Source organism: Bos javanicus, chromosome 18 (assembly GCF_032452875.1).
Source record: "Bos javanicus breed banteng chromosome 18, ARS-OSU_banteng_1.0, whole genome shotgun sequence".
In the NCBI taxonomy this organism is placed as follows: domain Eukaryota; kingdom Metazoa; phylum Chordata; class Mammalia; order Artiodactyla; family Bovidae; genus Bos; species Bos javanicus.
The window spans coordinates 14528992-14599592 of NC_083885.1; the positions used below are offsets into that span (position 1 = coordinate 14528992).

A 70601-nucleotide genomic window follows, 5' to 3' on the forward strand; every position below is an offset into this window, starting at 1 on the left:
GAAGAATGCAACCCATTTCTGTATGTTAATCTTGTATCCCGCCTATCTTGCTGAATTTGTTCATCAGTTCTAGTAGTTTTTGCATGAAGTCTAGGGTTTTCAGTATACAGTAGCATATTATGTGCATATAGTGAATTTTACCTCTTCCCTTCCAGTTTGGGTACCTTTCCTTTTTCTTTTATTATTGCTGTAGTTAGGGTCTCCAGTCTTCTGTGTTGAATAGAAGAGGTGACAGTGGGCATCCTTATTTTGTTCCAGCTTTCAGTGGGAACGCTTTCAGCTTTTTACCATTATTATTATGTTGGCTGTGGGTCTGTCATCAGTTCAGTTCAGTCTCAGTCGTGTCCGACTCTTTGTGACCCCATGAACTGCAGCACGCCAGACCTCCCTGTCCATCACCAACTCCCAGAGTCCACCCAGACCCACGTCCATTGAGTCGGTGATGCCATCCAGCCATCTCATCCTCTGTCGTCCCCTTCTCCTCCTGCCCTCAATCATTCCCAGCACCAGGGTCTTTTCAAATGAGTCAGCTTTTTGCATCAGGTGACCAAAGTATTGGTGTTTCAGCTTCAGCATCAGTCCTTCCAATGAATATTCAAGACTGATTTCCTTTAGGACGGACTGGATGCATCTCCTTGCAGTCCAAGGGACTTTCAAGAGTCTTCTCCAACACCACAGTTCAAAAGCATCAATTCTTCGGCGCTCAGCTTTCTTCACAGTCCAACTCTCACATCCATATGTGACCACTGGAAAAACCATAGGCTTGACTAGACGGACCTTTGTTGACAAAGTGATGTGTCTGCTTTTTAATATGCTATCTAGGTTTGTCATAAGTTTCCTTCCAAGGAGTAAGCGTCTTTTAATTTCATGGCTGCAATCACCATCTGCAGTGATTTTGGAGCCCAGAAAAATAAAGTCAGCCACTGTTTCCTTTGTTTCCCCATCTATTTCCCATGAAGTGATGGGACCGGATGCCATGATCTTAGTTTTCTGAACGTTAAGCTTTAAGCCAACTTTTTCACCCTCCTCTTTGACTTTCATCAAGAGGCTTTTTAGTTCTTCTTCACTTTCTGCCATAAGGGTGGTGTCATCTGCATATCTGAGGTTATTGATATTTCTCCTGGCAAGCTTGATTCCAGCTTGTGCTTCTTCCAGCCCAGCGTTTCTCATGATGTACTCTGCATATAAGTTAAATAAGCAGGGTGACAATATACAGCCTTGACGTATTCCTTTTCCTATTTGGAACCAGTCTGTTGTTCCATGTCCAGTTCTAACTGTTGCTTCCTGACCTGCATACAGGTTTCTCAAGAGGCAGGTCAGGTGGTCTGGTAGTCCCATCGCTTTCAGAATTTTCCACAGTTTATTGTCATAAATAGCTTTAAAAAATACATATATATATATATATACACTTGTTGTTGTTGTTACGCTGGGTCCTTGTGGCTGTGCACTGGCTTCGCACTGTGACGCTTCCTGTTGCGGAGCAGGGGCTTTAGCTGTGCAGGCTCCAGTGGTTGTGACACACGGGCTGAGTTACCCTGAGGCATGTGCACGTGGAGTCTTCCTGGACCAGGGGTCAAACCAGTGTCCCCTTCATTGCAAAGTGGATTCTTAACCACTGGACCATCAAGGAAGCCTCATAAATAGCGTTTATTATATTGAGGTATGTTCCCCCCATACTCACTTTGCTAAGAGTTTTGTCATGAATCGACGTTGAATTGTGTCACGTGCCTTTCTGCATCCGTTGAGATGACTGTTTTTGTCTTTTATGTGGTGTATCACATTGACTGATTTACCTATATTGAACCATCCTTAAGAACCTGCGCTGAATCTCACTTGGTTTTGGTTTGTTCTTTTTATGTGTTGTTTGATTTGGTTTGCTCATTTTGTTAAGGATTTGTCCATCTTTGTTCATCAAAGACATTGGCCTGTAATTGTGTTTGTCTGGTTTTGGTATCAGGGTAATGGTGGCTTCATAGCATGTCTTTGAGAGTGTTCCCTCCTCTTCTTTTTTTGGGGGAAAGAGTTTGAGAAGAATCAGTATAAGTTCTCTATATGTTTGGTAGAATTCACCTCTGGAGCCATCTGGTTCTGGACTCACATTTGTAGGTTTTTTTTTTTTTTTTGGCAGTGCTGGGTCTTTGTTGCTGCATAGAGCAGGGGCTACTCTCTAATTGTGGTACTTGGGCTTCTCACTACGGCACATGGGCTAAATAGTTGTGGCTCCTGGCCTCTGGAGCACAGGCTCAGTAGCTGTGGCTTAATTGCTCCACGGCATGTGCGATATTTCCGAATCAGGGGTCAAACCCATGTCTCCTGCATTGGCAGGTGGCTTGTTTGTTACTGAGCCACCAGGGAAGCCTGGGAGTTGTTTTTTTTTTTTTTTTTTAATTACAGACTCTTTTTCACTTCAAATGATTAGTCTCTTCAAATTATGTTTCTTCTTCAGTTTTGGTGGACTGTGTATTTCTAGAAACTTGTCCATTTCTCTTAGGTTGTCAAATTTGTTAGCATATAACTGCACGTAGTATCTCCTTGCGGTTTTTCTCTGTTTCTGTGGTAGGAGCTGTTATGCTTCTGTTTTTGTTCATTTGGGTCCTCTCTTTTCTTGGCGTGCCTGGTCAGAGCTGTCAGTCTTATTTATCCTTAAAGAGAAACAACTCTTGTTCTATTGATTTTTTCCTGTTTTTTTAAATACCTACTTCCTCTCTGATGTTTATTTTCTTCCTTGTGCTGACTTTAGTTTTTGTTTGTTCTTCTAATTCTTTTAAGTGGTAGGTTAGATTGTTTAAGATCTTTCTTGTTTTGGGAGGAAGGCCAATATCACTATGAACTTCCTTCTAAGAACTTCTTTTACTACATTCTGTAGCTTTTGTATGGTTGTAGTTTCATTTTTCTCAAGGTATTTTTAAATTTCCTCTGATTTCATCATTGACCTATGTTTTTTTTAACAGGTTATCTGTCTGTGGCTGTGCGGGGTCTTTTTAACAGATTACCTATCTGTGGCTGTGCGGGGTCTCTGCTGTGTGGGCTTCTCTAGTTGCCGTGAGTGGGACCTGCACAGTTGTGGTGTGCTGGCTTCTCACGCAGTGGCCGCCCCTCCGTGAAGCACAGGCGCCAGGCACTGGGCTCAGTAGTTGCCGTGTGTAGGCTCGGTGTTTGTGGTTCACGGGCTTAGCTGCTCCACAGCATGTGGGATCTTCTTGGACCAGGGATCAAACCTGAGTGCCCTGCGTTGGCCGACGGAGTCTTAACCACTCCAAGTCCTGACCCATTGGTTTTCCAGCAGCATGATGTTTAGCCTCCATGTGATTTTTCTCCCCTCCTTTCTTTTATTCCTGATGTCTGAGCTTATTTATTTGTTACTCTTGGAATATCTCATTTTTGACTGGGCTCAGGTAGACACTATCAGAGAGGACAGCCTCCTCCTCTTGGCAGTCTACTCCTGCCATTTTTCTTTGGCCTCCTTCATCCTCTTGGCCAAGAACTTAGCATATTCTGCAGCCTCTTCCTTATTTTCCAATACGCTGATTTGCTGCAGAATGGAGTGGAGTAGAAAGACACTGAACCTCGGGTGCATTGATGGTTTCTTACGTTCTCTGTTTAGGAGCTTTCTCACAGTGTCCTGGGGGACATCACGTTACTTAGAGATTGAAAAATCTGTAGATTGTGCAGGTTTGGGGGGCCTAGGCAGTGAGGTACAGTAGTGTCAGGGAGTCCAGGAATATTTCTCTACCCCTCCTTTTTTTTAACAATGACCAAATTGAGAGCACTCAGGTTGGCATCCAGAATGGTACAGACTGGGACAGGAACGCCCCTCACTCAGTGGCAGGCAGACTCAGAAGCCTCGTTTGTCATCCCCACCACTGACTCAGACCACATGACCTTCCTGTGTTCTTCACCCAGAGGGTCAGCAGCAACTTCTTTGGCCACACGCTTTTCATAAAAGGTGCAAAGTGTTATTCATCATCCACCAGGAAAGAGATGTTCAGCTTCGTCCTGAAATGGTGAAATGCCTCCAAAGTGCCACAGAAAAGAGTAGTCATTTATTTTTCTGTGGTCAATTCGAGTTTCGTGCCATTGTGGTCAGAAAAGATGCTTGGGGGTAATTTCTGTCCTCTTAAATGTGTTGAGGCTTGTTTTATGCCCTGGTATGTGGTCCTAGCAGCTTCCCAGGTGGGGCTAGTGGTAAAGAGTCTGTGCCAATGCAGGAGGTGCAAGAGACATGGGTTTGCTCCCTGAGTCAGGAAGATCCTCTGGAGAAGGGCAAGGCAATCCACTCCAGTATTCTTGTTGGGGAAATCCTATGGACAGAGGAACCTGACGGGCAACAGTCCATAGGGTTGCAAAGAGTTGGACACGACTGCAGTGACTCAGCACAGCATGGCACATGCAGTACTACAGACTGTTCCGTGTGTGCACTCGAATGTGTATTCAGGGTTTGGGGATATAATGTCCTGAAAAGATCAACCAAAGTCTGTTTTCTTGTGTCATTTGGGATCTCTACTGCTTCACTGATTCTCTGTTGAGGATCTATCCATTGGTGTAGATGGGGGTGTTAAAGTTTCCTACTATAACTGTATTCCTCTCAATTTCTCCCTTTACGTGTTAGTACCATTGTTGTTCAGTCACTAAGTTGTGCCTGACTCTTTGCAACCCCATGAACTGCAACAGGCCAGGCTTCCCTGTCCTTCACTATCTCCCGGAGTTTGTTCAAACTCATGTCCATTGAGTTGGTGATAACATTCAACCATCTTGTCCTCTGCCGTCCCCTTCTCCTCCCACCTTCAGTCATTCCCAGCATCAGGGCCTTTTCCAATGAGTCAGCTCTTTGCACCAGGTGGCCAAAGTATTGGAGCCTGAGCTTCAGCATTGGTGTTCCAACAAATATTCAGGGTTGATTTCCTTTAAAAGAATTGACTGGTTTGATCTCCTTGCAGTCCAAGGGACTCTCCAACACCACAGTTCAAAAGCATCAATTCTTTGGTGCTCAGATTTCTTTATGATCCAACTCTCACATCCACACGTGACTACAAACCATAGCCTTGATTAGATGGAACTTTGTTGGCAAAGTAATGTCTCTGCTTTTTAATATGCCACCTAGGTTTGTCATAACTTTCCTTCCAAGAAGCAAGCAACTTTCAATTTCATGACTGCAGTCACCACTCGCAGTGATTTTGGAGCCCAGGAAAATAAAAGTGTGTCATATTTTGTCTGATTTTGAGTACTCAGAAGTATGTCATATAAGTGAAATTGTCCAGTATTTGTCTTATTTAGTATAATGTCCTTAAGGTTCATCCATCGTACCTCACTCTTTTCTTTTTAAAGGCTGAAAAACTACTCCACCTTTTCCTTATCCACTCGTCTGTCAATGGATAGTTCAGGTTGACCCTATGTTTTAGCTGTTTTGAACAGTGCTGTAGTCAACACTGGGATGTAGACGTGTCTTTGAAACCTTGCTTTCAGTTCCTGCAGCGTATGTTCCTAGAAGTTGGATCCCTGGACCACGTTACATTTCTTGAAGAACCTCCAGTGTTCTCCATCACGGCTGCATGATTTTTCATTCCCACCAGCAGTGGAGGAGGGTCCCACTTTCTGCACATCCTCACCAGCACCTGCACAGCCATCCTGATGGGTGTAAGGGGGTATCTCATCGTGGTTCTCATTTGCTTTTCCCCAGGGATTAGTCATCTTGAGCATTTGTTCATGTGTTTATTGGCCATTTGTTCATCTTCTTTGGAGACAGGATTGTTCAAGTCTTTTGCCCATTTTTTAATAGAATTTTTTTTTTTTTTTTTTTTTAATGGTTGAGTGTTACAGCTTCTCTACATATCCTGAAATTTAATTCCTTTTTGTTCTCTGGGTCCCACCTGTGCACAGGCATGCAGATGACAGCATCTGTGATGTTTGTCTTTTATGGCCAGGAGTCACATCATTGTGGTTCAGACATGCCAGAACACGGGTGGGGGGGGGTGCACTTCTGCACAGGCTCGTTGGTGCAGAACCAGCACCTGCAGCAGGTGGGACCCATACCAGGTGTGGGCTCCGCCAGGTGCAGGATCTCCATGGGGGTGGCCTGAAGGTGCTGAGGCCAGGATGGGCCAGGTGAACAGGTGTGGCCTAATTCCTGATGTTGAGAAAGGTGCTGGGCGATGAGGGGGAACACAAAGTTGGGGGGCTGGTGAGAGCTTAGGCCAGGGAGCCCACAAAGAGGAAAATGAATGGGGTCGTGTCTGCAGCTCCCACCCCTACCAGGTATAGAAAAGCACGGGAGTGGGGGTCAAGGTGCCCAAGGATATGCCCAAAGGCCAGGCTGACCCCAGCTTGGCCCTGCTGCCTACACCTGTTGCCTTCCACCTTGGGCCAGCCATTGGACAGGGCAACTCTGCTCAGAAGACACCCCTGGCCTGAGAGGAGCACAGACCCCAAGATGTAATGAGCTCAGCTCTCTGACTCATAGAGATCAGAGTATGTGATTTCAGGCGAGACCCATGTCCTAGGTGGACACCCTGCGTGGTGGGGTCCCATGGGGAGCTGGGAGACCAGGGATCCATGTTTGCACCTCCCAGGGCACCAGCTGTCCCATGGCTCATGCCTCGCCTGTCTCCTCCCGCTCTGATGGGCCCTGGGGACACAGCCTCTGGGTGACCCCCACCCTCAAAGCCACCTGGTTGTGAGCAGAGGACAGCCCCTCGGGGCCCAGTAAGGGCAGGAAAGGAGGAGCAAGTATAATTTGTTTCAAAAGGAAAAAGGTTGAAGGCATTCGGATTTCCAGGGAGGGACCCCTCCCCCCACAGCCACATCTGCCCTCCTGAGAGGGGTTGTGTACAAAGAGCATGTAATTAATTTATTTATTTCTTTACACATAACTGAAGTGATGTTACAGTACATAAGTTATTTACAACTGTGCAGTAATGTGTTGCAAAATAAATTATCTAGAAGGCAGCAAAAGTACATTGTGAACGTGTATAAAACTGTACAGCGTTTACGGGTACACTTTTTATATGATTATTGGCTCTGTAGTGTTTCAAGTTATGTTCTCAGAAAGAGAAACAAAATGCCCAAGATTAAAGGAAAAAATATACAAACCACGTGGATTTGACTCCATTAAAAACACAACTGAGTGTCCTGCCTCCGTGTCCCTGTGAGGCAGGTGGGCGGGCGGCGCAGCCAGGCCCTCGCCCGGCCCAGCGTCCTGGCCCCGGTCCGAGGCCCGAGCCATCGGCAGCTTCGTGGTGACAGGACGGCAGCCGGCCCGGTGCTCTCCCCGCCCTCTGACCAGAGACCGCTGTTGCTGAGGGGTAGACGCCTTAGTTTTATTCTCTTGAGTCGATCAAAAGTGGAACCAGGAATTTAAAGACTGCTCTCCATCCTACAGCTCCTGAGATGCCTGCGTAGCCGCTGGAGAAGAGCCCGAGGCCACCGCGCCCACGCCTGTGCCCCCGGCTCCGCGTCCTCCCGCGGGGGCCGGTGGGAAGGAGGCGCACCAGGGACCCAGCGCGGTTTCTCCCTAGGCATCCCCACTGGGGACATGGTCTCCTCCCGCCACCTGGACTCGGCAGCAGACGTCAGGGGGCTCGCCTGTGTCCTGTGCAGCTGTCCCTGCACATCAGGCCGGCAGGAGCACAAAGTCGTCGTTGACGTCGACCATGGGCACGTAGAAGGACGGCACCTCGTTCACGCACAGGGACTTGTGCCCGGCGGGGTCCAGCTCCTGGACCTTCAGCTGCCACTCCATCCTCTGCACAGCGTTGAGAGCCGCTGCCTCATGCTGCTGCCGCATCAGGAGACACGTCTGCACGGGAAACGCGGCAGGTGAGAGGGAGCAGAGACCCTGCCGCCCACTCCCCCTGCCGCGGCACTTATGCGAGGTCGGGGCGGGGGACCCTTTTAAGCTCTGGCCTTGGGACGGCCTCTCGCATCTGGGTCTCTTCCTGCCCAGTGAGTGGCCTTGCTGAGCACACAGGCGTCTGTCCATCCCTGCTTCATGCCCCTGCGCCTGGGGGTTTCGCCTCTAGTCAGAACTTGTAGCAGTTTTGCTTTTCTGTTTTCATTTTACAATTACTTTATTTATGGCTGGTAAGATTGGCTTAACATTTGCATTCTCAGTATTAGAAATAGGTACCAAGGCAAACAGACTAATACAAAACCTGTGCAGTGTATTTCACGTTAAGAATGCAGAACGTTGGAATGAGGACGGTACCTGGGTTTCCCAGATGGGTCACAACCCGAGGCAGCACGTGTGGACTGGGGGGAGGTGTGGGGGGGGGGGGGGCGGGGCATGTTGTGGGAACACATGGGGATAGAAGCATGGCGGGTGGGAGCACAGACTCGGGTTAACAGACTTAACGATGTCACAGTGATCGTGCAGGAAGCTCATCTTATTTTCTTAGATGAGCACACAAGCATTTTGGGCAGGATATCACAGTCTCTAAATTGCTTTAAAATAATTCAGTTTAAAAAACTATTTCAGAACTAAGCCCTGTGTGCACCAGCAGGCCAGGCGTCCTCGGCACGCAGTCACTCATGACCCTCAGAGTCGCGCTGCTCTTACTTAATTTAAGGTACTACGTAGTGTCTCCATCTCTGGGTGCTCCCGAGCCTGAGCTACTCCTGGGCTTCTGAACTGCTGTACAGTCTGAGTTTTCATTGACTGAAATGAAACTGTTAGGCTGAAACCCCGTGACACCCCACAGGCATGCCTGTTTACCCAGAAAACTGCCCTGAAGATGCGGGACCTGAGGAGGGTGGCCTGTCTCCTAGTGGGACCTTGTCCACCCTGTGGTCCCAAACGAGCAGCCACGCACAAGGAGCCCATGCCACGGGGTGTGGCCATTTCATGCCCCTGCACTCTCTATACCTCACCAGTTGCTTTTTCTGTCCATTACTTTTTAAGTTCTTGGCACATTAAGGAAATTTAGACTCACGTGATCTTTTTAATGTACCAAGTCTCGTTTTACTTTGGTCAAAAAGTATCTCCCTATAGCAAAGTTTTCCAGGCAGCTCCCTTCAGGCAGGCTGGTGGTGGAAGGACTGACCATGTGACCTCCACGCCTCGGAGCTCGTCAGAAACGTGGCCTCAGCCAAGCCTGAACGCCCTGTAAGCTGTTGCCTCTCTGCTCTGGGCCCCTGGCCACCCCCTTGGGTATGGTGCTGGGGGCAGGGGTCACCGAGGTAAGGTTGGGGTGAGGCCGGCAGCCCAGCGTGGAACCTGGGTCTCGCCTCCATCAACTCCACACTCAGCAGGCCCTGCCTCATGGGCGCTACTCTGTAGCAGGCACGTCACTGCCGGTGTGTGTTCACGCGCCTACAGAGGAGGACGTGCTTCTTACTTGCTAAGCTCTCTATCTCCCCCCTGTCCTCTGCCTGCTGCACTGGTCAGCACATCCAGGGCAGGGCTGCTGGTGGATGCTGTGACCTTTGAGGAGGGTCAAGGTGGGGTCCCACAGAGGTCTGACCGCCAGCTGGTGACAGGAGCTGCTCCCCGCACACCTGGACAGGAGGGAAGACACTCTAAGAGGCAACATGGGGGCGGGGAGGCCTCGCTCGCTTGCTGCCAGCTGGGCTCAGAGCCAGTGTGAAGCTGCCTCCTCCACACGCAGCTCCACAGCAGCCGCCCCCACCCGGAGAGCCCAGCCCGCCACTGCCGCTCAGGGAGGGGGGCTCACCTTCATGCGGTCGTACTTGTCGTCCACGTCCTGCAGCCAGGATATGAACTGGCGGGCGTTGAACCTGTCCCGCACTGACTTGTTCTCATCACCCTGCAGGGAGAACCAAGTGCACGTGAGCGTCTGGGAGGGGCAGCTTCCTGGTGGTCAAGATCCGCCCCCCTCCTTGGGGTGCAGGTGCTGGAACCCCCCCAGTGTCCCCACATCAAGGGCCAACCAGCAGGACACACCCCCACCCTATTTATGGGCCCAGGCAGCCGCCCCCCAACACTGTCCAGGGTGGAGCCGCCCTGCAGGTGACTCTGGACCCCCTCAGGGTGGGCCCACGCTGGCATCTGTCCAGTTTCTTCTTTGTGAAAACTGCAAGTGGTTTTTTTCTTTGAAAAGGACATTTGGGAGGCCTGAGGCGGCTGAGGGCCCCTGCGGTGGACAGTGGTTTTGGAGTGGACCAGGTGTCCCCACCGGCTCCTGGCGGCTGGGTGGGCGGGGCCTCTCCCCAGAGCCGCAGGCAGCCACCTGCCTGAGGGGCCCCAGCCCAAGACCTCCCGTCTCTGGACCTTCAAAAGGAAGCCCAACAACGCCCTTTCAAGGTCAGGAGATCCTTTTTCCTTTTAGATGCAAAAAGCAAAACTTCTATCTAACCAATTAATGCTTTTTTTAAGAAAAACGTGTCACTGCTAGCACATTTTGAAGTTTTGTATCCTTAAAGATAACCACTGTTACGTCACATGTGGCCAGCCTCCATGTGTGCCAGTGGTTGGGGGATGGGAGCCTGTTAGGGAACTTGGTGCTGAGGCCTGAACAGGGACAGAGGCAGAAGGCAGGCCCGGAAGGACACACTCTGGGCTGTTTTCAGAGTTGCAGCGGCTGATGAGAGTAGGTCAGGGTGCACACAAGTCAGCTTGCTTTTTGCACATTAGATCTCTGACATGTCCATGCATAGGGTGGGGGCCCTGAGGGGCACAGGCTCCACCTACTGGGACAGAGCGGGCTGGACCCTTGGAGTGGACACACGGGGCCACTCTAGAGGACCGACGAGGCAGATCATGTGTTCTGACAGGTGGCACCCTGGGCCCTGCCCCAGACCGGTGAGTCACTGGTAATGGCCCCTGGGCCTGCCTTCTGTCAGTGGCAGCACCGCGTCCCCAGGGCGACAGTCTCTCTGGGTCCTCTGCTCAGGAGCTCAGGAAGCCCCAGGGCAGCAGCTCTGGCTGCTCGTGTCCGAAATTCATGTGAGCTTCAGAGGAAATGGTCAGCAGATGCCCAGCCCACGCCCCACCTGGCTCTCCAGCGGCATGTTGTACACCTCTGAGTCCAGCAGCATGGTGCAAGCGCTGAACGGCACCGCCTGGTTCGCGATGGTCCTCGCCGCCCGGCAGTGGACCCGCAGGATCTCCTGTTCGCAGGAGACGATCAGCTTTTCCTGAAGAAGAGGGGCCGGTGAGCTGAGAGGGTGGGAGCTGGGTGCCCCGGGCCCACAGCTGTACACTCACCCGCTCGATGCTGTGCTGCAGGCGAAGCTTCCCCCGGACGGCCTCCTGCTGCTTGAACAGCTCCTTCAGGGGCTCCGCCAGTGAGGGTGGGGGCGCAATCTGTGGTCACAGGAGAGATGGGCTCACCAGGGGCCAGGAGCTGCCCCAGCTCCACTCACCACGGCCCCATGATACCAAACCAGGAGCCCACAGCATCTGGATGCTTGTCCCCGAGAGCAGGTGAGTGAGCCCCCCTGCCCCAAGGGAGCTGCAGGCACCTGTGAAGAGGGCGGGGGAGGAGGAGGCAAAGGAAGCCAAGAACTGGGGGTCTCTACTGCTACCTTGGTACGGTCAGGGGACAGAGGACCAGCAGGGTCCTCTGTTTACCACAGGCTTCACGCACCCTGAGTAATGTGAGGCGTACTGGGACGCAGCTGCCCAGAGGCAACACAAACAGAAGAGTGGGCCTGCCCGTCTCCCCTGGGTGTAGGGCTTGCCTGGCCACTTTTGAAGAGACACTGCCAGGCCAGAGAAGCCCATGGATGCTGGCAGCCACCCCCCAGGGAGAAGCCAGTGCTTCTGAGTCACCCAGGAAACATGCAGCCATGACCATGGGCTGGAGGGGGCAGGAGGGAGGAACAGCCCCCAGCTGCAGACAGACCGTCTAAAGGGCTGCACTTGAGGTATTTGCTGTCTTCCAATCTTTTGAACTTGAACTTGAAAAGGGAAACCCCAGCTGGGTCTCTTCAGCTGCCGGCCTGCCCCCTCAGGGCCCAGGGCACCTGGCAGATATCTCCGTCAGGGTCTCGGCCCTGAGATCCCCTCCTCCTGCTCCTGAGGGTGGAAGCCCAGGCCCACCTGCGGGGCGGCCTGCTGTGACCCCGAGCCCTGCACCCCAGATAGGGTTGAGCCTGGCACACACGCAGGCTGCTGTGGGTGAACTTGAGTGGCAGGGGCACAGCACCCTTGGCTGTTGCCTGGTTTCTAGTTCCAAGTGTTCTACAGACAATGAGCAGAAAGTCCCTCTCCCTGAACAGAGATCCCAGGACAGGTTCCTGAACCTAGTGCCTCAGGCCCTGTCTGTCTGGGGACAGGCCGCACATGTGGGACACAGCCTGCCCTGAGCCTGATGGACAGAACAAGAGGAAAGCTGGGTTTTCCGCACAGAAGGGGATGGTGTCGAAAAGCGAGGCGAGATAGTGCACACGTGTGAACAGGTGGCGCCTGGGGAGCATCACGAAGCTCAAGCGGCCAGGTTCTGGCTACAGGTGGAGAGAGGTGGCCCAGGTGGGCTCTCCTGGCCGTGAACCCTGTGCCTGCTCCCAGGTGGGGGGGTGGGGGCCAGCCAAACGTGGAGGACATGCTTCCCCAGAGATCCATGTGGCAGGACCTGCCCACGGCCCAGATGCGAGTATGGGGATGGGATACGGGGTATGCATGATGGGGCTTGGATGGTCACAGCTGCGCAAATGCAGGGTGAACCACGGTGCAAGAGGACAGGGTGGGGGCCTGTGTCTGGTAGGCCTGCTGGGTGGGGACCTGCTTCAAGGAGGCAGGAGCAGGGCCCTCCGGCCCCTGGGGAAGAGGGGTCTAGGGCCAGGTTCTGTAGAGGCCTCGTGCTGTGCGAAGGGGAGCAGAAGGGGCTGGGCATGCCTGAGGTGGGTGGGCTGGGGTCCAAGCGCAAGGTGACCCGGTGGCTGCGGGGTGGGAGGCGACACTGGGCAGTGTCATGGGCAGATGGCGAGTGGCAGAGGCCAGCACGGAGGGGGCTGCTCCCCACCTCCAGAGCGGGCACTCACCACGGGGATGTGCAGCTTGCTGAGTGGCTTGCCGTCCAGGAGGTAGGAGCCGGTGTAGGTGACGTACTCGGCATAGCACTGTGGCGCCTGCGGGCTGATGTAGCACAGGATTTTGCGCTTCTCCTCAATCTTCTTCCGGATCTGCAGGTACTCGAAGTATGGGTTCGACCTGTCGCTGTGGTAAGGCTCGATGGCGTCCAGCTTGATGGCGTCCACGATGGCGGCCAGCGTCTGCTGGATCACCTCACGTGTCTGCCGCGTGGACGTGTGCATCTGCTGTGCCAGCTGCTGGCTGGAGCGCTGGAAGCGGCGTTTGCGTGGGTGCTGGGCCTGGGGGTCGTCATCCTCAGAGCCGCGACCCTTGGCCCTGGGGGTGGGCGTGGGCGTGGGCTCCTTTTCAGTGGGCGGTGAGCTCTGCTTGTGCTGGTTGGCCAGCATCTGGGCACGGGTCCTGGTCATGCGCTGAGGGATCTCCTCCACTTTGGGTGCCTTTGGGGCCTCAGCCGTCACTTTAGGTTCTGGTTCGGTGGATTCAGGCTGGACACTGTCCAGGGGCCCCTCGAGCCCGGCACTGTCCTGAGGGCCGGCCCCATCTGCCACATGGGTCTGAGCCGAGCCATCCACGGGGGCATCAGGGGTGCTGTGGGGCGAGGCCGAGGGGTCTTGGCCCTCAGCCTCCTCATCCCCACTCCCTGGTGGACGCTGCTCCGAGAGGGCTGGTGTGAGCCCTGAGCCAGGGTGGGAGTCCTCAGGGGCTCTCCCGTCTGGCCCGGACCCCGTCTCTGCCGTGGCCTCAGGCAGCGCTGCTGGCTTTGGCTCCTCCGGGGGCTCTGGTGCAGCTTCGGTGGGGAGCCGGGCGGCCGCCTGGTCAGGAGGCGACACCAGCTGTTGGTCAGCAGCTGTCCCAGCAGCCTCCCCACCGCCCGGGAGCACAGGGGCCCCCAAGGGGGTGTTCTCTGGAGGAACAAGAGGACTCTCTTCCACAGGCTCTGCTTCCACGTCAGGAACATCCTTGGTCTGGAGAGGGAGCTCTGGCAGTGAGAAAGGCCCCAGGTCGAGGTCATCCTCGGCAGCGGGGAAGGCACCGGGCCAGGGCACCGGCTCCACCTGGCCGAGCGCCGACAGGTTGTGACCACCTTCCAGGAAATTATTCTCCAGGGGCCCCAGTGCCTCCACCTGAGCCACGGCCGTCACACACGCAGGCTCTGGGGGTGCGTCAGGGGGCGCGTCCGGAAGGGACTTGCAGTTACTGAAGAAGGACTCCAGCCGGGAGGGAGGGGCGAACGGGGCTGACTCCTCGGAAGCAGAGACTGCGGCTGGGACTGCTCCCTCGGCCTTGTCCTTAGCTTCCAGTCCCGGCTCGGGGACTGGCAGAGGGTATGAGACTGGGGACCCCGGGTAAGGGGGCTCAGGATGGAGCGACTCGGCCGGGCAGAAATGTTTCGGGGACTCTGGGAACCTCTGTGGGGACTTCAGTAGGAGGTCCGACCCCACAGGCCAACCGGCCGTGTCACTGGGAGCACCCCCAATAAGGCCAGGGGGTAGGCCCTGCTCTGCAGCAGCAGGATGCGCCCATTCGACCGGCTCCTCTGTGATGACCGTGCTGAAGGGGCCCTCATCCAGGGGCTCCAGGAAGCTGGGCTCTGGGGGGATGATGGCTGCAGTGGCCTGCTGGTCCTCCGTGGCATCCAGGGGAATACCAAGGTCGGGGGGCAGGGCCCCCTCCATGGACGGGGCCAAAAGCTCATCTCTGTGTGAAGGGGGGGACTTGGCTTGTAAACCAGCGAAGGCGCCCTCTGGGGAGGGGGTGAGGTTGACTGTGGCCGCAGGCGGGCAGTGCAAGGCGTCGACTTTGGGGGAGGGCATGCCGTAGTCCGGGGAGTAATACCCTGGAGACAGGCAGGTGAACTTATCCGCGGGTGCTGGAGGGCCAGGGGCCTTGTCCTCGGGGTGCTGCCCTGGTGAGCCGTAGCTGGGTGCAGCAGGGACGCTCTGCTGTCTGAACAGCTTGTCCCCGAGGCCAAACTCCTCCTCGGGGGTCCTCCTGACGTCCACAGAGACCGAGCGGTAAAGGTTCGTGCACAGTGGCCTCGTTGGTGTCTGGCCTGGGGTCTCTGAAATCCCACTTGTGGCCACGGAGAACCTGTCAAAGAAAGAGGGTGAGCAGGCGCTGGCAGAGGTGCTGGACATTGGCTGGGGGTCCGTGCAGTCAAACATGAGGTCGGGGTAGTCATCGGCGCTGCAGGACGGGGTCCGGGGCGTGTGCATGGCCTCCTCGTAGCTGGGGCAGGACACCACCGAGGCGGGGGTGGGGACCCCAGTGGGCCGGCCATGGTCAGGCCTGGGGGATGCAGGCAAGACCTCTTTCATGTGGGGTCCTGCCAGCCAGTCCCGGGGGTCCACTGCTAGTCCCGGGTGGGGCTTGTTCTCAGTGGCGGGGGCAGGAGGAGCAGACTCCTTAGGTTTTCTGTCCTTTGGGGTGAGGTCGGGCCCAGGCGGCTTCTTGGGCGGGCCGTCCAGACTCTTCTTGCGTGCATCCTCTGCGGGCCGCGCCTTCTCCTTGAGCTTGGGGTCCCCAGAGCGGTGCCGCAGCTTCTCCATCTGCCTCATCCTCTCCTTGTGCCGCTTGTGCCGCTCCTCGATCTCCAGGTCCTTCTGGGACAGCATCCGCTCAAAGCTGGTCATCATCAGGTCCCCGTCGCCCAGAAGCTTCTCCCGAGGCCGCACGTCTTTCTTGCCCGGGTCTCTGGTCGGGAGCAGCTTGTCATTTCCGTTGCTGAGCTTCGTGGGGTCACCCTTCTCCTTCTCGGGATTCTCCTTGATCTTCTCCTTCAGCCTGGCCTCGCCGAGCTTCCCGCCCTCGTCCTTGGCCTTGTCTCGGAAGGCACCGGGGGCGGTGTCCCTGGCCGGGGGCTTGGGCTCCTCGCGATGGTGCCTGTGCCGCTCCTTGTCCTCCCGCCACCGCTCGCGGTGCTTCTCCCGCCGCCGCTTCTCCTTCAGGAGGCTGAGGGCGCTGGAGCCATAAGGCCGCAGCTCCTTCTCCACCTTCTTGGGGGGCTCTCGTTCAGGATCATTTTTCTCCTTCTTTTCGGTAGAAAACAACTCGAGAGCTTTATCCAGCTCATCCTCTGCGTCAGCCTTGGAGCCATAGGAGGCGCCGTAAGCGTCGCTGTCCAGGAGCTCCTTCTCATACTGGCTGGCGTCCTTCCGGCTGCCTGCGTCCTTGTAGTCGTCGCTCTTGTCCTTCTTCTCGAGCTTGTCCTTCTTGCCCCGCTCTCGATCGTGGCTCTTCTTGGAGGAGGACGAGGCGTGCCGGTGCCGCTCCCTCTCCCGCACCCGCTCCTCTGGGGGCTCCGGGAAGGACACGTCCAGGAGGGCGCTGAGGCTGGGGTCCTGGCCGCGGTCGGGGAAGCCGTCAGAGGATGCCTCACTGGCCTTGTCGTTGGAGTCCTCGCGGAAGTCCTGCAGGGCCTCCTCCTCCAGCCGTTCCAGCAGGCTCTTCTCCACCTCGGCGCCCTTGCTGGCCTTCCTCTCTCGGCCCTGCTCGCGGTCCGGCCTCTCCCGGTGCCTGGTCTTGGCCTTGTCCTCCGCAGGGGGCCTTTTCTCCCCCTTCTCAGGTGGCTTCTGCTTGCTCCTCTTGTCCTGCACAGAGTCCACAGATGTGCGGTCCTTCCTGTCCTTCTTCTCCTTGTGCTTCTCGAAGGTCTTCTCCCTCCTGTCCTTCCCCCCGTCCGCGGCCCCCTTCTCCTTCTTCTTCTCCCTCATCTCTTTGTCCTTCTGCTTCTCAGCATGGGCTTGCCTGTCGGCTGAGTGTTTCCGGTGCCGGTCAGGGGGATGCAGCTCCCGCCCGTCCTCTCTCTCGGGGGGGCCGTCCCCCCGCCCCTCACTCGCCTCCCCGATTTTGAATCCGCTTGCTGTGTAGTCGTCTTTTTCATCTTCACTTTCATCTGTGAAGATATCTGCAATATACCAGCTTTTCTCTTTGCCCTTTTTCTCGTCTTTTTTTTCGGAGAAGTCCTCGGAGAGGACTCCAGGGAAGGCCTTCTCCCGTTTGTCTCTGCCTTGCTCAAGGGACGCCTTCCTCTCCTTGTCTTTGCTGTGCACGTCTTTATGCTTTTCCTTGGCATCCTTTTTCTCTTTAAAACACTTATCAAACTCTCTGTCCCTCTGACATTTCTCAAGGATGAGTTTTTCGCTTTTGTCCTTGTCGCTAGACTTCTCCTTGTGCTTCTCCAGCTTCAGCTTCTCCTTCTTCTCCTTCTCCCTCCCTGGGTGGTGCCTCTCCCAGGGCTCCAGGCTCTTCCCAAAGTCACAGCCGTACTCCTTCAGGTCCTCCCTGTGCGCCTCCTCGGGCTTCACGCGCCCATCTCTCCGCTCCTTAGCAGCCTCGGGGGCCTCCTTCCGGTCCCGGCTGCCCTCTGTGGACTCACGCCGCCGTTTGTCCTTCTCGCAGAGAAAGCTGGGGACAACCCTGTGCCTGTCGGCCACGTGCTCTCGCCGCCGCTCCAGGCTGTCCCTGTCCTTCTTCCGAGAGAAGATGTCCCTGTCACCGCGCTTCTCCCGGGCCTTGCTCTCCCGCCTTTTCTCCTTGCTGTCCTCCTTCACCGTCTCCAGGATCAGCCTGGCCACAGAGTCGCTCTTCATGTCCCTGTAGTCTGTCACTGGGGAGTCCCAGCTGTCTTCCCCTTTGAAATCGAAGGAGGAATCTGACAGGTCTGAGAACCAGCGATCCTGCTGGTCGTCAGAGAGACTGAACTTGGTGTCTTCGTTCTCCAGAAACTGACTTTTGTTACAGTACTCATCAAAAGCAGAGTCCTCCCGATACCCTTTTTCTTTTCTGAGTTTTTCTTTATCCTCCTTGAAGATCTTCTCCTTCTCTTTGGGAATTTTTTCCTCCTTAAAGTCATTCTTTTTCTCTAACTTTGAGGGCCTGTCTTTGGACTTCTTCTTTCTTTCCTCTTTGTAGAGCCGCAGCTTCTCCTCTTTAGGAGACTTTTCTTTCAGCAGCCTCTCCTTCTCCGCCTTGTTTGAACGGTCCTTCTCCTCCCGGAAGGCCCTGCCCCCATCCTTGTTCAGGTCCCTGATTCTCTTCAGCGACTTCTCCTCTCTGGAAACCTTGATCATCTCGTCCTTAAAGAGCCAGTCTTTCTCTTCCGACTTCATCTTGCTGAGCTTCTCCTCCTTCTTGCAGTGGTCTCGCTCATGCTTCAGGCCCTTCAGCTTGTTCTCAGAGGGCACGTCGTCCAGGAGGATGGCCTTGTCTGCCCTCTGCTTTGAGTCCTCATACTCGTAGGTAAAGCTCTTCAGCTTCAGTTCCTGGCTGACAGAGCACAACCCCTTCTCCTTGCTTTTGTGTTTATGTTTAGTCTTGTGTTTCTTGACGACTTTGCCCTCCTTGTCCAGCTTGGGGATGGCACCGTCCCCGCTCGGGTGAAAGGAGTTCTTCCTGTCGGGTAGCGTGCCCTGCAGGCCGGCCCTCTTTTTGTGCTCCTGTCTCTTCCTGACTGGCTTCAGTGACTCCACGCTGGAGCCTTCGGAGGAGCCATCAGACTCACTGCTCAGTCTTGTCCTGGTGGAGTCTGATAAGGAGCTGACCTCAGACCAGGCGGGAGAGGAAATGGTTTTCCAATTGTCTGTCCGCCAGTGCTTGGCGTGTGGGTCCGCGTGGCCGGTATTATGCTTCTGGGCAGTGGAGCTGCCGTGGGATGAGGTGGAGGAGGCGGACAGGGAGCTGAACAGGGCGGGGTCCTTCAGCACCAGCGGGGACTCCTTGAGGCAGCCCGGGCTGCCTGCTGAGTCCCCGCCATCCTCGCCACTCTCTGAGGACTCGCTCTCAGACTCGGACGAGCAGAACGTGTCACCCCTCTTCCCAAACCGCACTTCTTTGCCCTTTATTTCTTTCTTTCGCTTCTTTTTCACTTTATTTCTTTCCTTCTGCTGCTTGCAGTTCGAAGGCTCCCGGGTCTTGTTGCCGGGCAGCATGGTGTGGGCTGAGAGTCTCAGCTTCTCCCCCGCCCCCACAGCGACACCGACGTCCTCCTCGTCGGACGTGTCCGACAGGATGCGATGAGACGCCTTCTTTGGTGCAATCGTGCTGTTTTTAGTGTAGCTTTTCACTTCCATTTTGGGTATAGAAATAAAACTATTTGACTTGGCTTCTCTTCTGTAGTCCTTTTTCAGTAAGTGTTTGTCGTCCACTGGGGGGGTTCTGTCCTGCTCGTCATCTTCGTCAAACTCATACTCGTCCTTGACTGGGGTCACGGTTTTCTGTGGCTCTGGATTCTTGGCCTTATGCTTCAGGCCCTTCTCAAACTCAGAGTCTGTGTTATTGCCATCGACTGAGCTGGAAGGTGCGAACGACGGGGCGTCCTCCTCCTCCTCCTCGGAGCTCTCTGCAGGAACAGAGAAAGGAGTCAGGAGCTGTTCAGGCAGGGGCAGTGGCAGACAAGCCCAGAACTTGAATAACTTGACTGAGGCTGGCCCTGGGTCGAGTAGCCAGATAGGGGTCTGCACAGACATGGGGCTGGAGGCCTTGCACCAGAGCCCCACCCAGGGTGGGGTGCCCTCACAGTCTGGAAGCTCTCACCAGGCATCCAAGCAGGGCATCCAAGCAGGCTGCCTGCAGTGAGACCACCTGTCCTGCCCCCTGCCTGCCCCGCTCCCCACCCCAGCACTGACCAGCTGAGCTCTCCTCGCTAGACGTGTAGGTGCCCTTGCCCAGAAGCAGGTTCACCATGGTCGGGGAGCTGGCCACCTTCAGCGGTGTCTCGCCCTTCCTGTTGCTCTGCTGAGGGTTCCCTCCGTACCGGAGCAGCAGCTTCACCACCTGTGTAGCAGTGAGAGGCACGTCAGGGACGTGAGGAACGTGGAGCAGCCACTGCACCAGCGCCTGCTCATAGGGTCTGAGCATGCTGCCCACCAGGCCTCTCCCCACCACAGACCCATCACACAGGTTCCTGGTATTTGGTCCAAAGTTTTGTACTGGGTAAGGGTGGGGGTGGGAGGGCTGTTTCAGACTAGGGAAAACAAAGACCAAGCTTCCACAAGCAGGTGTATTTCATGTTTTTTATTTTGAAAGTAAGATTGCCTGTTTCTAGTTTGTGCCCAGGACAGCTGGAACCCAAGGACAGGCGGACCTGACGTGTCACACTTTATAGAGACGAAGGTCTGTGAGGACCCTGTACCCAGCACGTCCATTGGCACCATTTCCCTGAGGCATTTGCTTCCTTGGTGTCTCTGTGTTACATTTTTAGTAATAATGTATTTTTATCCCTTCTTTCAGGCCCTGCCATGCCTCATTTGGGATCTTAGTTCCCTGACTCAGGGTGGAATTTGTGCCTCCTGACGAGTAAGCATGGAGTCCTAAGCACTTGACGTCCACTTAAGTGGGGTGTAGTTAATGTTTTACACTCTTTTTTGATGTGGTCCATTTTTAAAATCTTTATTGAATTCGTTAAGATTTGCTTCTGTTTCTGTTTTTCTAGGCTGTGAGGCATGTGGAATCTTCACTCCCTGACCAGGGGCTGAAGTGGTGTCCCCTACATTGGAAAGCGAAGTCTTGACCACAGGCAAGTCCCCTAGTTGATGTGTCTGTCTTGACGAACAAGTGCAGGCTGTTCACAGACACTACTACCGCACACCCGACAGCGACCGTCCAGTGCAGACAGTGTTCAGGTGCGTCAGGAAACCACCGCTCCGTTGCCATCCTTGTTTCAGTCCGGTGGCCTCCCCGCCCCTCCGGCGGCTGGCAGACTGGACAGGGGACAGCAGTAACTGCCTCTCCACTGCGGAAGCTCCCCTGCCCTCAATCACCACCGTGGACAACCCTGGGGCCAGAGGCTGGGCTCCAGGGCCATGTCCTTGCTGTCTGTCAGCTGAGGGCCAGCCACCCCAGCTGCTGAAGGCCACCATGTTCCCAGCGCTATGGGCCCTCCCTCTAGGACTAGAGCAATGCAGGCCAGTCCCCTTCACATGGAGAAAGGGTCTCTGCTGTACACACCCTTGTCCACCTGTACAGTCCAGGGTCACTTCCCATCTCCTGGTCTTCCAGCTCCCCTCTGCAGAGGCCCCCCGTCCTAAGGCCCCATGTCCACAGGCCTCTGACTGCTCTCTAACAACAAGTTTAAAGATGAGCTTACAAACGCAGGCCTCATTTCATGTATACCTGCCCACTGACCTGGGGATATTTTTAGCAAATCCTGGATATTTCATGAATTTTTCAGCCTATTTCTCTAAAAGGGCTCTTAAGAAAGAAAAACAAAACCCCTCTCATCTTCCCTAAAAGTTGCCTAATTCCTGACATCAGCACTCTGTCTGATGTCAGGTGTCTGCAGGAGCTTTGACATCTCGAGCCCTTCCCAACCTCTCCCGGCACCCATGTGTCATTGTCCTATTGTGCCCATCCCCCTGGCCGAGCTGCTGGTTCCCTGGCACCTGCCAGCAGTGACCAGCAGGGCCACCACCAAAGACCAGATGTCACACATCATCACGCTTGCCTCACCTCTCTAGACAGGGGCCTTTTCAGGACATTGCGCTGTGGAAGTGGCCAGACACCCCTGCACGTGTGTCTCCAGTGCCGGGCTGGCACCCAGGCTCACAGCTCTGGGGCTGGTCACACGGTCACCCCGTGTGGCTGCACCCGCCCAAGGTGCCTGGTCTGACAGCACAGGGATGCGGACAGACAGAGCTCCCATTCTGGGGCTGGCCACGCCACCTTCTATCAACCAGCCATACCTGTGTGGCCAGAGCAGGACCCTGACACACAAGCCATGGCAGGTATGCAGAAAGCTGGGCTGAGCTGGGGTGGGGGGTGGTCAAAGACTCATTTCCTGGTCGCCCTGCCACCAGGAAGGAGAGAGACTAGGAAGCTGCAGCAGGCCCACCCGGGGGTCTGTGGGGAGGCACCCACCTTGTAGTGCCCGTTGTTGGCGGCATCGTGCAAGGGTGTGTCATCATCCAGGCCCTTGGTGTTCACCTCCGCGCCCGCAGCCAGCAGCTGCTTCGCGACATCATAGTAGCCTCGGTTACAGGCCTCATGCAATGCCGTCCAGCCTGGAAACAGACACTCAGCACGTATGTGACTTAACCCTCAAGGCCACTTCCACCTCGGGCGGCACAGGAAACTCTAAGGACGGGCGCCCAGCCTAGGTGTTCTTTCCTGGGGCACCTCTGGGTTGCCCATGACCGCTAGCGGTTAACCCTACAGACTAGGAAGCTGTGAAGGGTCCAGACAGGTGAGCAGCATCATTACACAGGAAAGCAGAGCAGGCCGTGGGTTTGGATAGGCCTCTGTGCAGCAAGCGCCGAGGCCTCCCAGGGAGTGACCACCCCATGGATTTGGAAAAATTCAAGGTAGCACCTCTTAAAATATCAGTATTCCTAAGTTAGGTTTGGATCAAACATATGGGGATCGTGCTCAGCAGGTGTTCTGGGGTCCCAGGCCTCCTGAAGAGGCAGCTCTAGGCACACAGGCAAGAGAAGAGGGTGCTGTGTCAGAGAGTCTGCCCTGGTCCTACCCTCCGAGCGCTCACCCGCAAAGTCCTTGACGTTGACGTCTGCCCCCTCGCTGATAAGCTCCTTGATGCGCCGGGCGTCCCCCCGGATGGCCGCCCGGTGCAGGCGGGTCTCCCCACGCTCGTTCCTCTTGTTCACTTTATCTTTGGTTTTTGAGGCAGAGTTGGGCGTCCCCTTCTGACACACTGTCGACTGGGAGGGGTGCTTTGGTGTCATATCCACTGCAGGCCAAGGAGAGGACGGCAGAGGTTAGCAGGGGGGATCCACCACCGTCCAAGAGAGGGCCGCCCCCAGCCCTGGACCTCCTGGGCTCACCTGGGCTGTTGGCGGATTCCTCGGCCGTCATCTGCATGAGCAGAGCCACCTGCTGGCGCTCAGAGAGAGGGTAGCCAGCGCGGATCCCAGACAGCCCCATGCCGAAGAGCAGCCCGGCCTTGCGAGTGACGGGCTCCTTCCTGATCCGCTTCCGCTCAGGACCCTGCTTCTCTGTGAGGCGTGGGGGAGAGAGGGGACACTTCATGCCACGGAGCCCTCAACCCTGGAGCCTCACCTGGCCGCGCGGGAAGGGAAGGGACAGCTGGCGGCACGCAGGCCACCTGGCATCACCTCTTCTGGCAGTAACCGTGCTGGGGACACGATTCCAACACCTCGTCACCAGCCACTGAAGCCAAGCCTGGCCCCCACCGACCATCCACTGCTCCAGGTGCCTCCCCAGACCGTTCCCTGCACGCCAGGCGGCGGGACGGCCGACCCGAGTCCCCGCTCACACAGGACGGGCCTCGGTCTAGCAACTGCTTGTGCCTGTGGTCCAGGGCCTCCGCCCCACCCGCCTCCAAGACAGTTCAGATGTAAAATGCAAACACAGTTTAGAGACCCATGGAGAGGTCAAGGCTGACTGGGCGGTACTGTACCTTTCTTCTTGCTTCTAGGAGCCTCCATCTCATGCCATGGCGCTTCGAGGAGCGAACCAGCCTTGCAGTACCACGGCGTGGACTGAGCTGGAGGCATCTAAAGGCATCAACACAGAGCACTAACAAGATACGGGGCCAGCCCGGCACCCCTCAGCCTCCTCACAGCAGGCACGCTGCGCTCCTCGGGCCCCTCACACACACCCTGTTGGCCGCAGACAGCCACAGTGCCCGTGTCTTTCACGGGGCAGGGGTGATGGAGAGAAAAGCACTCCAACTCCTGGGATCAGGAGCCCAAAAAAAAGCTCATGGGAACCGGGGATCCACCAAGTCTCAGATCCCTCCCCTGCGTCCCTGTGCGTTTTGGGGGAGCCCCTGTATGGGGTGTCCTAGGCCATGGGGTGCAGACCACAGGGTCGCCACGGGGGGCCACGCTTGAGAGGCTCTCCCTGCACCCCTGGGCTGGGTCAGACCCCAGAGAGAGGCAACGTCGCCACTCCCAGAACCACACACCTTTACCGCTCACCACCTCAGGCCCTGCAAGTATATCACTTTGCATTTTCTTTTAAGAGTTTTCACTGCCACTTCCTTAAACTGCTTGTTTATAAAAACTACAGCTGTGACTTGCTGACAGTGCTCATCTGTGTCGTACGTGATCACCCCCCAGGCCACCCCACCAACTACTGATTTTTAACCAACCCACAAGGCAGAAGCCCGAGAAAGGAAATTCAGAAAAGATGCTCCTTATCATTGACCAAGAGCCCTGCTCCCCCACAAGCTGTGAAGGCAGTGAGGAGGGGGTGGCGCAGGGGCCCCGGCCTTGCACCAGACATGGCTGGCAGAGCAGGGACCTGGTGGCTCCAAGGAGTCCTGAAAAATGAAGCCATGGTGGATGGCAGTCAAGCCGCAGGGCCTGGCCCAGAAGCTACGCCACAGCTAAGTGGTCACCCAGATCTGTCTGGGCACAGTTTCGCACAGTGGAAGGGTGGCCGTGGGTGTCAGAACCCCTGTGCCCCGCCCCCTGGGAAGGGCCTCAGACAATCGGGGGGGTGTGGCCTCCCAAGGGCTGCTGCCGAGGGACAATGCAGACATGAATTCCCCAGAGACAAGGACAGAAGCAAAGCCTCCCACCAGGCTGCCCTGCCAAGTCCACGAGGTTGCCCTGGAAGCTAACAAACCAGCGCCACTCCTCTTGGGTTACATAGAGGCCTTCGGGACAGACGCCATGCCCATGATTGTACGACTCCAGAGGAACCTGGCAGAAAGGCCACAGCCGACTCTGTCTTCAAGTGGCTGTGCAGGCAGTGACACCCAGGGCCAGGGGTGCGCCTCAAGGGCTCCACCTGCACAGCTGTTAGTGGCAGCTGAGAAGCACCTGCTGCCCAGACACTGACCCCAGCTGCAAGGCAGGGCCCTGGGGACCCAGGCCTGCAGTCTCAGGAAGAACGAAGGCCACCCACAGGTACACTGAGCACATGGCAGGCAGGCCCCCCACCCTCGGGGATGGGAGAGCTGGAGGGCTGAGGCACCCCCAGCAGGAGTCCTCACGTGTGAGGAGGCCTCACCCCACAGGTGGAGGTTTCCTGAGGCTTCACACAAAGGAAGCCCTAAATGTAATCCTATCTCCTGAGATGCCGGCTTCTCCAGACTGAAGTGCAGTTTTTTCCTACAGGCGCAGCGGGTGCCAGTATCTAGAGGAGCCCATGTCTGGCTGGGCTGCGAGTCCCGGATGGAGTGGGCGCCCCCGGAAGCTTGGCCAGAGAGGAGTGGAGGCCGGGGTGCTGGCACTGTAGGAGGGCCCGCCTGCCTGACCGCCGTGTCCTGTCAGCACGCACCCACCCCAGAAAGACTTGCAGAGCCTCCTTCCTGCCCTGTGTGACGACCCCAAGGACATGGCAGAGGAAGTGTCCCAGGCAGTGGGCCACTCCCCTTGGTGTTCTGCTAAGGTTTTGTTTCTTACATCCACTCAGAAGCAAAACAGAACCTACAGAAGCCCAGACGGCAGGTGCCAAGTTAAGAGACATGGATACTGACAGGTGCGTGTAAGCAGCAAGGGCAGGCCAGGGGGTGATGTGCAGGGGCTGGAGGTGCCGTGCCCCCCTTCTCTGGAGACATGCCCCTTCCCAGGCTGATGAGGGAGTGGTCTCGTGAGCTGAACGTCCCCTCACCACTAGGAAAGCACGACTATGTGACTTGGCACCCTGATTCTCAAGCTTGGTCATCTTGCTGGTCCTCTGTGAAGTCAGTGCAGATTTATCATCTCTTCCTGGGACGTGGTCACCCAGCCGTAGCTGCAAGGATTCCAGCAGCCCTCAGGCCTTCGCTGGTGTCCCCCCAAGAGGCCTCTGGAAGATGGCTCTGCTCCCCCAACAACTGCCCAGCTGGGGCTGTGACGAGAGCAGCCCCAAGCACCTCTGTTTCAGAACCTAGCATGCATAGTTGTGCCCCCTGACCCCAGCAGAACTGACAGCATCCAGCAGAGAAGAACCCCTGAGTCAGTGGATCGTGGCAGCAAAGACGCAGAGTAAGTTTCGGGGAGAAGACCTTGTGAAACCAGGGCCACCTCCGGCTTTCGGACGAGCTCTGCAGATGCCTCCCCCTCCACATCCCCTGGTTCTACCTGCCTTCCACTCTGAGTGGGGCCCACTCTCACACCTGCACAGCCACTGGGCGACCGTGTGCTCTTTCCAGAGCCAGGCTGGGCGCCCCAGCTCCTTTCTGCACCTCAGCGAGGATGCCAGCACCGTGAGGGTTCACACTTTGCTGCCTGTGCTGCTTCCCAGTGCGGGAGCTCCGTCCTCTTGGGGACGCCGTCTGATCTCCTTGAGCCGGCTTCCCCGTGCAGCCCCTCCCACTGCTGCCACCTGGGGGGTCTGTCCTCGCTTCCACCTCTCCAGACAGAGCGGACAACAGCTGTTTCCAGCAGAGGCCATCCCTCAGGGGCAGGATGGCACGAGCCTGGGAGACCTCGCGGCCCCTGAGCGAAGGACAGCATCCTCTGGCCCAAGGTATCATACGGCTGGCAGGCTGTCCTCGGCCTGTCACTGCCACCAGAAGCCTGTGTCTGGGGCACAGGGTGAGTACCCATCATCACACAGTCCTAGGCTTCCCGGCAGAGAGGTCTCTCTGGAGACTGGTTTGGCACAACAGTGCCAAAAACAGTGGGGAATCGATGACCCCCTCAGATGTCACCACTGCCTACACTCACTCCACCCTGAAGGCTGGGTGGGCATCCACAGTCCAGGGCTCGGTCACAGCAGGCAGGAGGTGGGGTCAGTGCCAGGCCCTGCCATCCTGACAGTGTCCTATCTCTTGGTCTTAGGAGCACACGGTCCACCACGCAGGACAGAGTCACAGCCAGGCTTCTGACCTAGAAGCCCGCCCGGGCACCGTCCACACGTGGCGCCACCCCCCCCACCCACCCTGGCCCGTTACGCTCCGGCCTCAGGCCTGTCACCCGGCTGCAGCGAGGACCTGCTTCCATCCAGTTTCCTGCTGCCTCCTTCTCTGTTTAAAGCAAATGACCATCACTGACCAGCGAGAGAGATCTGTGTGGCCTTCAGCAAGTCCCTGACCCGAGGCGGGGCGTGGAAGGCAGTCTTTCTCCTCCCCATTCCCGACTAAGGCTTTAGCGCCTGGCGAGGGCGACAGAGTGTATTACACAGGACCAGATGGGAGGCCAGAATCTATGAGGTAAGGTCAGCATGAAGGGACCGAACAACAGGGCTTCCCAACCACTGACCCCAGCTTTCACTTCAGCAACCCCTGCAAACTGAAGCCAGGATTCCAGCAGCACACGGACGGGTCGCCCACTCTGCTGGTCCAGCCCATCTGGAGGCCTCCAGGCACCCCTCAGGCCCCATCCCCAAACCCTGGCGACCAGCAGACAGAGCAGCCACCTGACCCAGACCAAGTGGGCCCAGCCACACCCTCCAGACTCAGCCCGAGATGGAGCTGGCCAGCACCCCACACCAGTCCTGCTCTCACTGGGGTCCTGAGGACTCCAGGGTCATGGCATGGGTGGCTCACAGAGTGTTACTCTGCTTTGGTCCATGCCCAGCAGGTGGCCAAGCGCCTGTGTGGTCACACAACTGGCCTCCAGCACTCAGTAGGGCATGTTCTCAAAACTCCAGAGCCCAGCACATCCCCCTAGAACAGGCCCTGCCCCTCAGGGAAGCCACGTGCAGCCATCTCTGTCCCCAGGTGGAGGCAGTGAGACTGTCGTGAGACTAAGCAGGAAGCCTGGTGTGTGGTGGTCAGGTAGGTGTGTGTAGAGCTAAGCTCTGGGGGAGGCAGAATAACCTGAAGCAGGTCCCAGTCCCACCAAGACTGGCACTGGGCAACAGCAGCAGGCAGGAGGATGCCCCTTCTGGACTGTCCTGGGTGCATGTTCTCAGCAGGCTGGCCCCCAGGGCAGGGGTGGGGGTCTGGGACACAGCTGAGGAGACGCCACTGGTGGCTCAGAACCAGGCTGCATCTCCCAGCAGGGGGCGCCGGAGGGACACGGGCACTCGCCAGGGAGCCCCGACTGCAGTCGGGGAGGGATGGGGATGACTGCAGCCCCTGGCCTCTTGGGGAGGACTTCATCCCGCCCAGATGGCTGGTCACCAGGAAGGGCAGACGGGTCAGTGACCAGGGCTGCAGGCGAGGTGCCCAGTACTGACCCAAAGGACATGACGCTCCCCGTTACTGGAGTCTGGTTTGCCCCATGAACAAACCAAAGAGGTAAGAGAGCTGCGCAGTGGGCCCCTGGGGGTCACAGTCACCCCCTGCTCCAGCAGGCAACTCATACCCTGCTGTTGAAGGGTCACTGGTCCAGTAGGACCTGTCCCCAAAGGGGCGATGATGACCAGGAGGAGGGTGAGTGCTCCGTGTTGGGCCTCTGCACAGAGTCACCCCACAGGCCTTGTGCTGAGGTGCTCCCAGCCCCCGGCCGCCCCCTCCTGGGGCAGCAGTCTTCCTGTGAGTGACAGGAAGGCCTTGCAGGAGGACACTGACCTGCAGATACCCAACAGCAGCACTGCCCTGCACAAACCAGGACTGGCTGAGGCGCTCAAGCCTGAGCACGTGTCTGGGCCGGCTGTGTCCTCTGCACCAGACCTGACCCAGAGGGTCCCTGGGAGGATGCCCATGACTCTCCTTGTGAAGGACCCCATGGAGGCTGGACCATGGGAGCTGGACCACGACTTCCCAGTAAAAAGTCGTACCCCAGCTGGCACTACCACCCCCACCACCTGCAGCACCTGCCTGCAGCGCACGAGCCCATGTGCTGACTCAGGACTGGGGGCCCAGGGGCCACACGCCGGGGGCGCCTGTGCAGGAGCTTGAGGAGGAATAGACTCCTTCCAGGCTTCTCCCTCTGCCACTTCTCCCAACTTTCTCACGTCTATCTCATTTCTGTGCCTGTACTTGTCCTGTGACCTGACGCAAATTCTCACACAGCAGGGCCTGCATCCCACTTCATCCTGGCAGGACCTCCGCTCCTTCCCCTGTGGCTGCATCCTGGGGGAAGCAGGACCCCCTCGCGGCGCCATGGATTCGCCCATGCTTGCCCCTGGCTCAGACGATCGGCAGGCTGGGAAGGCTCCAGCCCCAGGGCCAAGAGGAGGGGAGTGAGCTGGCCAGCAGGGGGGCCAGGTTCTTGCCCGGACCCAGCTCGTCCCTGTGAGCAGCTCAAGACGGAACAGCCCTGGGAGCACGGGCAGCGTGTCTCCAGTCCTCCTGCACGCACTCCACCACACGTGAGGGAAGACGGCACTCGCTTCTGCCCGTTTCACAGTACCCTTTGGCTTTTACTTCAAACAACTGGGTTAATTTATGTGCGTCGGCAGCCCTGAGGGGAACCCGTTTATCCTCCCATATAAAGCTCTCCGGAGGCTGAACAGAGTGCGGGTGTCTGGGAGCTCAGAGGAAGAGGAGCTGGTGGTCACACACATGGTGGACAACACGGGAGGCCCCTGGGCTGGGGCGATTCTCTGCAGGAAACCTTCCCTGTCGGCTCCCAGTCACCCCGCCATCAGTAAAGAGCCTCGCCCAGCACCCCTCGCAGGCCTTCAAGAAGGACCCCCCGGAGTCAGCGCAGAGCCCAGGCTGCGAGAGTGGGCAAGAATGGTACCTGTGTCCGAGTCCTTCTGTTCTCCATTGGCCCCCACGGTGAAGGGCAGCTTCCTCTTGGGTGCGCGCTCTCTCACCTCCTTCCCACCATCACTGCGGTCCAGCTTTGGGGTCTTGGTTAGAGAAACTTTATCTTTGTCCTGGAAAAAAAGAAAGTTAACACCTTCAGACACCATCCCCAAATTAAAGTTTCAATGTCCTCACATCTACAAGGACTTCACTTCCTGTGTCAGGAGAACACACTTCATACTTGGTAATGGAGCCTTCTACCCGCCAGCCATGGCACTGCTCCTGGGACGGACTTGGAGGTGAGCAAACACACCTTCAGAGAGGCTTGACCAATGGTGCCCACTGTGCACTGTAAAGCCTCCCACTGGACAGGAGCATGTCTACCCAAGACAATGGGCTCCCCTTTCTGTGAAGCCTGGTCTCCCCACCTTCCCATGGGCAGCCCCCTGCCTGTTCCATGCTCCAGTCATCTCTGCCCTCGCTGCAGGCCAGTGACCTTGCAGGCGGCCCCAGGGTGGGCGGCCCACCCCAGCGCAGGAGCTGGCCTGGACGGTGGTGGGGTGTGGCCATCACTCCCAGCCCTGCTGGCCTCTCAGCAGGTTAAGGACCCAGAAGCCTGCATTCCAGCCCCATCCAGGGAAGTCCAGTCACGCATCTGCCTTGGTGTCACTGTCTGCAGAACCGGAGGTGATGCCTGCCTCGCAGGAGGGGTGGAGGGCTGAGACTCCACAAGGCCCCACCCAGAAAGAGCAGCACGCAGAGCCCTGTGAGTGGGGTGGGACGGGGCGCACTCCAACTACGCAGTGCCCGGCTCATGGGCCCACAGGGCGCCACACAGGCCGTTGGGCTCGCGCTGACACGGAAGACAGCACTGCTACCACCATGCGGCTCCCTTCCCCAGCAGCAAGCTTTCTTTCTGGAATCCTCCCCACACACACCACCCTCACAACACCGAGGCCCTCAGGTGATCCTGGGAGGGGACACTGAGGCCTGGACGCCACACAGCCCTGTCTCCTGGGGCCCCAACAGCCCTCTGGTCTTGGAAGGTAACAAGACACCCTGGGTGACCAGGGGTCCCACCAAAGCACACGACAAGCTGCAGGGGCATCTGGAGTGCACAGAAGGGCCAGCTAGGCAAGGCCCGACACAGGCCCACCTGTCCCCACCTGCACCCCACCCCTGCCAGAGAACAGACCCACCAGCTAAGCCCCAGGAGCCTCATCACCTTCTCACCAAGAAAACTCCTGGCCCAGCCGATGACTCTGATCTTTAGATATAAAAAAGATAATCTAAATCACAATGTCAGAAATGCAAAACATTTGAAAAATCAATGTAATGCACATTAAGAAAATAAAGTACAGAAACCATGACCCTCTCAACTGCAGAAATGGCCTGAGTCGTCCTGACACCACCCCCCAGGACACTGTGAGAAGGGTGTCCCCACTTGACACAGGCTCCGCTGCAAAAGACGGGGTTCAAGGCGAGAATACCTATAATTACAACTACTGAAAAACAAAACCACTTTTTAATGAGCAAAAAAATACGAGCGTGCACTTAAGAAAGTGCCTCCACTCCAGCACAGCCATGGGTGGGGGCGCCCACCCAGACAACAGCCTTAGGGGGTGGCTCCTCCAGTCAGAGCAGGCCCCCCCCGCAAACCCTGATCTTCCTGAGGGATGGCAGGATTGGACACCTCGAAGAATCATGAGGAATATACAGTCCAACTCTTCAGACTGGTGAGTGGGTGAGGGAGGCTGCTGGACAGAAAGTGGGCGGTTCCTACACGCTACAGACAACTAGGAAGTCACACTGAAGCATGCCGTGTTAATATCAAGAGACATCACACACAGGAATAAACCTAACAAAAGATGCTCAAGGCCTCTATGCAGCCGACAAATATCCCTGAGAACAGAAACAGGACTGATAAAACGGAGGCCACCTGTGTTCATCACTGTTAACCCAGCAAATCTCCCAAACACATCTTTGCATTCAGAGCAGTCAAAGCCCAGCAGATCCACCTTTTCCAAAATGTACATGGAAACCAAAGGGGCAAGAATAACAAGCACAATTCTGGAGAACAATGAAAGCGGACAAGTTAAATTACCAGGTACCAAGATAACACAACAGGTGGCCCTAAGCTAAAGGCCAAAGGTCCAGAGCAAAGAGCAGAAGTGAGCCCCACGTGACCGCCACAACCCAGGAGGAACGGACAGCCTTCCAGTGACAGTGACCAGGTCGACATCCGTGGGAAGAAAATAAACATTGACCTTCCTTCGCAGCTCAAAACAGAGTCCAGACAGATCACAGAGAGCCTGTAGACAACAGGAAAACATGTGTCTGTCTATAGACGTCACTGAGTGTCAGCATGGATCGCGTCCACCTCGACCAGGTTCTGGGGTGCAGAACTGTGCAGTCACTTTGCAAAGTGAAAGTGAAGTCGCTCAGTCGTATCCAATTCTGCGACCCCATGGACTGTAGCCTACCAGGCTCCTCCATCCATGGGCTTCTCCAGGTAGGAGTACTGGAGTGGGTTGCCATTTCCTTCTCCAGGAGATCTTCCCAACCCAGAGATTGAACCCAGGTCTCCCGCATCGCAGGCAGACACTTTACCATCTGAGCCCCCGGAGGAGCCGTCATTTTGACCAACTAGTAAACCCTATCTGTCACCTCTGCAGAAAACCCCCCAATGTACGTGTGCTCACATCCCAGACCTGCATCCGCACAACGGAGGTGGAGCTGAACATCCACACAGCGGACACCACACAGCCCCAGAGGGAGAACCTTCTTCTTGACAGCAAGAGCCTATCCACGGGAAAGCAGCAAAAATCCCTGCCGTGGGTCCACATGCCCTGTGGGCGGGGAGGCATGGTTAGCGCAGAGGTTTGAGGGGGGCGAGATGGCCCCCAAGGACACTGGCAGTGCTGTGAAACCTGGTCTCGATCATGATGCTCCCAGGTTCTAGAAATGAAAGGTGCATTTCTACTTCAATAAAACTTGAGTACCTAGCAGCTGGCTAACAGTGTGTAGAAACACACTGTGCACACTGCTTTGGGCTGTGGGCTTGCCTCCTCACGCCCACTGCCCACAGCTTCCTGAAAACCCCTGGGCGCTCCTCCGCAGACACCCCCCCACCCCAAGTCTGGGTGCTCATCACTCTCAAGGTCGGACCCATCCCTTCCCTCATGGAGTCCGCTGTGGGCACACGTGGCTGTCACACAGCTGTGCCCGGTGAGCACAGGGAGCTACAGCCCAGGTCCTGCAGAGCGGGGCAGGGTGAGGGCTGGACTGGGAGCAGAAGGGGCTCACACTCGGCACAGTTTGTTCCTTGAGGCTTTTTCTCTATTCCTTCTGTGCCCTCACAGTCAAGCAGCAGTCCCCAGGTGACACCTGCCTCGCAGGTCACGGGGACCACCGGAGTCCATCCAGGATGGCAAAAGCCTGTCCCTTCGCTGCCACCAGAAGGCCTGTCTGGGGACCTCCCTGGTGGTCCAGAGGTTAAATTAACACTCTGCGCTTCCAGTGGAGGGGGCTCAGGCTCAACCGCTGGACAGGGAACTAAGATCTGGCAGACCCCTGCCCCTGCCGCCCTTCCTGGGCTTCAGCATCTGCACGTGGATCCTGAGAACCAGCGCTCCTACAGCTTCCCAGCATTCAGAGGAGCAGGGAGTCTGAGGCCTCGTCCAAGACCTGCTCGAAAACCACACGACGAAGCAGCACCAAGCCACACCCAGCTTCCACATGAGGTCATTTGTGTACCACCCCCTCCTCCTGGACAGGAGCCAGGGCACGGGCCACAGACCGCCTTTGCAGGTGGCCCTCCCTCGGGAAGGCTGCGAGTCTGGGATTCTGCAGACCGGCCTGGAGGCGACACTGGGGTCACGGTGCATGGAGCACACGGCACACACACTGCACAGCCCCGAGCCCAGGGCACCAGCACGTTAACAGGACACAAGGGTGCAGGTCGACATCCCATTTCCTGTTCATACTGGGTCAAGCAAAACTGGGAGTCCAGTTGCCCAACAGTGTCTCGGTTAGGACTTCCCACACGGCCACTGTCACATCTGGCCTGCTCACAGCTGAGGTCAGAACCCGGGGTCCTGGGGTCTCTCAGACAGGCACCAGCTTCTGTCCATGGACCTAGTGCTGAAAGCACTCTGCTGCCAAACGACAAACACATCCTTCAGAGGAAGCTGGTGCTGTCGTCCACAGCCACCCCAGACCACGGCAGCTCCTCCCACACTGGCCCCAGAGGGGGCCCGACACCAGCGCCCTGCGCTGGGGACAAGCAGAGCAGCCCAGGCAGGCAGGCGGGCGACACCCAGGTCTGACCCTGTGCGGATGCGGGAGCTCACCTTTTTTCCGGGCTGCTTCTCCACCATGTCGCTGCTCAGGGAACGCTCTTCCTGCTGTGGGGTTCTAGAACACCCACCCTTGGGCATCGTTTCTCCTCACTGGGCCTTCATTCACGCCGCCATCGCTTCATCATCAACCGTCTGCTTCAAAACAGAGGCATGGGATTAAGGTTCGGTGACCCCACAGGAAACCCAAGCACCTCCAGTCAGCATTGCACGATGCATGGGTGCAGTGGCTCTTCTGAAGGGGTCCCCTCCCCCGTCAGGTCCAGAACAGGGCTTCTCCTGACGCACCACCCAGTGGCCAGCCCGGCAGGGCACTGTCTACACCCCACGACAGAGAACACGGTGGGGCCTTGGGGTTCACGTGGGAGTCCAGCTACCAGGCAACTAGAGACCCCACTGCATCCCACGGAGTTGGTCAGTCCCACCCACCACCCTCCCCGCAGAAACCCAGCAGAGGCTCTGCCCGGCTTGATGTCTCACTACCGCGTGCCGCTCCCTGGCCGCCTGGCACGTGCCAGCCTCTCTCTGCACCTGTTCACGAGTCTCTTCCGCCTGCGGCCGCACTGACCCAACCCAAGCTGAGCCTGCCCAGCATGGACAGTGCCGCACATCCCGTCCATCACGCCCAGGCTGTTCACTGTGTTTGGCAGAAGGAACAGGGAAAAGAAGCACTGCTCTGTCTTCCTGGCAGTGCCCTCCTCAGCCCTCATCCTCACAGTCAGAGAAAGCGTGTCACACCAACCAGATCACACCCCCAGGGCCTGCCGTGCTGGACGAGGGTCTCACACAGCTCACCAGAATTAGAATCAGAATCAGCCTCTGCTCTGAACGGCTTTTCAAACATATTGTTCGGAAGCATCTGGAGTGGGAGCTCCAACCTGCCCTTCACCAGCCTCCCAAGAACCTGTCTTCTGTCTCCACGTCAACTGGTAAGAGTTCACAAAGGACCCCCAGCTTGTAACTGGCTGACACAATCTGGTGGCACAGCACCACACGAGGGCCCAGGTTCACCTCCGCACATCCCAGGGCTGAGGCCGGAAATGGCATTTCCTGTCTACAACTGAAAATGGGAATTCCCAGCTTTCTTCTACTTTCCTACTACAAAACTGGACCATCTCAGAACCTGACTCAGGACAGTGGCTGAAGCTCCATACTACCTGGGAACTCATCAGTAATGTTTCCATAACAACTTAAAAGATTATGAAGATAAATTTTTTTAAAAACTGACTGCCTAGTCTCAAGATGAGAAAAATTGAGCCAAGGAGCCCTGGGACACTCGCCCCTCTTGCTCCAAGACATGGGTACCTCTGAGCGTATGTGGCCACCTCACAGATCCATGAGTCCTGGACCCTGATCTCGCGGTGTCCAGACCAGGAGGGCATGCAGAGGCCAGTCCACACTTTTAAAACTTGTCTTAGTACACGCCCTGTGGATCTGAGTTGCACAAAGCCAGGCCACTCTTCACTAACCTTGTTTCCTTTTGTAAAATAGTTACTTTTCAGTAAAGGTCTGCTGTGGCAAACCCTCAGGCATGTGAGGATTCAGGCCCAGCCACTGAGCACCTGTGTGGCGACCCCGGGCACAGGGAGGAGCGGGGAAGACTTGCTGTCGGGAGCACGGTCAGGAAACCACACAGTGATCCCTGTGCAGAAGCCCATGTCGGCAGGAATAAAGTAGGAGAAAATCTTGTAGAAAGAAAGAAAGAACCCTGCTAATAAACCTAACAAGGAAAGCAGAGAATCTCAAGTTCCATAAATAAACATTAATTTAAAAAATTAATGTCACAGTTTTTAAAAAACTGCCTGACGCTGACACGGACCCCCACAGGCCCAGGCCAGGGCAGGTGAGCTGCACTCCCACTGAGGACTCTGCTGCCGGCAAAGTCCACGTGCAGAAATGGCAGTGGTTCCCCCATTCCAGCCCCGCCACAGAACCCACAGACCGGCAAGAACATGCACTGGACGGCAGAGAACGTCTCCGCAGCCTCAAGGTAAAGACGACGCCTGCAGAGCCAGAACACTGACCACAGTGGCCAAGTCTGCAAATTCTGACACCTGGAGAACAGCACATTTTGTTCATTAAAGGTCGCCATCCCACAGGAGAAGAGGGCGCTTCCTACACACGCACCTGCCAGCAAGCCCTTAGGCAGCCTCTGCAGAGAGCACCCACAAACCGGCAAGCCAGAGAGTGGACGTCCACTGCAGACATGGACGCAAGACTTAAATAGGCCCTTCACAAGAGAGGAAATCCAGATGAGAAATGCAAACAAAAACCAAAACAAGATACAGAACATCAGCAAGGACACAGAGCAGAACTGACATCCTGACAGGAGCACGGACAGAGCCACGCACACAGCCCCACCACACAGGCACCAGCGGCCCCAGGGGCAACTGAGTCACACAGGCCCAACCATCTCACAAGTCAAGCGGGGAAAAGGGCATACTGTCTGTCTGCCTAACTGAGGCAACAGGACGACTAAGACATCGAGTGGTGATCGCTGTACAAATGTGGAGGGGAGTCACGCCCGGGAGTGTGACAGGAGTTTTCTACACAAAGGCCACACCCATGTGCACTTTGTGAGAATGAGATTCTACATTTTTATCAATATTTTGCAGATTTTTAGATGTTACGTTACATTTCACAGTAATAAAGTTTAAAATGCTGGTTACGGACAGACTGCACCCTAGGAGGTGATCAGAAAGTGGGGGGCTGGCTGCCAGGCTCTGTCCCAGGACCATCTCCCTTCTGGGGGCCCCATGCCTCGTACAGAAGGGCAGGTCACTGGACACAGGGCACAGCAGCTCAGGGCTCCCAGGCTGCAGGGAGACCCTCCCCTTGCACAGAGCACATGACAAGCCACTGTAACTGCGGCCAGAATGGAAACGAAAACCTGATCAATTAAAGGTGAACACACAGCTCTGAAGATGGGGGTAAAGGGGCTGCAAACGCAGGAGGAAAAACAGCCATCTTACACAGAAGGACCAAGATGCACAGGAAATGCAGGAGAAGACAGGGACAGGCTGGCACCCGCCTGAGAACTCAGGTGACCAAGAGCACAGGGGGCAAGTCCACACACCTCCACGGCTGATCCACAGAGAAAGAAAGTGACAGAGATGACCAAGAGACAAAAGCACAAGCCAGAGGAAGACCAGACTGAAGGCCCAGAGGAGGACAGCTCTGGGGAGAGACAGGACAGGGAAAGTGGCCCTGGGTGACCCTGCAGCACTGCTAAAAGCCAGGGACACAAAGCCCACCCACTAGGCGGCTGCAGGACAAATGGAGAGAAGAGCCAGCACCAGGTCCAGAGTAACCCCCACAGGGTCACCACGTGGAGAAGGTGACCAGAGAGGTTGGACAGCGACGCTGGTGTTAGAAACCTGCAAACCTGGTTCAGTGCTCAAACACTAATCAACATAGCCCACCACATCAACAGGTCAGAGAAGAAGAATCACCCAATCCTAACAACTGATGCAGAAAATGTGTCTGGCATTCAAAGCCTAAGACTTTGAGGCCCAAGCCCTCGGCACCACAGGGTCCAGGAACCGCTCAGAGAGAGGAGGGGCGTGGACAGCACCTCAGCCAGCATCGCCCTGACAGTGAGACACGGGACACGCCTCCCTCCCACTCCCGCTTCTGGACATCGTCCTTGAAGCACCAGTCAGAGGATGAGGAAGAAAAGGGGGAAAAGACACAAACTAATTGGGACGGAAAATAAAACATTCTACTTGATAACGACATGACTGTCTATCTGAAAAACTGCAAGGGATCAACCAAAAACTCCACGATACAGTGAGCTCAAAGAGGCTGCAAAATAGCAGATCAACACACAAAAATCCACCCTATGTCTACTAACTAGCAAGAACATGTAAAAACAACAAAAACACAGTATCATTAACAAGTGCTCCAAATAATAATGGGAACTCAGGTATACATCTCAAAAAAAACTATAAAAACCTATACAAATTTTAGGAACCGTAGAAGAAATCTTTGAGATCTTAGATAGGCAGCGTTCTTAGACACGACACCAGCAGAGCCATTCATTCAAAAAGGGAAACACCGGTCCTCTGCATCTCAACCAAACTGAAAGCCGCCCAGTGAAGACTGGATTTACAGGATGAAGAGACAAACTGCCCACCACAAGTCAGACGAATGACCAACATCCAAACAGAAAATGGACAAAAGACACAAGCGACACAAGCAGACTCTTCACCAAAGGAGAACATGAGCATGAGAGGGAGTCTGGGGGCGCGCCCGGAGATGCAGTTCACGTCCTGCGTGCTTCCTGACCATACTCGGCCCCCCATTGCTGCAGCATGTTCAGCAACCATGTTTTAGGAAGTGGAGTAACACACAGCACAGAGCGCCAGGAGGCACCACACTCACAGCTCATGAAGTCACTGTAAGCGTGTTCCCAGGGTGTGCCAAGGGCAAAGACAGAAACAGACGGTTTTCCTCACAACGAGAGCTGTCAGGACATTTCACAAACACTGGCCTAAGTGGGTAAGGACAGAAATCTGTTGCTTTTCTTATACACTAATAATGAACTGTCAGAAAGAAAAAAATCCCATTTTGAATGGCATGAAAGAATACCTAGGAATAAAACTTATCTACAGAGATGAAAGATCTATACTGTAAAAACTATAAAACACTGGTGAAGGAAATTGAAGGTGATATAAAAAAATGGAAAGATATCTTATGCTCTTGAGTTGGGACAAATTAATACTGTTAAGATGGCCAGATGACCCAAAGCAATCTACTGGTTTAACGCAATCTCTATCATAATATCTATGACGTTTCCCACAGAACTAAAACAAATAACCCTAAAATTTACACAGAAGCACAATTTTTGCCAAATTGCCAAAGCAGTCTTTTTTTTTTTTTTTTAAGGCTGCTTTGTATGGCCTGCAGGAGCGTGGTTCTCCAACCAGGGATCACACCTGTGCCCCTCATCCAGGGAGCACAGAATCTTAACCACTGGATGGTGAGGGAGTTACTGCCAAACCAGCCCTAAGGCGAAGGGACAAAGCTGGAGGAATCATGCTCCCTGACTTGAGACTAGATTCTAGAGCTCCAAAAGTCAGAACAGTATGGCACTGACAGAGACAGACATTTAGATCACAGATCAATGTCACAGGACAGAGACCCAAAAACCTATGGCAATCAAGCTATGACGAAGAATACACATGGAGAAAAGACAGTCTCTTCAATAAGTGGTCCTGGGAAAAAAGGACAGCTATATGTAAAAGATTACAGATTAGAACATTTCCCTACACCATATACAAAAATAAATTAAAATAGACCTAAATGTAAGACCGCAAACCATACAACTCCTAGAAGAAAACATAGGCAGAGCTTTCTTTGACATAAGTCACAGAAATGTTTTTTTGGATCCATCTCTAAAGGCAAAAGAAATGAAAGCAAAGATAAACAAAGGGTATCTAAGTAAATTTTAAACTTTTGCACAACAAAAGAAATCATAAAAAGGACAACTTACTGAGTGGAAGAAAACACCTGCAGATGATATAACCAAAAGGGGTTAATATCCAAATGATAGAAACATCAATCTCCTGGCAGTCCAGGGGTTAGGACTCCACACTTTCACTGCTAAGGACACAGGTTCAGTCCCTGGTCGAGGAATTAAGATCCCACAAGCCTCATACTATGGCCCTATGTGTGTGTATATATACATATATTTATGTATATTACATGTAAATATGTATACAACATATAAAGAATTTAGACACTGAAAACACTAAAAAAAAATTCAGAAAACGGGCAAGAGACCTGAATAGACATTTTCCCAAAGAAGACACACATATGACCAACAGGCACATGAGAAGATGCTTCACGCGGCTAATGATGAGAGAATGTAAGTGAGAACCACAGTGCGGCGCCACCGCACACTGTTCAGAATGGCCGTCATTAAAGCGTACAGATACGGAACGCTGGGGAGGATGTGGAGAAGAGAGCCCTCACGAACTGCTGGTGGGAATGCGGACTGGTGCGGCCACTGTGGAGAACAGTGTGAGGTTCCTTAAAAAACTAAAGACAGAACTATCATATGACCCAGCAACTCCACTCTGGAATATGTCTGGAAAAAAACAAAAATACTAATTCACGATGATACACGCACCCCAGTGTGCATAGCAGCACTTGTCAGAATAGCCAAGACTCAGAGACAGCCTAAACGGCCATCTGCAGATGACTGGATAAAGATGTGATGCACATGCACGCGTACACACACACACACACAGACACGATGGACTATTAATCAGCCATAAAAAATGAAATTTTACAGCAACACAGATGGATTTGGAGAGCATTACACAGAGCCAAGTAGGTCAGACAGGAAAGACACACACCACATGACACCACTTCTGCAGAATCTAAAACACACAACAGACTGGTGACTAGACTCACAGATGTCGAGGACAAACCAGGGGCCACCAGCAAGCAGATGTAAGGCAGAGGGGCAGGAGAGAGGTGTGGACCTAACAGAATCGAACTCCTGCATGTAACAGAAATGAGCTGCAAGGCTGCACTGCACAGCACGGGAATTACAGACCGCACCTTACAGGAGCCGTATTGGAGTCTGATCTATAGAAACACCGAATCACTGCCTTGTGGACCCGAAACATACATAACATGGCAGATCAAGTATGCTTCAGTGAAGGAAAACAAAGCAGCGTGGTTCTGTGACTGGGCAGGAGGGTCTGTGCTGCAGACCCTGGGACCCAGCGACCTCACGGCAGCTCACCCAGGCCCCCAGCCGCCCCAGGTTGCCACATGCAAACTGTGGGCAGCAAGACCCAAGTCAGCGGGCGGCTGGACGCTGCCTCTGCTGTGATCACTTTATCACAACATGGACATGCCCCGCTGCCCCCGATGACACCCTTGGGTAGACCTTTCATCAGTTTCTAAATTAAGACGTGACGGGAGCTTCACAGGAAACTCAACACTCTTCCAGCCAGTTGGTTCGAAAAAGCCTTAATTGTGACTTTTGACGATGGGCTACCAGCCACGTGACCAGGCAGCCAAGCAGCTTGAGGACTCAGCACCGCCATCCTCAGGCGTAGGCAAGGCCCAGGGTCGAGATGAGGACACTGCCTCCACCAGCCTGGAGCAGCCTGCCTGAACACAAACACACAAGAGCACACAACACACAACCTTCCAGTCTGGGCCACCAGCCCCGTGTGAAAGTGCTAACACCTCCCCTGTCCTGGCACTTTCCCACAAGGCTCGGATAACAGCCATCACCACCGTGGGAACCAAGCCCCCAGGAGCCCCGAGGCACCCGGCCTACAAAAGGTGCCTTCTGAGGAAGAGGAGGGGCCTCCTGCCCAGAGCTGGGGCCTCCGGGGGCCCTCCCACTCTGCCCGGCCCTCAACACCTCCCTGTGCCCCCAGGCTGGCCTATGCTGCTGGACAAACCAAAGGACGGCTGACAGAAGAATTCTGTACAAGCCTAACATTTTGGACATAAAGGGACATCTCCCAGTCAGGAAACTAGGCAGAGGGATGGACACGGAACAGAGTGCCAGGGCGGGAGGCGCTGCCCAGCCTCGCGTGGCCGGCACGTGGTGATCACAGGCCTCCCAGGGCAGAGCAGGGTGCCGTCTGGGTGAGCCCAAGAGGAGGACCCACTGTGTGCCCCCTCCTCCTCCAGGGGGCCCGGCGCCCATGCACAGGTGACCGAGCAGGGGTCTCTCCGGGGGTCTGGTCCTACAGCCCACGCGCCCCACGGTGCATTCCTGCAGCGTGTCCTCACTGAGGACATGTGTCGCCCAGTCCCCCACTCTTCTAGAAGTGCTTTTTAAAAAGGCCGTTCACGTCAGCCTGCTGGGCCATGTGCTCTGACAGTGCGCTCACCCCTAGTGGCCGGCCGCACTTCAGCTGGTTGTCTGCTAGGCCTGTGTGGACTTGAAAAATTTTAGGGAGAAGACTGCAGGTTGGCCTCTGAGCAGGCCTGGGAGGGTGCCTTGCTTTTTGGTAGCCTCTTTCTACAAAACACTTTCTGTTTTAGGAAGCAGAGTGTACGTGGACACAGTGTTTCCAGCACAGGTAGGTCCAGGCTGCTGTGAGTCTTGGCAGCAGCGTCCCCTCTGACAGATGGCTGGGCCAGGGTGGCCTTGGCCCCGGGAAAACCTCAGCAGCACGTGACAGGGGCAGCAGCCTCGGCGGTGCCCAGCTTGGACAGGTGGACATGCAGGGCTGCAGGCGTGTCATTGTGGGGCCCAGCGGAGGACGCATCTGGGGAGTGCTCACGCCTGTCCTGTGACACCGTGAGAAATGGTGATGCTGCTGCACCAGGAGGCACTCACAGCTGCATTTCGTGTGTCTCACGGCAGAGGAGCCTTGGAGACGGGTTCACTAGGTCTGGGCTCCCACCGCAGGCTGAGAACAAAGGCAGGAGGAGGAAGCTTCTTGGCAGGTTTTTCCATGTCACTGGACAGATGTGAGCACCACCTTGCGTTGGACGGTGCCCCCAGACGCGTCCTTCGCTGGGCCCCATGATGACACCCCTGTGCCCTGAACGTCCACTTGTCCAAGCCGGGAAAGGCTGCTGCCCCCGTCACGTGCTGCTGAGCTTTTCCTGGGACCAAGGCCACCCTGGCCCAGCCATCTGTCAAAGGGGACACTACTGCCAGACTCATTGCAGCCTAGAAGGGGCCTGTCTGTGGTGGAAACATTGTCCACATACGCTCTGCTTCCTAAAACAGAAAGCTTTTTGTAGAAATAGAAAAAGGCTACCAAGAAAACAATCATCTCTACTTTCCTTACATTTAAATAAACGGCTGGTTATTTCCCTCTTTTAATAGCAAGGTTTGCCAGGGGGATGCATGGAACAAAACAAGCCTAATGAGTTAACAAATAAGTCATCCAGAAATAAACCCATAATGAAGCCACCTCTTTTGCCCCAAAAGTCACCATCAGCCAGCCTTGGGGATGAGGGACCAGGGAGGGATGCAGAGTCCTCAGCTCCCGACGTGTCACTGTGGAACCTGAGCAAGGAGACACTGGCTGACCTCTCAGAGCAACTGCACTGGCCGAGACCTTCTAAACACAGGTCTAGCACCACAGACAGGAGCTGTAAGCGCACACCCCAGCCTCAAGCCCTGCTCGTAGTGACTCTGTGCCTTTGTGACACTGGCGGTGTGGCCTCTGCCTCCCCTGAGGGCCCTTCCTGGGCACTGGCACCGCTCACTCGGAGCAGGACACGTGTTGACCGTGGCAGACGCTCGCCCAGACTCACCTCCTCCCTGGAGAGCTGGCTTTGGCAAAACCCAAGAGAAAGCCAGTCCTGGGTGGGGCAGCGGAGCTCACAGAGAAACAGTGATTGTTCCTTAGTGAGAAGGCACTGAGAATACAGGGGAAACGCATCAGCCCAAACACCCCACTTCCTGTGGGAGGGGTCCTCGTGCATGACAGCTGGAAACTGCAAACAAAGCGTGTCCACGACTCAGTGAGCGGCTGGGAGCACCCGGCACATGGAGCACCCACAGTGGTCCCTGCAGGTCACGAAGAGCTCCTCGATGGGCTGAGTCCCAGGTGAGCACACTGACACCGCACACCTAAAACCTGTGTGTTTACAAGAGAAAAACTCCACGTTCCCCTCTGGGAGACACTGCAAGGGGCTGAATGGCAGACCCCAAAGGTCCCTCCACGCGGCACTTGTGAGCACGACCTGACCAGGCAAGAGGGAACCAAGTGAGGGTCTCGAGGTGCTCTGAGCAGACCCTTGCCCCAGCGCAGGCATCCTGGTGAGAGAAAGGGGATGGCGCCGTGGCCACAAGCCCAGGAAACCGGGGGTGGCGGGGGCCTCTGCCGGGCCTGGCGAGGGGCGTCCCATCAGCACCCCCACTCCCGAGTCTGGCCTTCAGAACTGAGGACGCACTTGTGCGGTGCCTGCTGCCGTTACCGAGCCTAGGGACAAACACAACATCTATGCAACAGCAACTGGCCGCTCGCTCCCCAAGCTTCTCCCCGTCCTGTGCACCATGGCCCCTCAGACCCCTGGCTTCAGGGTCACCTCCACCTGAGGAAGGCCCCAGGCCTGGCTCTCTGGCTGCTCCCCTTGCCTGGGGAAAGGGACTCTGAGCGTGGCTAGTCCGAGCCAGGGAGTGGTTATCACAGAACCTGGGGTTTGTTTACAGCAGATAACAACATTCTCAGTTTAGCCCAAAGCAAGTGGCTGGTCATTTGAAAAGACCCTGATGCCGGTAAAGATTGAAGGTAGGAAGAGAAGGGGACAACAGAGGATGAGATGATTGGATGGCATCACCGATACAATGGACATGAGTTTGAGTAAACTCGGGGAGCTGGTGATGGACAGGGAAGCCTGGCGTGCTGCAGTCCACGGGGTCGCAAAGAGTCGGACACAACTAAGCAACTGAATTGAACTGAAGAGGCTGGTGGGCACATACTGCTCCCTCCCTGGAGAAAAGGGACAGCTGGAAGGGGACCCAGCAAGGACTTCTGACAGCCCTCCCATTGCCAGGGCAGGCTTTCCTCCCCGCCAGACCCTCCTTGGAGTCACCAGCATGTCAATACCTGCAAATAGTGGTCCTAGTACCTCTTAGGTGGCAAAGCCTGAGGTATTTCCCCTGGCCCTATAAGAAAAAGAGGGCCAATCCTGTGCCAGCTCTGACAGACACGCTGAAGGGCAGGTTGCAGCTGCTCTGAGGTCTGAGACGGAAAGGCAGAGGCCGCTGGGTGAGAAAGCAGCAGTTATAAGACAGTAAGATCTCGTTTTTGCTAAAATGCAACAGGTAATAATAGTAGGATCTCGTTTTTGCTAAAATGCAACAGGTAATAATAAAATATAATTAATCCACAAAGCAAGAATCCAGAAAAGCGAGTAACACTGGGATCCCAGCGGGAATGTGTTTCTGGTCTTATTTGTATTTTATAATCCCCCACTATGCACATACAGTGCCTCTGTCATCCAGTTGACAAAATCAAGCTGATGGAACTGCAAAGTGCCTCCACAAACCTCATGTGAGATTCTATGTTTCACTAATCATTTTACCTACATAATATGGAGAAACTCTACAAGTCTGGCCCTAGGACAGTTATTTCACAGGCACTGTGGGAATGAGTGTCCCAAGTGAGCAAGTGAGAAGCTCTGGGAGTCCAGAGTAGAACCATGTCCCACCCAGAAACCCCTCCAGGCGAGGAAGCTGGAGGCTTCCAGGGGACTCTGCCTGTCACAGGTCCCATTCAGGTAGGACAGGGACACGAGGTGAGGTCTAGGCACTGCACTAAGAGCTGGAGCTGGGTCATGAGGGGACCTGGGGGCTCCCCTGGACACAAGCCAAGGTGTGCCAAGTGGCCGGCTTGGTTCACACCGCACCACCTGCCAGTTAAAAACAAAACAGAGGTACCTCCCTGGTGGTCCGCACCTCCGCGCTCCCTACGCAGGAGGCTGGGGTTCAGTCCCCAGTCAGGGAACCGGATCCTGCATGCCGCAACCAAGACTTCCCTTAAGGTGCAACTAAGACCTGGTGCAACCAAAAGGAAGGAATAAATAAATACTAAAAAAACACAAGAACAATCACAAAAAAACTAAGAAACTTTAATTAAAAAAATTACAGGCTGGGCGAGCCCATCAACAGCAGCAACTAAGGTCAATTCTGCATCCTCAAAGCCCACAGCACCACTGTCTGACGCACATGTTCAGTGTTGAGGTTTAGTTCTTTCCCAAACCATTCCAGGAATCTGGAGGGCCGTGAACGTGCTTAAATCGGGTTGGTTCCTTTCGTGATCTCCTCACAGGAAGAATTTTCTATCCTTGTCATCTTACAACAAAGTAACAACGCAGAAGCAAACAGAAAAGCATGAGGCGCGATTAAAGGAGCGCTGACGTGTCCATCTCTGTTCATTTTGCCATATTTGGTCTGGAATGTATTATATAAAATAATACATGCGTAGCTGCAGCCCCGATGAATCCTGCTGTCTCCTCCTCTCTTCTCTGAAGACTTTGGATTCTGAGGCTAATCCTCACCATGCATGTCTTCACACTCGTGTTAATGCTGCACTGTCAGCCTCTACACATGACGTGGTATTCTTACAGGAAACATGTTGCGCAGATCCTCATACACCTTTGCCCTCCAGAATGCTTTAGGGATTCATCAAGGCTTCTGTTAAATGTAGTTCTGCTTTATTATGACTGCAGTGTGGTGTTTACTTTCTCTTGTTGACTGGCATTTGTGTTGTTCCAACTCTGGCAATACAAACAGTGCTACAGTGAGCACCCGTCTACACTTCTGTATGCGTATACCTAAAAGTTTAAGGCTTATCACTAGAAATCAAAGTACAAGAAACTAAATCCTGGTAAAAACCTGATGCAGGACTTACCTGGTGGCTCAGTGGTAAAGAATTTGCCTGCAAATGCAGGAGACACAGGTTCGATCCCTGATCCAGGAAGACCCCACATGGTGCCTGGTAGTTACCAAACTAAGCCCGTGTGCCACAACCACTGAGCCTGTGCTCTAGAGCCCGGGAGCCGCAACTGCTGAAGCCCGCATGCCCCAGAGCCTGTGCTCCACAACGTAAGAAGTCACTGCCATGAGCGGCCTGAGCACTGCAACTTCCCCCCGCTCATCACAACTAAAGAAAAGCCTGTGCAGCAACCAAGACCCAGCACGGTAATAAATAGTTTTTAAAAACCTAATGCAGCTTCACACTGGCACAGTCATTCACACCACTCTCTGTCACTTCTGGTGGTGGCATATGTCTTCAGTTGTAAAACTATTAAGAGAGCTTGACTGAGAAAGGGGAAAAGGAATTCTGCGTGTAAGAGAGTCTTCTGTGGAGTAAGACCAGGTTCTACCCAAAGGCACTAATCAGGAACTTTCATCTAAACAGAGACTGAATTCGAAGCTCTGAGACCAAGTTCAGGGGCAGCAGAGGTGATAGCACAAGGGTCAGGGGAGCCCTGAGGCCCCAGAAACTCTGAAGTGTGAGAGGATCCATTCACAGCTTTGCCCCAATCCTCAGAGGGTTCAGGACCCAAACACGGTTGATGTTTCCTGTTCCTGAAAGTGCAGTGGCAGGTGAACAGAAGGCCCCGAATGACACACAAGTATACTTGACTGTGCAAACAGCCTTCAGAGAGGCGGACTGGAGGAGCAGCACTGAAATATACACGACTTCAAACTCCTTTAACCCAGGGAAAAACCTGTAAATCATAACCCAGGTCATCACTAAAGTTGCTTATATGCAATATTTTTAAATGTTTAAATGGATATTTCCACTGACAAACACATGAAGCCCAAGTCACTTGTGTGTTTCTAACGAAGTCGGCTGAAAACCACCACAGAGGCAACATGGGTCCCCTTCGCTCCTTGGGAAACGCATCACAGGATTTTTTTTTAAGTTACCAGGGAAAGCAGTCGAGCCATCAAGCTACAAGGGGGCAGCCTGTAGACCTCTTAGTGAACAGACCCCGCCAGGCAGCCCCTCCCAGCAGGACTGTGTGGGCGGTGAGAGGAGGCTCGTCACCTTGGCAACAGCTCTGAACATATGTGCGGTGACACCAGATGATTCCTGAAAGCTGTAAATAGAGGGTAATGTCACAAAAATTCCAGATTAAAGGAATTCCAGATTAAAGGAGCACCCATCCCCTCTCCTTATTACCCTGCCCACTGCTTAAATCCCACTGGTACCAGTGAAAGCAATTCCATGTATGCAAACGTGCTTCCAATCCCCAAACACTGCAAAATTATATACCTGCAGAAGCAAAATAAAGCCCCTGGATGAACCATCTTTGTGCAAACTCGTGTACGGACATGAAGGGGCCATGAGACGGCAGCCTTGTGGCACAGGGCATTGAGCCACCTCAGAGGCGTCCAGTCCTCCTTCCCACACATCATCACCTGAGCCTCCCCAGGCCCATGGGTCCAAGGTTCCCAGGACTGGCTCCGCACCCGGCTTCACAGGCAACTGGGAAGTCCCAGAAGAGGGGGGGGCAGGGGGGCAGCGGCAACCTGAGGAAGGGCCCAGGCCAGACCATCTAAGGTTCGAGCCTCGGAACCCAGTTCCAACTTTGTTTGGAAAACAGAGGCCATTTCATCTTTGGAGAGTTTGAGACCTTGGAGCCAAACCATTCAGTCCAGGATAAACCAGTGGTATAAACAGGGGAGCTCCTGACAGGCTTGCAGAGAGATGCCCAACATGAACCAAACAGCACAGAAGGGAAGCAGGCGTGCCCTGGCGTAACTCCAGCACCATCTCCTTGGATCGGAAGCGTCTGCCCTGTCCCCTTTGGTCTTCCAGTCTGCGATATGGTGAAGAGAAACACACTTTTCTCCTATCTTCTTCCTACCATATTTTTAAGCCACTGCACAGAAAACAAGGCAGATAAACCCCTGGATCATGAGCTCACATTATTAAGAGGAAAAAACAAACTTGATACTTCATGTTGCAAAAATCTATTTATGGGCCCTACAGATACACTTCTCAGTATAGTCATCATTAGAATCAAATACTAAATATTCCAGGAAAGAAAAAATTGTATGGTAAAATGGAGTTGCTAAAAATGTTCTGAGAAATTGTTTTTATAGAATAACCAAACTTTCATTTCTTCAGTGTCTTCTTCAGTAATTCCTCCACATGGCGAAGGGGTGGAAGACAGAGAAGAGGTGCGGACAGGGGCCTGGGCAGGTCCTGGACTCAGGAGGACCTCTAGTCACGACCACTCACAAACCTAACTTCCTGAACAGACATACAAATCAACAGCTAAAAACTCCAGGGCTTTGTTTTAAAGATTCAGCTATTTAAACTGCATCTGTGGCAAATTCTTTCAAAGTGTGTATCTCTGAATACACGTGTGTGATCTTCTGTGTAAGTCACAGCACACAGGTGTTCCCATGCACGAGGCTGGCGCGGGGCGGGGGGGTGCGGTGCAGCAGGCAAGCCCCATGTCTCCTGTCAGCAGCTGCTCCAGAGAGAGGACCTGGTCCCGAGTCCACTCCAGGGAGGAAACACACGTGCGCGAGGCTGCGTCCAGCACCAGGTTCACTGGCAGCACTCACTGCTCCTGCTTCCTGGTGTTCACACGAGTGCCTTGGGCCCTGAGAGAGAATCCCAGGACCATGGAAGGCTCCCTCCCCTGTTCTGGCTCCAAACCGGATGGAGTAGAGGGAGTGAAGGCCTGCATGACAGGCTGCTTCAGGCCAGGGCTTCAGGAAGTCGGGCCCCTCACCGCCTGCGGGGTGGCTGTGGCCATGGCACACACTTGATGCTCACGGGCTGAAGTCGTGAGCAAGCCATTCAACCCGCCACTCCGTCTCCCTGTCTATAAATGAGGACAAGCATCACTGCCCTGTGGGGCCACACGGACCCAGGCAAGTGCCCGGGACCCAAAGTGACTATCAACGACAACAACAACAGCGCCCACTCCTCAGGGAGTGTGTGGGGCTTGACGATCCATTTCAATTGCATTTGCACGGAGCTGTACTCGCAAGTGTTATTTTATTTACAGCCCCTGACAAGTCTCAACTGAACAGATGGTACTGTCTGGGCTCAGGTAATCACAGGGGTACTGACCAGGCCTCTGTGCAGGGAGGGCATCCAAGGACCAGTTCTAAGGACATGGCCACTGGGTCAGCAGCTCCAAGTGAACCAACCAACACAGACTTGAGAGGATAAAATAATTCCATCTTCCAAAATTACGCTGAATCAAGGAATCTTGGGGACAAATGCAGGCGCTCCTCTGCAGCCTGGAGAAGGCATCTGGGAGTAGGAGAACCAGGGGCGAGAGCAAGGTTCGCATCGCAGGCAGGCAGAAGCCCGGCTGAGGCCTGCACAGGTCAGGGCTGGCTCTCCCCTGTCTTTACCTTCAGGAAACACTGCAGTGCACTTCTCTGGTTTCATTATGAAGCTTCAGTAAAGATCATTCGGAAGAAGTGAAAGTTGCAGGTGAAAATATATAAACACACACACAGGACAGGAAACGAGGAGATGAGAACTGTGAGGAAAGGCGAGAGGGTCAAAGAGTCAGGGGGTCGTTTCCCTACATCTCACACTGAACTTCTTCAAAGCCATACAAGTTTCAAAATCTTCAAAAGCCGTGCAGCCACCAGGAAACCAAGAGAAAGGCTGGTTTGTCACACATCACTGACTTCCAAGGTGACCACGAAAATGTATAATTCCCAAACTTGTAGAGAAAAAAACTAAAAAGGCAAAATAGGAAAGAAAAAAGAAACAGAAGTCAAGTGTGACAGTGTGACAGAACTAAACATTTATTAAGTACCAAAGTGAGAGGACTAGGAAACACAGCTGAAGACGAAGTACGTCAGACTAGAACAGAAAATGCATCTGCCCAGCTCAGGATAAGCAAGGGACGGCGAGAACGTAACAACCCAGAAAGACTGAGAGGACAGGAAAGACACCCGGGTTAAACAGCAAGCAGAGAGCCCTGGACACAACCAGGGGGGAAGCAGCCACCCCTGCAGAGCAGAGGCTCCCTTCAGGAGACGGGAGGAAGCCCTGGAGTCAAAAGCAAACCCTGATACAACGACACAACAGATGCTCCAGCACCCTGCAAGGGCTGACGGGCCATGGACATTAGCCCGGCAAACATCAGAACACAGGAGACTGGAACACAGTAGCCAGTCTGACCCAGTGAGCACACACGACACCCCAGCCAGTCATCACACCAACGCCCTTGCTCTTCAAGGACACGGGACAAGCAGTCACACAGACTGTCCACACGAGGCCCACAGAGCAAGTCTAACAAACCTGAAAGCACCGACCTCTTAACACCGGAGTGCAGTGCGGTGGGGGGGACCACAGGCACCTTAAGTCTGAGAACCAAGAACAAGGGTCAGAGAGACAGGAAACTACACTGGGAATTAAGTCTTTAAAACTTGGGGATGACAAAATGCTACACAGTTAACTGGGAGACACCGGTAACAGTGATTCTTAGAGGAAAAAGTGTTTACTTCCAAAAAATATCTCAATAAAGAGGCGTTTCAAATCAGAATATATCTAACAGCTTAGAAGAAACGTGATGAAGTTAGTAACACAAAACCAATAAAAAGCAGACATGTAACAGAGCCTAAACAGTCAAAAGTGGACTTTCATTTTAATGACCCATAAAACAGGCAAGCTGAAAGGCACAGCCAAGGCACTAGTGCAGACGGGCAGAGGCAGAGGAGGGCTTGGTGGGCAGGGCGGGAACTGCGTAAGGGAAAGGCCGGGGGCGAGGCCCTGCACCCCGGAGGCCTCTCCACGGCCCTGCAGTAGGCCAGACAAAGCTCGCCGACACACACCAACAGTCACCGACTGTAAAACAGGACTGTAAAATTAATAAATACGTATCACATACTCGTCAGCCAGGGTTCCATCAGAAACACAGATATGCATATTAAGAGGTTTATTGCAAGGAATCAGCTCCCAGGGCGTGAGTGCAGCCCTGAGTAGGAGCCTTCCCCCAGATGCAATCAGGCCACTCCTTCACCCCAGCCGCTAACCACTGACCACAGAGCTGTCCACACAGCTGCCAACATTCCAGAGCAGTACCGGGACCAGTGCAGGAACACCTGGGCCCTGCAGCCTCACACACACAATACATGCATTGTTGTTGTTTGCTGTTGTTCAGTCGCTCAGTTGTGTTCAACTCTTTGCGACCCCATGGACTGCAGCACACCAGGCTTCCCCGTCCTTCACCATCTCCCAGAGTTTTGCTCAAACTCATGTCCATTGAATCACTGATGCCATTCAACCATCTCATCCTCTGTCATCCCCTTCTTCTCCTGCCTTCAATCTTTCCCAGCATCAGGGTCTTTTCTGATGAGTCAGCTCTTTGCATCAGGTGGCCCAAGTATTGGAGCTTACTGGTTTGATCTCCTTGCAGTCCAAGGGACTCTCAAGAGTTTTCTACAGCACCACAGTTCAAAAGCATCAATTCCTCAGCACTCAGCCTTCTTTATAGTCCAACTCTCACATCCATACATGACCACTGGAAAAACCATAGCTTTGACTAGACAGACCTTGGTCGGCAAAGTGATATCTCTGCTTTTTAATATGCTGTCTAGGTTTCTCATAGCTTTTCTTTCAAGGAGCAAGCGTTTTTTAATTTCATGGCTGCAGTCACCATCTGCAGTGATTTTGGAGCCCAAGAAAATAAAGTCTGTCACTGTTTCCATTGTTTCCCCATCTATTTGCCATGAAGTGATGGGACCGGATGCCATGATCTTCGTTTTTTGAATGTTGAGTTTTAAGCCAGCTTTTTCACTCTCCTCTTTCACCTTCATCAAGAGGTTCTTTAGTTCCTCTTAGTTTTTTGCCATAAGGGTGGTGTCATCTGCATTTATCTGAGGTTATTGATATTTCTCCCAGCAATCTTGATTCCAGCTTGTGCTTCATCCAGCCTGGCATTTCTCATGATATACTATGCATATGCTAAATAAGCAGGATGACAATATACAGCCTTGATGTACTCCTTTCCCAATTTTGAACCAGTCTATTGCTCCATGTCCAGTATTAACTGTTACTTCTTGACCTGCATACAGGTTTCGCAGGAAGCAGATAAGATGGTCTGGTCTTCCCATCTCTGTAGGAGTTTTCCACAGATTGTTGGGAACCACATAGTCAAAGGCTTTAGTGTAGTCAATGAAGCAAAAGTAGATGTTTTTCTGGAATTCTGTTGCTTTTTCTATGATCCAACGGATGTTGGCAATTTGATCTCTGGTTCCTCTGCCTTTTCTAAATCCAGCTTGAACATCTCAAAGTTCTCAGTTCATGTACTGTTGAAGCCTAGCTTGAAGAATTTTGAGCATTACTTTGCTAGCATGTGAGATGAGTGTAATTGTGGGGTAGCTGGAACATTCTTTGGCATTGCCTTTCTTTGGGACTGGAATGAAAACTGACCTTTTCCAGTCCTGTGGCCACTGCTGAGTTTTCCAAATTTGCTGGCATATTGTGTGCAGCCCTTTAACAGCATCATCTTTTCAGATTTGAAACAGCTCAGCTGGATTTCCAGCACCTCCACTAGCTTTGTTTATAGTGATGCTTCCTAAGGCCCACTTGACTGCGCACTCCAAGAGGTCTGTCTCTAGGTGAGTGATCACACCATCACTAATTTAAGATCTTTTTTGTACAGTTCTTCTGTGTATTCTTGCCACCTCTTCTTAATCTCTTCTACTTCTATTAGGTCCACACCTTTTCTGTCCTTTATTGTGCCCATCTCTGCATGTATGCACACGTGTAAACACACACACGCATGCACACACACACAAGATCTCTTCTCCATATGATGAATATATGGTATTTTATGCAAAAAAGTTCCTTATTACTATTTCCTAATTTTCCGCAATGCAGAGTATTGCTTCAGCAATAAGGTTATTTTTATTTTTAAGAAGAGAACAAAAGAGGTGCCCCCAGCAGCCCACTTTCACCTGGTGTCAGGGGAGGCTCAGCCAAGCTACTCACAGGTAAGCGCGCCGAGCCACGGCAGGGCCCCAGCTGCTCAGCAGACCAAGGCGGCCTTTTGAACTTGGCATGAAGGGGTACGGGGTTTTGTCACTTTCTTTTCTTTGCATCTTTCGAGATGATCTCCCAGTTTTTCTTTTTTAGGTGTCAGTCTGGCATGTTACAGTGATTGACTTTTGAATGTTAAATCCAATATGAGCTGCTGAGATAAATCCTGCCTGCATCACTATCCTTTTAAATCGCTAATCTACTTTGCTTCAAAGTCAGGGTCTTCACAGCCACATTCATGTGGGAACTGGCTTGTGGCTTTTCAGCATGACCTTCTCTGATTACAGAACCCACGTAACCCTGCCTCAAGGACAGAGGGGAAGCCTGTGTATGACGGATGCTCCCCACTCTTTAAGGGATGGTAGAAATCACCAGTGAGGACACCAGGGACTGAAGGCTTCTTTGTGTCAAGATTTTAATTAAAAATTCAATTTCTTTAATAGACACAGGGTTACTCAGGCGATCCATTTCTTCTTCAGTGAGCTTAGGTAATTTGTCTTTTAAGGAATTTGTCCATCTTATCTAAGATGCCAAATTTATTGGCATAAAGGTGTTCATATGCCAGTTGAACTGTTGTTTCCAGAACAACACTGCAGATTGAAGTGTCAGTTCTGTGAAAAAGGTACAGTGTAATTTTGGGGATTCCCCCCAAAGGACATGGCGGTGCAGTAGTTAAGACTCCGCACTCCCGACACAGGGCCCAGGCCCCACCCCTGGTCAGGACACTAGATCCCACATGCTGCAAATGAAGATCCTGTACGCCACAACCAAGACCCAGTACAGCCAAATAATTTTTTTTTTTTTTTAAAAGGACATCACACATCATAGATGTCAACAGAAGCCAGGCTGTTGCCTGCAAGGGCTGATCCCAGGCCCTTCAGCCATCCAAGGCCCAGGACCAGCTATTGGCAGGGGTGGCTCCTGAACCCATGGTACGCTGTGGGGAGAATGTAAGACGCCACAGCCACTGGGAGGGTCCACAAAAAGCCCAGCTCCTAATTACCACGCGACCCCACAAGTCCACTCCTGAGCACATACCCTCCCCGCAAATGAGAGCAGGGTTCCAGAGAGTTATTTGCTCTTTCACATTCACAGGAGCACTACTCATAAGAGTCAAAACATGGACACAACCCAAGTGTCCATCAACAAATGAATGGATGACAAAATGTGGTTTATCTATACAATAGAATATTCATCATTCAGCCTTAAAAAGGAAGGAAATCCTGCAATATGCTACCACACGGGATTTTGAGGAACAGAGAACATTGAGGACATTATGCTCAGTGAGGCAGCCAGTCACAGAAAGACAACTACTGTAAGATTCCACGGATATGAGGTCCTTGGAAGAGTCAAAGCCACAGAGAGACACAGTAGATGAAATGACAAAGGGCCGTTTTTAACTCTGGCATCATAGTCCCTCCCAGCCCGCCTCCTTCCCCGGCAGGATGGCCCTTCTCCCTGGACAAGGAGGAGCACAAACAGGTCCTCCCCAAGGCCACCCCTGCAAGGGAGCTGGGAAGGGGCTGCCGCCGGCTGCTCCTTCTGTGCTGGGACTGGGGTGGGGGCAGCGGGGGCGACAGAGCCAGGAGCAAGCTGGGTGCTCTGGGTGAGGGAAGGACCTTGGGGAGGGGCCGACGACACCCCGCCCTCCCCCAGCGCACCTCCTCTGCTCCATTCCTTTTGTGAAGAACACTGAGCTGAGAGCAGTGAGAAGCAGCAAGCCCTTTACAACGCGAGGCAGGCGTTAACTACTATGCTGACTGCTGACATCTGGTCCTTTTCCTTCTGTGAGGCCACACCCACTTCTCACAACCACAGCCCCCAGGCTCCTCCAGGGGTTCGCAGTCCTCACACGCCACCAGCACCAAGCACATCCACAACCTTGGGTCCCAAAGACCCCTCCATACCCCCACACACAGGAACACTCCCCACACACACCCTCACACCCCACATACTCCACACACACCCACCCCCTCACATAAACACAACACACACACATCCACACACACATCTTCACATAAACACAACACACACACACATCCACACACCCCCTCCACACACACACACCCTCACATAAACACACTCCACCCACATACCGCTGCTGGGTTTAATGAAGGAGAGACTGTGGGTCTCGCTGCAACTTCCAGCCCCACGTCACAGATCCCTGTGAACAGTGGGGCTGCAGCCTCTGGGCTCTTGTCCATGTCACAGGGGCTTCACACCCACATCCACTCCCACTCCCCATGTCTACACCTGTGCAGATCTGTGACAACACAGGCAGCAGTGTACATGTGCCTTGGTCTTGGGACCAGCTTTCCAGGCCAGGCTGGCACTGGGCCCCTGGGAGCAACCTGGGTGAGACCTTTCCCTCATGGCCCTCCCCATGGGCCTCACACAGAGGCTCTGCTTCAACCAAGCGGGTGTTCTGTTCAGAAAGGTCAGCAGCAGCTGGAGATTCAGCTCTGCTGTGTGACCAGTGGGGGCCTGTGTGGACATTCTCTGAACTTCGTCTCTCAAAGCCAAGGGCAGCCAGGCCCAGAGGCTTCTGTGCTGGGGATAGGCCCCACACCCATTCACTCCACTCAGGTCTCAGAAGGTGATGCTCTGAAAGCCCAAAAGGTGAAGAAGAAAGAATGCCTTGAACACAGACAACCAGACCACCCAACACCTAGGCATCTTCTTGACGAATCACCACCATTACTACTGTGACACAGGGCACCGCCTGCAGCCAACTTAACAACCATCAAAAGTTCTAGACTTTCCATGTGTGTGCTGAGGGGCCAAGCACAACAGAGAAGAATTAATTCACCAAGAGCTCTAGGTGGAGTGAAACACTTCAGGATAATTACTTAAAAAAAAAATCAAATGTCAACGAGCAGCAAACGGGGATCTTGGTCTGCCCTGGAAACTGAACATGGGGTTAGGAGGGCGCTGGGCTGGAGCAACGTGGCCTGGACGCGGGCGGGCAGAGGCCAGCCGTGCCCAATGCCCAGCCTCAGCGGCTGCTGCGCAGTGCTGACCTAGGTCCCAGGGATGTGCGGTGCGCACCCTTGCACTTACAGAAGTGGGAACGGAGGCAGAGGGCAAACGAGGCATCAGCTCCATTCACGTCATTGTTTTCATCGAAGATTCTTGTAAATAGAAAAACAAAAAATTTAGAAGGAAATGACCTGCTACAGACACTTGCCATTTCAGTTTCCTTATCGTGCAAAAATAAACACTTTCACCTTTATTTAACACTCCATTTTCTGCATCTCCAAACTGCTCAATCCAGGTCCAAAGATAAATGGGTATATAAAAGCACCTCCTTTCTACTAAGCAATTTATTGTGAAGAGATGATTATTTCTGGCCACCAAGTACAGAACACCAATACGATTTTAACTCCTTTGCTCCCAGGTTGGCTAAGCCACAGGCTCCGCTAGGGCCCCTGGTGGCCACACCTGCGTTCTCAGGGGCCCCAGAGGGAGGTGCTCTGGCTGGTGGACAAAGCAACAACCCAGAGCACGCAGGCTCAAGGGCCAAGAGAAGACACACAGGCACCGCCAAGTGCACTTGCCAGTCTCCGCGCGAATGACCCACACGAGGCCTGGTGTCTAAAGGAGGGGAGAGGCTGAGTGGGTCTTGCCTGAAATGTAGCCCTGATAACAAATGTCATGCCAGGCATGGCCTCAACAGGTCCCAGGGCCCAACCCTGAGAGGAGAGCAAGTTACTGACCCACACAGCCGCACAGGCCTGGGTGACCAAGGGAGCGCTGCAGAAAGAAACCACAACACCCCTGGGCGGCCAGTCCGAACGGGCAGTGGCTCTCCTGTGGCCTGCCCCTCAATCGTACACCATCAACAAAGAGCCACACGGGACAAGCATTCCGTCCAAAAACCAGGTGCGGCAACCCCATGGGACAGCCCACTCTCAGCTCTCACAAGCAGGTGGACCTGCTCCTGCACAGAGGACCACGGGGCAGTCACATGGGGGCGTCAGTGCACAGCCCCGCCCGCCGCCCCTTCGCCGCAAACAAGTGCCAGTCGCAGTCGCCTCATCTCCTGGGTCTGCATTGGCAGCTGATTCCATGTGAAGCCGCCTCGGGACGCATCCAGAAGCAGCCTTTTGTGCAAAGGGGAAGCCACACCTGAATCAGACCTACGGAGCTGGACTGTCAAGCGCCCAACAGGGACGCCCTGCAGCACTGCCAGCAGGACCCGAGTGTGGCCCCAGTTCCAGAGCAGGGGCCCAGGGCCCGCCCTATAGCCCAGGCCCCTGTCCTGGCCAGACAGAACCCTGTCCACAGGCTCATCAGGACACATGAGCCACAGAACCAAACCTTCAGAATTCTCTTCGCAAGAAAGCAATGTCCCGTGACTACTCAGATCCTGCCTGGAGAGTATCTGTTGGTGGACATGTTTGTGTACACACACACAGACACACACCCTGAAGTTACTCACTTCACCATCCAGTGTCGGTGGACATCTTCAGCCCCAGGAATGGATGTCAAGCAGGGGGAAGACGGCTGGGCCTGGCTCACCCACTGGGTGACACAGTGCAGGCAGGCCAGCTCTCTGGGCCGTGGCCTCCCAGCACTCACTGTTCAGACCATGTCTGCTCTCCCCCTTAGACCACTGGGGACCCTTCAAGTCCAGGTGCCGTGTGGCCATACTGTGGAGGCCGGGAAGGCAGCAGGGGGCAGAGACCCCTGCTCAGACCCACCTCCTCCTTCCCTGGAGCCCAGAAAGCCAAGGTAGACGTGTCAGACCGTGCCCAGTGCAGGGGCCAAGGCAGAGCTGAAAGCAGTCATTACTGCAGCCTCCACTGCACCCGGCTCTCCAGAACTAGAGATCAACAGTTTGTCCCGGCCTTATAGCCTAACCCAAAAATACAAGTGCAGTCTTTAAAACACAAGGCCATTTATTTATTCAACTATGCTCTGTCAAATAACTTTTTTCTTTCATACCACTGTCAAAGATAACAATTATCTTATTGTTGTTCAGTTGCTAAGTCATGTCCAACCTTTTGCAACCCCACAGACCGCAGCACACCAGGTTTCCCTGTCCTTCACCATCTCCCAGAGCTTACTCAAACTCATGTCCACTGAGTCAGTGATGCCATCCAACCATCTCGTTCTCTGTCGTCCCCTTCTCTTCTCACCTTCAATCTTCCCAGCAATCTTTTCCAGGGAGTCGGCTCTTTGCATCAGGTGGCCAAAGTAGTGGAGTTCAGCATCAGTCCTTCCAGTGAATATTCAGGGTTGATTTCCTTTAGGATTGACTGGTTTGATCTTCTGGCTGCCCAAGGGACTCTCAACAGTCTTATCCAGCACCAGTTCAAAAGCATCAATTCTTCGGTGCTCAGTCCAACTCTCACAACCATACACAACTATTGGAAAAACCACAGCTTTGACTAGATGGAGTTTTATCAGCAAAGTAATGTCTCTGCTTTTTAATACGCTGTCTAAGTTTGTCATAGTTTTTCTTCCAAGGACTCAGGCCCCCAACCCCTCACAACACAGTCCAGTTGCTGGGTTCAGGGCTTAACACAATAAGAGAAGTGAGGAAGGGTCTGTCTTCATTGTAAAAAATTTGGATAATATTGATACACTACAAGAAAACTAAAGACAAATCCCTCACCTTCAAGTCTCCAGCGAAACAATGAATCAATATTTCCCCCTCTCCACTTAAGATTACAAGTGTTACTCACAAGCAACCTCCCCTAAAGTGACACAGAAACACACGATTGAGTCCCCAGATCTGCAGGGCTCCACACCAACCTGTACAACTGCCAGGACCGGTCATCAGGCCCTGTCTCCCCCACTGCTCTGTGCAAGAACAGAACAGTGGGGAGCAACGCGTGCGTCCCAGGCTGTGGGGCGCACTCTCCTCACCCGGAGTACAACCTCAGGAAACAGTCCCTCTCAAGCCCTGTCCGTCTCCTCGGACCACCACTGCCTGGTTCTCCAGGAGCCTCCTGCCACTTGGAAATGCCCACCTGTGACCTAAGGCAGAAGAAGATGCTCGGTGCTGACTAAGGCCCAGACAGGTGTGAGGACCAAGGTCACCTGGGGTAGGAGTGGGAGGAGCCACAGAGGAGAGGGTGAGCCTGTGGACGAAAGTTCCAACAGGACAGAAACCTGCCAGGAGGCAGCCCTGAGGGAGCACGGACATCCCACCTCTGCTGGAACAGCGGGGACAGGCCCTTCCTGAGGCTGCTTTCTGTCTGACTTCAAGCCTCCCCGTCCCGCTATGTGGACACCTGCCATTTAACCTGTGTCTGCAGTGACAGAGCTGTACCAGAAGCAGCGGGGGCGCAGTGCTCCACACAGTGCAGATACAGTGGGTGGAAAGCCCACGGAAAAGAGTTAAGAAGCAGACACCAAGTGCACCAGTGCAGGCCCCACTGACCCTGGAGAGAAGCCTCCCCCGACCCGCCCTCCTACCTCCCCCACAGCACGCCCACAAGGGGAGGTGACGGTGGTCACACTCACCAGAGCTCTGTTCCCACAGACAGAGGCGCTCTAAGAGCCACAGGTGAGATAAAGAACCTAAAACACCTACCTGTCCTGAGTCCTGAAATCCCCCCAGAAGGAGAACATTCCCTAAGCTGAAGCCTGTCCCAGACTCCACCCTCAGACCCTGGGACGGGGCACGCCAAAGGGACTGGCCAGCTGTTTGACACGCCTGCAAGTCTAGCCCTGAGCCAAACCCAGAGCCTGCCTGGGGAGTCAGGGAGTCACTGGCCACAGCCTGCTCGCCTGCACAGAAGGTCAAGCACATCTCAGGAAGCAGGTGAGACCCGTCTGCAACCTCCCCCCGTCGTGTGCAGGAGCCACCTGCCCTGAAGTTGTTCTGAGACAAAGGCGTGTGCCTCAGCTTCATACGGACTGATGCAGAACACAACAGCGATCGACACACACACAGAGCTGAGAGGGAGCCCACGAGAGGCAGCTGGCACACAGAGTCAGGTGTGGTGGAGGAGGGAGATGGCAGAGAGGGCAGAGCGGTCTTACAAGTTCTTATCACAAGAAACAACATTTACCGCTGTGTGAGGTGACAGAAGATGACTAGATCCATGGGGTCATTTCACTGCACACCTGAAACTTACACAAGGTGAAATGTCAATTGTGTCTCAATAACACTGGGGGGGGGGGGTGCGGAATAAAACATAAAAAAATTTTAAACTTAGGGACGGAATGATCTTTTCCTTCCATTTGCCTCAAACACGTCCTTTGGTCTGACAACATTTTACAGCAGCCCACATTTAGTATATGCAGAATTCAATCCTAATGACAGCCCCATTGGTGTCTGCATCACGGAAGGTCTGTGAGGAGTTTGCTTGTGTGTGTGCACATGCAAGAGCACAGACATAAGCACGCACCAAGAAGCCACTTTCCACAGCAGAGTTGGTTAGAGAGGCAAGAGCTTCCAAGCCATAAAAAGGAAACCAGATCTATCCTCCAGCACAGGGCAGTGTGTGGCACAGAGCACCCCACACAGAGAGAACCCCTCCCAGGAAGCCTGGCTGGATTCCAGCCAGAGATGAGCCACAAAGGGAAGGCACCCAGCAGCATCCAAGCCGCCGCCAGCTCTGCTGCAGAAACGCAGCTAAACCCCACATCCCGAACAACCGACAGATGTTGTATGCCACCTGTAACCTCTACCCTCTTCATGACTTTCTAGTTGGACAACTAAATGCTTTCTAGGCAGCCCCGAAGCCAACACCTAACGAACAAATCCTACTGCTCCTCTACTCTAGCTTTTCTGAACACAGGCTCAGAGAGAAGGTTCAAAGAAACGCCAATTCTCCATGGCCGGGACCCAGAACATCTGAGTAAACGCACTCCCCAGACAGCTACAGCGCCCGTGGTGCTCGCATCTTGAGACCTCAGCCCAGGAGCCTCCCCGCCTGCCCCCTCCCTGCTGGAGATGGAGACACTCCGGTCCACAGCAGGGAGGCTCGGACGGGCTCCCGTGTCCTAGGCTGGCCAAGGGCTGCCCTCTATGGCAAGAAAGAGGGCGAAGAAACTGGTCCCGACAAGAAAACAGAACCAAAGGACTACGCCTTCACTTGTCAGAAATTATATTCACTGGGGCTTCCCTGGTGACTCAGTGGCAAAGAATCCGCCGGCCAATGCAGGAGACACGGGTTTGCTAGCCCTGGTCTGGGAAGACACCACATGCAGTAGAGCAACTAAGCCTGTGTGCCCCAACTACTAGGCCAGGGCACCCTGGAGGCCGTGTTCCCACCAAAAGAAGCCACTGCAATGAGCAGCCCACGCACCGCAACTACAGAGCAGCCCCCGCTCGCTGCCACGGGCAAAAGCCCACGTTGGGCTGGATGAGTCACAAGCTGGAATCAAGACTGCTGGGAGAAATACCAGCAACCTCAAATATGCAGATGATATCACTCTCATAATAGAAAATAAAGAGGAACTAAAGAGCCTGTTGATGAAAGTGAAAGAAGAGAGTGAAAAAGCTGGCTTAAAACTCAACTTTCAAAAAAACTTAAGAACATGACATCCAGTCCCACACTTCACAGAATACAGAAGGGGAAAAAGTGGAAACAGTAACAGACTTTACTTTCTTGGGCTCCAAAATCACTGCAGACAGTGACTGCAGCCATGAAATTAAAAGATGTCTGCTCCTTCGTTGTAAGGACTATTGCTGAAGCTCCAGTACTTTGGCCACCTGATGCGAAGAACCACCTCATCAGAAAAGACCCTGATGCTGGGCAAGATTGAAGGCAAAAAGGAGAAGGGGGCGGCAGAGGATGAGATGGTTAGTCAGCATCACTGACTCAAAGGACATGAATTTGAGCAAACTCCAGGAGATAATGAAGGACAGGGAAGCCAGGCGTTCTGCAGTCCATGAGGTCACAAACAGACACAACCTAACAACTGAACAACATCACACAGAACTCCAAGCCAGCAACTGTGTACCAATATGTTCTGAGTCATCACAATCCAGATCATCTTAAAAGATCTGCAAAATCTGGAAAAACAAAGACAAATTTTTAGATCAAGTGACGAGGCTGAACCACAAAAGACAAAACTTCAGTCAGCCAAGTGTGAGCTACATGGTTCACGACCAAGAGAATCGGTGTGTAAAGCTGTGAGGCACACAGCCAGTCTGGAGACAGCTTCTGCACAGGTAGAACTATGCAAGGAAACCGGCTGAGGCCCAGGCAGGGGCGGCGCTGCTAGAGGAGGGCGGGACGGCACCCAGCAACCTGTCCCGGGAGCAGCCGCCCAGGAGCAGAGGCACGCAGGGTGCGTGGCCTTCGGCCTTCTGCTGCCTTTCTGCTGCCAGTCTGCAGAGAAAGGGGAGGCCAGAGGAAGGGAAAGCAGCTGAGGGGACTGATCCACAGCTGAGAATGTGAGCTCGCCAAAAGACCAAGCCGGGAGACACACACAGACACCTGCTCTAAAGGGGGCCTATGTTCATGTCCCCTTGACAACTACAGGAGGGGACTTACCACCAAGGCTCTACCGGATCAGGAGCCTTCTGAAAATGCACACAGACTCAAGCACTGACGCACTGGGGAGAAGTAATGCACACTCTGGCGGTTTCCTGAGGCTGTCACATTCTGAGTGACCAACAAGCATGCAGGCTGACTTGATTTGTTAAACTACGATTTCTCATACAGGCTGAAGAGCTCAGTATAGCTGTTTATAAAATGTGGTCCAAGGACCCGAAGGAATTTTGGCAACCCACTTTGGAAACTTTTTTCATAGCAACACTGCCTCTTTGGCTGGGGTGGTATTTGCACTCATGATGCAAAGGTGATGGTCCAATTGCTTAAGAACCTCCATGATGAAGTAGTAATTGTTAATTTCATTAAACACCAGGCCTTTCCATACTTGTCTTTTTCATATTCTATGTGACAAAATATGAAATGCACATGAAACATTTATCCCGTGTACCAATAATAGTTGCCTCCAGCAAAAGCATTTTTTCAGGGAACACCATTTTTATATGCAAGAATGACTGACAGGCAGGCTCTAGAGACACAGGAATTTGGCAGACTGCTTCTAGAAAATGAACAAAGTTAGACTGCCACTTCCAGGAAAACACCTGAACTTTGGCTTTAATTCTACTTTTTATTTTTGGCCGCACAGCTTGAGAGATCTTATTTCCCCACACCGGGATTGAACCCAGGCCCCCAGTATCAGAAGCTCAGGATCCTAACCACTGGGAATTTGCCAATGCTAAAATTCAAGTATTTGATCAAATACCAGAATTTTGGAAAACTCTATGAACAGACAGCTTCTGGTGGCTTAAAGGCTCCTCTGATGAGAGAGAGAACAAGAAAAACAAAAGCAGCAAAATAAAATATGTTAGCATCTGAAAGATGGAAAGAATTGAGTACACCATAGCTGACCAACTGCCCGTGGGCACTGCTGCAGAACTCAAAACAGGTAAAAGGTCTGGTTACAGTACAAAAAAGACCAAGGGTCAAACACGGCTGAGAAGAACTAACTGGGACCCAGAGCAGGACCCCGCGCTTCCTCTGACCTTCACCACATGGCCATTCGTTCGGTTTCAGTATCGTATCAAACACCACCTCCAGAACTGTACCAGAAAGCTATTAAAGGGAATTCCCTGGTGATCCAGTGGTTAGAACTTGGTGCTTTCACTGCCATGGCCTGGGTTCAATCCCTGGTCAGGGAACAAAGACTCTGCAAGCTACAGGGTGTGGCCCCCAAAAAAAGCTATTCAAATATTCTTCCCTATTCCAGCTACATTTTTCTGGTATACTTTAACCAAAGGAACATATGACAGTTTTTCATTTTGGAAAATACAGTGGTTTTTGAGTAAAGCTGTGCTATTTAGAGTAATGTACAATGAGTTTATTACTCCTACTTTTTAAACAAAATGAGTAAATGAGAGTTTTAATTGATAGATGTCCCGGACAGGGACACGGACAGGACTCATTTGGGCCCCTCGGTGCTCCCAACATGAAGAGTTTCCAAAACGACAGGGTCCAGGAACACGGGCGGGCAGGAAAGATGCCTACTCCAGGCCCCATTCCGTCACAGACCCTCCCAAGACCGCACCTGTAACGTGACCCTTTAATACATGTGTGTGAGAAGAAGTAAAAGATGAACATACAAAAATCTGAGCACATCTCTCCAGGAAGCGCCGGCTTTCTGTCTCCCAGGGCCGTGTGGACGGAGGAGACTGAAGCAGGGAAGCGGGCCTGTCTGTTGGTTCTCCTCCCCCTGACACGCGGGAGGGCCCTGTGCCCCGGGCAGACAGGACTGGACCTGCGTGCTTCCTGCTCAGCAGACTGAACAGCAAGCACCCCTGTGCAGACCCAGCACTCAGTACTCTGAGGGTCAGGATTCAAGGGTCCAGAATCAACGTCATTTACAGATGGGGATGAAGGCCTTGCAGTGAAGCTGCAGAACAGGGGTGGATGGACGGTCCCTGAGCTGGCTACCTGAACCACCCGGCAGACCTGCTTCAGAACAGGGCTCAGGCCCCGAGCATCAACCCCACTGCTGAGTCTGGAAGCAAAGCCCATTCTCAAAAACGCAGTGTGTGGGTTGAGTCTGGAGACTGGCAGCACACAAATGGCTACAGACCTCATGACTCTACATGTTTAAGCCCAGGCTAAATACTGCTGGTCTAGTCTCTGAAAGGAAAGTTAAGTGGTGTGGCCCAAAGCACAGTGACTGGACAGGCACACAGGCTCCCTTGGGCCCAGTGAGGGCCCTGCACCACCTCTGGACTGGGGTGTGCGCCCCCAGACCCCTGGAGACCAGGGCCTGAGGCCATCCTTCTCCCTGTTGCCCATCACTGGCTTCGCACTGTTGGGATGGCTTCTCCGAGAGGCATCTCAGGCTGCAGTGTTCTGGAGCAACATCCCGCACAGTCCAGGGCTCTCGGAAATGGAGGACAGCATAGGACAAGTGTCCAGAGGGCAACGCCCCCTTTTCCAAGCAGTTCACAGAGAGGTCAGAACTGAGTTCAGAGGTCAGCAGCCGGCTTTGTTTACTGTCTATTTCCCATCCAAGAAGACCAGAGAGACAATAAAGTGATCCAAGATGCCTTTCAGTAGGTGAATGGATAAATAAACTGTGGAACATCTAGACAATGGGCTATTATTATTATTCAGCACTAAAAAAGAAAAAGAAAAATGAGCTATCAAGCCTTGAAAGGACACGGAAGCCCCTTAAATGCACGTTACTAAGTGGTAGGAGCCAACCTGAGAAGGCAGTATGAGCCTGACCACCGGATGCTCTGGAGAAGGCAAGAGTGCAGACAGGGGAGGTGGAGGGAGACACTGCAGCACACACAGAGCTGCCAGCACCCAGAGGGAGGCCGGATGCAGCCTGCGGACCCTGGGGACGCCCAGTCTGTGCAGCATCATATCAACTGCAGGCGCCTGGGGGCACAGAGGATAGGAATCCGCCTGCCAATGCAAGGGGCATGGCCAGGAAGATACCACATGCCACGGGGCAGCTTAGCCCGTGCCCCACAGCAACTGAGCCTGCAGTGCAGAGGCTGCAGTCACCACACCGCAGCTAGAGAGGACTCACCTCCCGCTGCAACCAGAGAAAGCCCGAACAGCAGCGAACAGTGCAGCCAAAAATAAATAAACTTTTAATAAATAAATACACAGATCAATCGCTCCTCTGGGGTGAGTGAGTGGGCGCTGAGTGTGTATGGGAAATCTCTACACCTTGCTGTTTGATTCTGTTGTGAGCCTGAAAAAGAGGAACAGAGCGCCTGGCTTCTGTAAGAGAGGTAGCCCGAAAGGCTGGTCTGGGCCCTCCGCCACCAGCCCGGCCTCCCGTCTCACCTGCTCCCCACCCAGTGCCCAGGCTCTGCCCTCCTCAGGCTCAAGGGGCCCCTCTGCTGTGGGAGGGCAGAAAGGGTATACGACTCCATCTCTGGCCAAGGTGACAAATGATCAGGTCAAGAACGAGGACGCCGGCAGCAGTGTGGGATCAGCCACCCCAGCAGGGCCCCGGGCGCTGCCCCATTCCACACAGGCAGCCACGCACCCCCAGGGGCCGACAGCTAGGCGGTCTCCACCTGCCACCCTCTCAGGGGGCTGCAGATGCCGCTGACTCCTTTGAGGCCACTGTCCTGGGGACATGAACCAAGGTTCACTTAAGCCTCAGGACAAAGAGCAAAAGGCTCAGAGTGAACAGGACAGCAGCTTCTTCCCTGGACAAGAAATGGACCACGACGGCAGGCACAGGGCCTCTAGAACACAGCTCTGCCGTCAGCCTAGTACGCAGGCTTGGTCCTGCCTGCCCTGCGCCCAGGCCTCACCCTGCACTGCGCACATCCAGGCACGTGACCCCTGTGCCAGTGCTGAGCACTGCGTGACGGCCCAAGACACCACACACACACACACAGCACCCCCCACGCCACAAACCCACACACACACACACAGCACCCCCCACGCCACAAACCCACACATACATACACACACACACACACACACACACAATCCCCCCACCACAGACACCCCCACACACACCAGAAACCCACACATACACAACACCCCCCCACCAGACACCCACACACCCACACACACACCACAAACCCACACATACACAACACCCCACCACCACAGACACCCCTACACACACCACAAACCCACACATACACAACACCCCCCCACCAGACACCCACACCCACACCACAAACCCACACACACACAACACCCCACTACCATAGACACCCCCCCACACAACACCCCCCACCACAGACACCCACACACACACCAGAAACCCACACATACACAACACCCCCCCACCACAGACACCCACACACACCACAAACCCACACACACACAACACCCCCCACCAGACACCCCCACACACACCAGAAACCCACACATACATACACACAACACCCCACCACCAGAGACACCTGTAACACACACCACACACATACACACACACACACACCACCCCACCACCACAGACACCTGTAACACACACCACAAACCCACACATACACACACACAGCACCCCACCACCAGACACCCCACACATACACACACAAACACCCCACCACCACAGATACCCCCCCACACACACACAAACCCAAACATACATACACACACAGCACCCCACCACATATCCCCCACCACGGATATGCCACACACCCACACACTGCACCCCACCACTATACCCCACACCAGATAAGCCACACAGCCACTACAAACACACACACATACACAGCACCCCACTACCACGTATCCCCCACCACAGATATACCACACAGCCACCACAAACCTACATACACAGCACTGCACATTTCCCCCACCAGATACACATTATACACATCACAAGCCCAAACCCACATACATACACACACACAGCACCCATCACACAGCCACCACAAACCCACACACACAGCACCCCACCACCACGTATCCCCCACCACAGATACACCACACAGCCACCACAAACCCACACCCACCCCCACCACACACACTGCAGCACAACCATGGCACAAGTGTAAAGAGGGGCCCCTGCATTCGCTCCCTGCCCCTCCTCAAGGCAGACGCCTGCATGGTGACCTCTCTCCTCAGTGTAACCAGGACTCCAGGATGCACTCAGTCTGCTGCTGATAGTTATGGAACCTTGAAAATGCTACTATTCAGCGTCTTTGAAAAGTGTGGGGAATGGGGAAGAAATACAAAAGTGAAGGTGTCTGGACAGTTGGTGCCGCTCACAGCCCTTTGGGGTTCCTGGAAGAGTAGAACCCCTCCCACATTAGCCTTGAGAGATGGAGACCCCACCCAGAGACCTGAAGAACAGCTGTCACCAGATGGAGGATGCCAGGGAGATGTTGTGTGCAGACTCAAGCACAAAGAAAAGGGATATTTTTTCTTCTAAAAAAAAAAAAGTGAAGTATTAGCTAAAGGAGATTAGAGGAGCTTACACATCTGATCATAGCTTTTCCCATAAAAATGCCCACAACAGGGTTTCTCCAGCTGTGCCCTGCCCCCCAGGCAAGGCTGAAAATCTGTTCGTCCCCTGACCCATTCATGCCATAGGCCTCAAGCCAAGACAGCATCCGACATGCTAGCTGTGAGGCTGGGCTACAGCAGCGCTGACTCCACAGGCTCCAGCACCCAACTCACACAGACTCTAGAGACCCCCCCCCCCCCACACACACACAGGGCAGGAACCCACTGTCCTGCTTCTGCAGCCCAGGCTTCCTGCGGCTCCTCCCTACGTCCGCCGCTCTGCCCGAGGCCAAGACGAAAACACGCAGGGGTGCCAGGCGCAGGGGAGGTGAGCTAGACAGTAAACTTTTCAAAAGAACAGAAGAATTAAAAAAGTAAAAAATCCTTGCCCCAAAAATTAACAAGAACAAATTTTAAACCCAGGCTGACCCTAACTAGGAGATGGAGAAAATGGACAAGGAGGAGGTTCCTGGAGGAGGCTGAAGTGGACAGTCGGCTGGGAACCAGATGCAGATGCACGGCCCATGAGACCCCACCCACACAGACAGCCAGGACCCTCCAAGGTGCTCAAGGGCCCTGGGTTTACTTGTGATAAACCACCCATTCACAAAAGGTCCACAGAGTCCAAGGCCTAAGTGCCACGTGACTTCCCAAGAGCTGGTTCCCACCCCCTCCTTCCTCCCAGCACTCTGGCCTTGCCCCAGGGCCTCTGCCTGCACAGAAGCAGGGAGCGGGCAGGCGCTGAGACAGCGAGCACACGAGCACTGCCTGCCCCGCCTTCCTGATGGCAACCCGGGGGCCCACGCTACCCTCGGCCACGGCCCTGCACTGCTGTTGGATCTGCTCTGCTTCCCTTCCTCGCCTTCTGGTCAGCCCTCAGTCCACCTGCAGCACCCCCAGCAGATAACTCTGAGGATCAAACACGGCATCCTCACCCTCAGAACACAGCACACCGAGAACCTCACCACCATCCCTTTTCTTGACACTAAGAATACCCAAATCCCTATTCCCCAAGGGCAACACAAATGTCTGGCTTCCCTGGTGGCTCAGTGGTAAAGAATTCTCCTGCCAATGCAGGAGACACGGATTCGATCCCTGGGTCAGGAAGATCCCCTGGAGAAGGGAATGGCAACCCACTCCAGTATTCTTGCCTGGAGAATCCCATGGACAGAGGAGCCTGGTGGGCTACAGTCCAAAGGGTCACAAAGAGATACAACTGAGCGACTGAACAACAACACAAGTGACGATCAAGGTACCAATTCCATGGCAGATAAGCACTACTATGTATAGAACTGATAACTCTAGGGAACCCTATCAACACTCTGTAATGACCTATATGGAAATAAAATCTAAAGAAGAGTGGAAACATGTATAACTGAGCCACTTTGCTGTATGGCAGAAACTAACACAACATTATTCATCAACTAGACACCAACAAAAATTAATTTTTAAAAAAGGCATCTATTCTAGAGTAAACACCGTCCAGCCACAAAGGCGCCTCCCCACCTCCGCCCACACCCTCCTCCCCACCTCCATCTGGTCAGCCCCCAGACAATCCACCAGCGCACAGCACCTCCACCACCTTACCCAACCTCCTCCTCCCGTTGAGGTCCAAGTGGACTCAGGAATGGCCTCAAACACCGGCCTGCAGAAACCTCGAAAGCCTCACAGAGCCCGGTCCTGAGGGGCGGCAGGAAGGAGGAGGGACTCCATGCTGGCCCCACAGGCCAGTTCAGCTAGGGTTTCACAGAAGCTGTGCAGTTCTGCTCTGAAGCAGATGCAGGCCATCTCTTCACCCTCCAACATAACACTTGGAGGAAATCCCTTTAGCCAGCTTTTAAAATCTGATGGCTCAAAAAATAAAATAGGGAGTTCCCTGGTGGTCAGGACTCCACACTTTCACTGCCGAAGCCCGGGTTCAAGCCCTGGTCGGGGAACTCAGATTCCACAAGCGACACAGTAGAGTCAAATAGATATAAATAAATACGAAGAACACTGGTTCCGTGAGAATCCCTGTTGCTAACAACGGAAGGAAAATGACTGCAATATTATAAGCAACAGATGAGCTGCTACTAACAGCCCACAAGCCCTTCCAGCTCCTTCCTGCCCAGCACAACTGTGTGGAACCAGAGCCCTGAGGCTGCTGCAGCCAGAAACACCCGGACGAACTAGGGTGCAAGCTGGGCCCAGACGCCCTGTTTCTCTCACCTGCCTGCTTCCCAAACCCTCTCCTTGACCACACGAGTTTTCCCACCACCTCAAATGTCTTGGCGTAAGAGAACCAGTGTTTACTGACCACCAAGACCTGTGGCGGGCAAGAGTGAGGACTTTTCTGGGAAAGCGTGTAAACAC

At 54.0% G+C, this 70601-nt stretch overlaps 1 protein-coding gene and 1 long non-coding RNA gene across 6 annotated transcripts; one reads left to right on the top strand and one right to left on the bottom strand.

Moving 5' to 3' along the window:
* Positions 1-6834: 6834 nt before the first annotated feature.
* ANKRD11 (ankyrin repeat domain containing 11) lies at positions 6835-33919 on the bottom strand. 3 transcript variants are annotated; one of them, XM_061387022.1, is made up of 11 exons: positions 33833-33919; positions 29473-29611; positions 22765-22935; positions 22467-22670; positions 21845-21987; positions 19615-19762; positions 12937-19328; positions 11159-11257; positions 10945-11088; positions 9666-9758; positions 6835-7792 (listed from the first exon to the last, which is right to left on the bottom strand). In XM_061387022.1, the coding sequence occupies exons 1-11, from the start codon at positions 33917-33919 to the stop codon at positions 7607-7609; spliced, it is 7806 nt and encodes a 2601-aa protein (XP_061243006.1). In that variant the 3' UTR covers positions 6835-7606. The 3 variants fall into 3 exon arrangements, with proteins under 3 accessions (XP_061243006.1, XP_061243008.1, XP_061243007.1); XM_061387024.1 differs by lacking the exon at positions 33833-33919 and adding an exon at positions 23361-23457 and having other exon boundaries at positions 29473-29563; XM_061387023.1 differs by lacking the exon at positions 6835-7792 and adding an exon at positions 9376-9489.
* LOC133230107 (uncharacterized) lies at positions 19762-39225 on the top strand. Of its 3 annotated transcripts, XR_009730749.1 has the most exons (5): positions 19762-20101; positions 20219-20284; positions 20421-23152; positions 23379-31992; positions 32156-39225. It is a non-coding gene; the product is annotated as an uncharacterized LOC133230107 (long non-coding RNA). The 3 variants fall into 3 exon arrangements; XR_009730748.1 differs by having other exon boundaries at positions 19762-20284; XR_009730747.1 differs by having other exon boundaries at positions 20219-23152.
* The last annotated feature ends 31376 nt before the right edge of the window (positions 39226-70601 follow it).

What these genes read in the sequence shown, in the direction of transcription:
- ANKRD11 (XM_061387022.1), bottom strand. Translation starts at nt 33,919, where the DNA reads ATGCCCAAGGGTGGGTGTTCTAGAACCCCACAGCAGGAAGAGCGTTCC. An exon ending in GCAAGCTGCACATCCCCGTG is followed by an intron (nt 11,258 to 12,936) that starts GTGAGTGCCCGC and finishes CTGTGACCACAG; the next exon opens with ATTGCGCCCCCACCCTCACT. An exon ending in TGCAGCACAGCATCGAGCGG is followed by an intron (nt 11,089 to 11,158) that starts GTGAGTGTACAG and finishes CCTCTTCTTCAG; the next exon opens with GAAAAGCTGATCGTCTCCTG.